Source organism: Xiphophorus hellerii, chromosome 23 (genome assembly GCF_003331165.1).
Source record: "Xiphophorus hellerii strain 12219 chromosome 23, Xiphophorus_hellerii-4.1, whole genome shotgun sequence".
In the NCBI taxonomy this organism is placed as follows: Eukaryota; Metazoa; Chordata; class Actinopteri; order Cyprinodontiformes; family Poeciliidae; genus Xiphophorus; species Xiphophorus hellerii.
The window spans coordinates 23164741-23235574 of NC_045694.1; the positions used below are offsets into that span (position 1 = coordinate 23164741).

The following is a 70834-nucleotide window of genomic DNA, read 5'->3' on the forward strand; positions in this document are numbered from 1 at the left end:
TGTGATGACGTAGGATTGACGGGCAAGCCTCCAGGATCACTCAGGCCAAGTTTGATGCAGCTCGGTCAAAATATGTGGAATGTAGAGGCAAACGTATACGAACGGCGTTGCCGCCATTGAAAACTCTTGGCACTTTAAAGCAAGCGAGACCAACTTCCTATCTGTCATCCAACACAGAATCACCTTGATTAGGTCAAGAGAGCCATAGATGAAAGTTTCCAAGGAAAAAAATAGCACTTCCTGTTCTGAGGGGGCGGGGCTTAGATGACGTCATAATCTGATGACATAGAATTTTCAGGTATCACACCAGCATCACTCAAGCCAAGTTTGGTGCAGCTCGGTCGAAACATGTGGAATCTAGAAGCAAACGTATGGCATCGGCGTTACAGGTCACTTCGCCATGCCGCCGCACCCAGCTGCTTCATCGCAGCCGGTCAGGGCTTGAATCCACAACACACCAACATGTCTTCTGTCTCTGGACACAGTTTCATGTTGATGAGGTCAAAGGGCTAAGATAGCGACCGTTCACAGTAAAACATGACACTTCCTGTTCTCAGGGGGCGTGGCCTAAGTGATGTCATCATTTGACCATAGGGTATTGTAGGGCACCCGATGACGATCAATCACTGAAAGTTTGGTCCCTCTATGTGTTTTTGTATAGGAAATATAAGAGTTTCGTGTTTCATGGCGTGTAGGTGAACTTTGACCCCTGGTAACCCCCCTTCAGCAATCTCAGACAGTCACCAATTTGATAACTTTAAATCAGACATGCCTTATGATCAGACTGACCGAGTTTGAAGCCGATCAATCGAAATCCCTAGGAGGAGTTCGATCAAATGCAAAGGCTGTAAACGTCAAACTCGAGGTCCAAAATGGACCTTCAATACAAAATGGCCGACTTCCTGTTGGGTTTCGACCATGGCTCTAATAGACTTTTTTGTACGTCCTGACAAGATACACATGTGTACCAAGTTTCGTAATTCTAGGTTAAAGCATGGCTTAGGGCTGTTCATTTAAAATACTCTAGGGGTCGCTATAGAGAAATTAGGCCACGCCCACCAAATTTTGTTATGAATTCCGGTCGGTGGGTGGATAAGGATCCATCCTAGTAAGTTTGGAGCAGCTGGGCCCGAAATTGTGGAATTCAGAGCCAAACGTATGGCAACGGCGTTACAGGTCACTTCGCCACGCCGCCACGCCCACCTGCTATGTCAAAGCCGGTCGGGGTTGGAATCCACAACACACCAACATGTCTTCTGTCTCTGGACACAGTTTCATGTTGATTAGGTCAAAGGGCTAAGATAGCGACCGTTCACAGTAAAACATGACACTTCCTGTTCTCAGGGGGCGTGGCCTAAGTGATGTCATCATTTGACCATAGGGTATTGTAGGGCACCCGATGCCGATCAATCACTGAAAGTTTGGTCCCTCTTTGTGTTTTTATATAGGAAATATAAGAGTTTCGTGTTTCATGGCGAGTAGGTGAACTTTGACCCCTGCTAACCCCCCTTCAACATGCTCCAAAACTCACCAATTTGATAACTTTAAATCAAACATGCCTTATGATCAGACTGACCGAGTTTGAAGTCGATCAATCGAAATCCCTAGGAGGAGTTCGATCAAATACGAAGGCTGTAAACGTCAAAATCGAGGTAAAAAATGGACGTTCAATACAAAATGGCCGACTTTCTGTGATAGTTGGCTTATAACATTAAATGTAAGTTCTGAGTCTTTTGGTGAGCTCTACAAGTGTACCAAATTTCATGTCTCTACGATGAAGTACGTTCATACCATTGTGTCAACAGAAAATTGCTAGTTGCCGCCGTTCAGCAATTTTTTTTGCGATTCTTGCGACAACCTTAAAATTCAAAATTTTTAAATTTTCTAGTTGCGACCGCCAAGTTTGGTGAGTTTTTGAATATGATAAAGCCCCCAAAAAGGCACACGAAGAGGGGGGCAGAATAATAATAAAACAGTACAGATACAATAGGCCTTCGCAGCGCTTTGCTGCTCGGGCCTAATAAACAGTACAGATACAATAGGCCTTCGCAGCGCTTTGCTGCTCGGGCCTAATTAAAGCTGCAAGCAGCCTCGGGCGGCCCTCGCAGCAAGCGCCGCTCCGGCCTATTGGCCACCGCGGGGGTTCCGGCCACCGCAGAAGCTCTCGCGCGTTTTCCAGAGCCGCAGCCCGCTCCCCACCGCAGAAGCTCTGCCGCAGTTTCCAGCACTGCCGCCCGCTAGCCGCTGCAGAAGCTGTCGCGCATTTTCCCCAAATTACATCTCAAACCCGTTGGGCTCTTTAGAGCAGAACAAAGGTCATACATATCCAGTTTGGCGCCAATCGGATGATCCATGTGTGAATAAGAGCCAAACGTATGTATATGGCGAGGGACTGATATTCGCCATTTGGCCACGCCCACACGGTTCAGCCAGCAGTGAGCATTGACAGAGTTTATCATCCGAATCATCTTGATTAGGTCAAGAGAGCCATAAACAGAGCTTTCCAAGGAAAAAAACGGCACTTCCGGTTCCGAGGGGGCGGGGCTTAGATGACGTCACAATGTGATGACGTAGGATCGACGGGCAAGCCTCCAGGATCACTCAGGCCAAGTTTGATGCAGCTCGGTCAAAATATGTGGAATGTAGAGGCAAACGTATACGAACGGCGTTGCCGCCATTGAAAACTCTTGGCACTTTAAAGCAAGCGAGACCAACTTCCTATCTGTCATCCAACACAGAATCACCTTGATTAGGTCAAGAGAGCCATAGATGAAAGTTTCCAAGGAAAAAAATAGCATTTCCTGTTCTGAGGGGGCGGGGCTTAGATGACGTCATAATCTGATGACATAGAATTTTCAGGTATCACACCAGCACCACTCAAGCCAAGTTTGGTGCAGCTCGGTCGAAACATGTGGAATCTAGAAGCAAACGTATGGCATCGGCGTTACAGGTCACTTCGCCACGCCGCCGCACCCAGCTGCTTCATCGCAGCCGGTCAGGGCTTGAATCCACAACACACCAACATGTCTTCTGTCTCTGGACACAGTTTCATGTTGATGAGGTCAAAGGGCTAAGATAGCGACCGTTCACAGTAAAACATGACATTTCCTGTTCTCAGGGGGCGTGGCCTAAGTGATGTCATCATTTCACCACAGGGTATTTTAGGACACCTATTGATGATCAATAACTGAAAGTTTGGTGTCTCTGTGAGTTTCTGTGCAGGATATATAAGAGTTTCGTGTTTCATGGCGAGTAGGTGAACTTTGACCCCTGGTAACCCCCCTTCAGCAATCTCAGACAGTCACCAATTTGATAACTTTAAATCAGACATGCCTTATGATCAGACTGACCGAGTTTGAAGCCGATCAATCGAAATCCCTAGGAGGAGTTCGATCAAATGCAAAGGCTGTAAACGTCAAAGTCGAGGTCCAAAATGGACCTTCAATACAAAATGGCCGACTTCCTGTTGGGTTTCGACCATGGCTCTAAGAGACTTTTTTGTACGTCCTGACAAGATACACATGTGTACCAAGTTTCGTAATTCTAGGATAAAGCATGGCATGGGGCTGTTCATTTAAAATACTCTAGGGGTCGCTATAGAGAAATTAGGCCACGCCCACCAAATTTTGTTATGAATTCCTGTCGGTGGGTGGATAAGGATCCATCCTAGTGAGTTAGGAGGAGCTGGGCCCGAAATTGTGGAATTCAGAGCCAAACGAATTTCGACGGCGTTCGCAACGCCGCCACGCCCACCTGCTTCATCGCAGCCGGTCGGGGTTGGATTACTCAACACACCAACATGTCTTCTGTCTCTGGACACAGTTTCATGTTGATGAGGTCAAAGGGCTAAGATAGCGACCGTTCACAGTAAAACATGACACTTCCTGTTCTCAGGGGGCGTGGCCTAAGTGATGTCATCATTTGACCATAGGGTATTGTAGGGCACCCGATGACGATCAATCACTGAAAGTTTGGTCCCTCTATGTGTTTTTATATAGGAAATATAAGAGTTTCGTGTTTCATGGCGAGTAGGTGAACTTTGACCCCTGCTAACCCCCCTTCAACATGCTCCAAAACTCACCAATTTGATAACTTTAAATCAAACATGCCTTATGATCAGACTGACCGAGTTTGAAGTCGATCAATCGAAATCCCTAGGAGGAGTTCGATCAAATACGAAGGCTGTAAACGTCAAAATCGAGGAAAAAAATGGACGTTCAAGACAAAATGGCTGACTTCCTGTGATAGTTGGCTAATAACATTAAATGTAAGTTCTGAGTCTTTTGGTGAGCTCTACAAGTGTGCCAAATTTCATGTCTCTACGATGAAGTACGTTCATACCATTGTGTTAACAGAAAATTGCTAGTTGCCGCCGTTGAGCAATTTTTTTTGCGATTTTTGCGACAACCTTAAAATTCAAAATTTTTAATTTTTCTAGTTGCGACCGCCAAGTTTGGTGAGTTTTTGAATATGATAAAGCCCCCAAAAAGGCACACGAAGAGGTGGGAAGAATAATAATAATAATAAACAGTACAGATACAATAGGCCTTCGCAGCGCTTTGCTGCTCGGGCCTAATAATAAACAGCACAGATACAATAGGCCTTCGCAGCGCTTTGCTGCTCGGGCCTAATTATTCACCTTCTGTGTTATGTGGGTCCTGGTCGTAGAGTTCCTCTATTCTGTGGTGAAAATACAAGTTTTCAGGAACCAGGAGACCATAGACAATTGCAGCCTCTTATTAAGTGCTAATTAAAGTTGTTAATGGAGTTCTCAGAGGTCTAACCAGCATTTCTAAAGTTCTTTAATTAGAAACCTGAGAACAATTCAAGGGTCTAAGCAGCAATTATAATCTCCTTGACTTTTTATGCTGTTTTTGTTTTAGAAAACATGGGATCCGAATGCAAGACCTTTAGATGAATATTTACTGCACTACTCACTGCTCAGTGTTAACATATGCAAATATTGTAAAGTTTAGATACTGAAAAAAATATATCTGCAATTTATATGGAATTTTGTGTATATTGAATGTTCAGTGGAACAAAATTGCACTTCTGTTTTCTAGGAAGAAATTGATAAAGAAGTTTGTTCCTTCAACTATCCGGAGATCAAACAGGACTTGGTGAGCAGGACCTTTCAGGTCTGCAATGCGTCTTATCCACCCAGTGTTTGCCCTTCATGGTAACTTGCAATGGCTGTTAAAACATACTTAGACCTTCTCTTAGCAGCTGTCTTTGACCATTTTGTCGAAGCACAGTTAAAGTACTGCAGTTCTTATTTCAAACATCAGATGGCGCAGTAGATAAACTCTGCCTGCGTCCAATAACAGGTTGTAGAAGAAGCGTGAACACAGACAGTGTATTCCCAACACACCTCCAGTAACTACAGTGTTGGAGCTATTTATTCTTTATTTCTTTATGCATTTGAATTTTGTTAGTTTATTTTTACATTTCTAGTTTTTGTATTATTTGCAGGTTAATAATTGTCAATTCTATTTATCTTTTGTTTTTATTATTTGTTCTTATTTATTTGTTTTCTAAAGACAGGAAGTGAGGTGGATCAATCCACTTTCTATAAGTGTAGGGGCCTGGTAAAGGACCAGCAGGCATTTGGGTTTGGGGCCTATGGTTTTTACCAGTGCAACAGAGCAACAGAGGTAGACAGAAGCAACAAAGGAAAGTTTGAACGTTATAAGTGTTTTGCTGAAAAGGAAAATAAAAGCAACCAAGATAATCAACAAGTTTTGGACATTAAACTTCTTGTGCCTGCGTGAAGAATCTGGACCCCAGTACCTCATAGTGGCGGATGGAACTTTTTATTGGATGTTTGGTTTGACAAACAATAATAATTGGGCAGAGAACAGAGAAATATAGTTGTTATATGCAAGTCAGCTTCAAGCTGTGTTCTGCCAATGGTGGGCTTCCCCACTCCACTCAACCACTTCATCGTACTGGGCGCCATGTCTGCCACGCAGTGTTCTCTCCTCAGCCAGCAATTCTCCAAGTTTTATTAAACATCTCTAGCTACAAAACCTCCGCATTATAGCACATAAAACCAAAACATCGGGGAATCTGAATGGACCTGAATGAGACGTGCAGCAAAATGCAACCAGTCAATTCAACATGTCACATATACATAATACCCATAACGTGTTACTAAGAACACAAAATGAATTGAAAAAGTTCACTTCATCTTATTATGGCTGGTTTGAACTAAAGATTTCCTTTTGATCACAGTTTATAAAATATTCCTGAAAAAAATAATTACTGAACATATGTCATCCCGTTTTTATGTAACAGACATTTGGAGATTGTCTGTTACAATTATGGGATTTTAATTACGCTTTGGGGATCACTTCTGTTGGATGTCAGCGTCCTGTTTAAACAACACATTGTTCTTTTGAGTCCTTACTGGATTAGTGTCCTGAGAAACTGTATTCTATTTTAACAAGTACATTCATTTATTCAACATTTAGGAACTACATGTTTTACCTGGTGTTTTCCCCTGGTAACACTTCAATGAGCTTTGTCGGTGAATTTAAATGAACCCTTTTCTTCTTTATGTCCTGCTCCAGATTTACTTTCTTCTTTGCATTTCATTATAAGTCTTCTACCTCAGGTTCAAATGTGTTCATCTTCAATGCTTAGGTTTGCTTCTCATTCGTTGTTCTGTTTTCTTCCTCCACCACCGACAAACAACCACAGTCAAGAAAAACCTTCTTTTAATTATTTCTGAATAAGGCAGCTATAGATCCTTCCATTTTTATATATATATATGAGTTTCAGGGACTCATCTTTGGGACTCAGCAGGTCATCGGAGATGTGTTTTGTTGATCTTCCCAGGACTAAATTTACAGCAGTTGGGAATTCAAAAAATTGTTATTAAAATAATTATTATTACATTTATTTATTTTTTGTTTACAATTAGCATTTTATTGTTCCTGTGTTTATTTGTTTATTTTCCATTTTAAATTATTTCATGCAATAATGTCTTTTTACAGTTGCCTTGACTGACTAATTGTATTACAGGGTTCTGTGCTGCAGTAAAATGCATAAAAACAAACTACTGTTCTTTAGTGTTTAATATAAAGACCTGTGAAAAAACTGACCACTAGAGGGTATCTCTCCATACTAGATGCCTGTTTTCACACCTGTTCTTATTGCTTCACCCTCATGTGGGTTGTCTGTTTAAAAACAGGGTCACTGTATTAGGAAGGTGTAATATTTCCTTCTTATAAATGAGCCATGCGTTCTGAGAAACAACAGTTCCAAATACTCATTGGGAATTTTTTTTTAACCCTGCTGGCACCACCTCAACAGCTCTGTCTAGTTCTGTCTGAGACAATGGTTTCAGATGTTTAGCTTTTTTTTTTTTTTCCCTTGCATTTTTGACAGCACCCAAACAGTACAAAGTGCTTTCCTGTCATTCAAATAGTTAAGAGCTGTCAATGTCACACAGGAGACTCCTTGAAACTCATGGTTTTGTTTGGTTCGTTTTTGCTTCAGTTCTGAACTTTGAGAGAAAGTCGTTCCCTCACAAATACTTCATGAAAAACCGTCTCTTTTTAAAATATTCATCACCTTCACCTGCCAGTTCTCATGTGGTCCCCTAAAATACTGTCAAGCAGCAAAAAATAAAGTGTGTCGATCCCCTGCTTATTCACAGACAGACTCGTATTTAGCATGTAACTTTAGAGAGGAAAGGGTTAGAAAGCTGTGAAGCTATTTTAAATGTCATGTTTCCAACTGCGTCAGAAATAAGCTCCTCCAGGAAAGCCCCTAACAACAGAGTCTAACACACACCTTGTTGCTTTTTCTCTGAAGTAATTGAGCAGTAAATCATATTACAATTATTATGAGGGTTTGAAAAATGTTAACATCTGCTGGGCACACAAGAGCAATTTGGAGATGTTTCCTGCGTTTCACACTGTAAGAGGTGACGTGTCATCCATCACTGGCAATGACAATGACAAAATGCTTTCACATTTAAAGCGATGGTAATTCACAAATATTGTGACTGAGCTTTACTCTAATAAGCTTTGTGGTATAAGAGTCCAAGTGCTGAAACAGTGACTCACTGTGTGTGTACATGTATTTGTATATTTGTTGGTTAAATCAGGCTAATTTATTATTACTGTGAATTTTTTGATTCCTCATGATCTGTGCTTAAGTCCTAGACTGCACCATTAAATGTTCATTATATATGTGTCAGAACAGCAGTGACAAAAAGAATGTAAAGGATGTAGTCTCCAAAAGAAATGATTTGAATAAAAAAAAATAGAATTAATCAGTGTTTACATTTAACAAATCTGTGAAATGTGCATCACCAAATTACTATGATGTAGATACTACTGACAAAAAACTAAAAATATATGCCGTATATTCCAAATCCTATGCGGTCTAGCTTTGAGCGTTACCATGAACATACCAGTCTGAAACACGGGGGTGGCAGCATTATGCTCTTAGGTGCCTTTCTTCAGTGGAAAAATATAAGCTAGTCAAATTTGATTGTAAGACTGCTTGTTGAGAGGCTGAAAAAGACATGAGGAAGGAACAGCTACATCGCTGAGAGAACAGTATGACCTCACTTACAGCTATGTTACAGAGCGAGGCAACTGCAACTTATCAGATCGGACTTTCCAAAACGAACGTTTCCTGCGAAGCATACTCACTTCCAGACATGCGAGATGTCATTCACATACACTTGATTCATCCCCGGGTTCTCTCCCTCCCTCGCTGAAAAGCCCTCGCCATAACTCCATGTTTACTGCATGTTGACATGGAAAATATTTTAGGGTGAAATAGCAATGATTCAAATATACACAGTGTCTCACAGTGCGCTGTGTTTGTCTTCAAACTTCTCTTTTTCCCAAATCGTGTATATAAACCATGTTTAGTAAGGGAAGATCTCATACTGCCTTATTCTTTGGACTCCAACACACTGGGACAAGACTGCACAGGTCCACAGAGAAGGAGCTGCCGCATTTTTATGGACTACTATCAAACTGGGAATTTATCATTGGTTTAATGCTGTCGGACGCTGTGCTTCTAAGTATTCTAGATCTTGTGCAAATTTGTATTTCAAGCAGTATCACAATGACCAGAAGTGTAGAAATATTAGTAAGTAAATGTTAGTAAATATTAGTAATATTAGTAAGAAATATTCGTTCGATATGGTGTTCAGTGCTTGCTAGTCTCTTACTTGAACGTTTCTCACATAGAGACAGCACAGAGTCTGGCAGTTTCCTCTGACCTCTGCAGGAGGAGGCAAACTGAAAGGTTGTTGAGTGACTCCCAAACTGGTAGAAAACCTCTTTTGCTCCTTTCATCACCTGCGTTCGTGTGTCAGGAGTGTGTGTGGGTGTTTACACATAACACCGAGCTGGTGATGCCTTGCTGTGCCGAGGAGGGGGCCAGGCATGATTACACGTCTTCCGAGGCTTGACGTTCTCCCCTACCGTTTACTAAACAGCCTTGATAGGGCTCCAGTGTTTTAGTAGAAACACAGGGCATACGTGCAAGCGTGTCCTCGTGTGTTTTGGGTTAAGTCGGTACCAAGAATATTGACCTTCCGACCAGGAAACAGTTACTGAAGGTGACACTGTGGACGTCTTCTAACTGAGGGCAGAAAGAACTTGCACGTGGAGAAGTACAATCCTTTTGTGCAAATTCAGAATCAGGACAGGTCTTCCTCAAATCTGATATGAGTAAGACCTGTTGTAGTTGTAGGTAATCCACCCATCTATTCTTTGCTTGAGTTTGTATTATAAACACCACACTGTTGCATGCACTTCACACAGAGAATGGTACAGAAATGCGTGTGCGTTCCGTTACTTCGACAGGTGTGGGGAAGACTGCCACGAGCCAAGCAGCAGGTGGAGAGGAGGAGGATTTTAATAGATTTAATCGTATCACTGTGTTTAGCAATCATTCTCCTGCCTTAGGCAAGGAGCTAAAGTAACACGGGAGTGATGGACGATGAGCTAGGGTATCCCTCAAACACTGAGAGGTCGGTTCATCCCTCCTGTGGATTAACCTCAACCACAACTGACACATTTTATGATTTGTGCCGTAAGCACTATAATTTTCTGCCACTTAAGTAAAACCTATGTAAACTCTGACAGGTGATGGCAGTTGTAAAGAAGTGAAAGTGCTGCTCGGCTGAGGGAAAAGGCCCAAAAAGGAGGGGGGGAAAAAATTCCAGGAGGTAAAAACATAAACGTGTCAAACGTTACTTTTCAGTCCAAAAAAATGGGAGAGGTGGGATCGTTCAGTGCAAACTGAACAACAGGTAAAACAATAAGGGAAGTCCCAAGGTACGGAGGTAAACCGACATGTGGGTTTGAGTAAAAATCTAAGTGACTTTGGCTTCGGGGAGTCAAGTCTCTTCTGTTTTATTGTTTACCTACAAACCCTCATCTACGACATCAGCCCGTCTCTAAGCTTGTCATCCTCTTCCAAGGTGTGATTAGCAGTTGGAAAATTTGCATCAGTTTTAAACTGCCTGAATAAGACGGCTCCGAGGGATTTCTGCTCTTAATCAAGTCACTGAGACTAAAGCTCTTAAAATGTTTGCACAAGGAGAGAGATCCCGCTGGATAAGTGGATGGCTGGGGATGGAGGGGAGCCCAGCTGTTCTTCATGCACCTATTGGTATTTGTCAGCACAAAGTCTGAACGTGATATGGGGAGAAACAACAAAACATAACAGAAGGTGGTGTATGTTCATTCTAAGAAACTGACTGACATACAATACATATGAGAGAGAGCAAGAAAGAGGGAGAGAGAGGGATTTTTTTTTCTGAGCAGAAATTTTCTTTTCCATAGTGATTATTTTGCCCCTATCACTAATCACAGAAAAAAATCTTCATTGGAATTACACAATGAAAACGTTTTGATTGCTGACAAGCTTTTCTGTGTTCCCGCTGGTAATTTGTGTTTGTTTTTTTGTTTTTTAGCAATGAACTCCCATGTTTTTGAGATTGGAAGGTCTGTTCACTTCCCTCAACAGATTCTCTATGAGACTGGTAAAATAATAATAAAAAAATAATTTTAATCTAATTCTGCTAGGGGTCAGATCTGCGTTATATCAGCTTTTGACTAAACCCCCTTGCAGATCTGTTTGTATTTGTAATTTGAGAAAAAACCCACCTCTTCCAAAAAAAAAAAAGAAAAGAAAAGAAAATCACCCCTAGAGATATCAGGACATTTCTGCTGGGCTCTATTAGTAAACTTTCATTGGGTCACCCTTAGGTCTTTTAGCAGGATCTAAAATATATGACTCATATTTTCAAAATTTTTAGTGTTGGAATATTTCCTTATAAACTCCTCCAATAAAAGATGATATGTTTATTTTAAGATTTTTTTCTCTTTCTTTCTTTTTTCTTTATTACATTTGGTCTAGGGGATGTTGTATTTCAACATTCAGATATTTCTTATATCCCTCCTTTCTATCATTTGGGCATGAACAACTCAACTAGGCTGGCTTCCTTATAAGTTTAGACTTGAGAGAAAAATGGTCTTTAAACAAAGACCCCTACCCATCCATCTGTCTATTAGCTTTTATACCTGTTGATCCCTGAGGCGTAGCTGAGGGGTTATACCACCTACCTTCAGTTATTGCTCAGTAAAAACAACTGTAAAAACCCAGGACAAGTCTTATCACAACCCCCACTGGCCCTGCAGACTACATTTAGTTATAAACACTGGAACAAAAACAAAAGACTTTCTCTTCTCTCTAAACGGAATGTAAATCTGGTTGCAAAGGGAAAAAAACATACAGAATCATATGCCAAATATTTCCATTTTGCAAAAACTTGGATAAAGCCAAAAATGCTCTTAGGCTGCTGGTACAAGTTTTTTTATTTTAAGTCCCACACTTTTATATTAGTGGTACATCAAGTAAAAAGGCTTGACTCATTAGAATGAGCTACACGAATTCATGTTTTTAAATTTCATATGGATTGTGTTATCTGTTTGACGGCAACTGTGCTGGAACATCTCTTTCTGTTTTTGCTGGAAATGTGGGTGTTGTCGAGAAATTGATTGATTTTAAATGGTTTTCTTTTTTTTTCCATGGCACAGTTTGACTCAGTACATTTCACACAGTTAAATCTGATGTGGGCAAAAACCCAACACCAGGAGAAAGCAGGAATCTGTGATCCATGCAAGCGAAACCTTGTCTCCGTTTTTGTTATTGTTTTGAAATCGGTTATGCAAATTTTAACAGGCTGACCTCCTTTCCCTGAGACATTTTGTCATTGGTTCCAAGATGGTAAATTCCACTTGCTTCACCTGAAAGACAAATTTTTCTTTCTCCTTCTTTCTTTTCTTCTTTTTTTCCTTCTATCTTTCTTTCTTTCTTCTGCTCTGCCTTTCCTTCATTGTCTCTTCCTTTCTTGTGTTTAATGTAAATGTCGGTCTTGCTGCCTTTGTTTCAGGGTAAATAAAGGCCTAAGGGAGACATCAGTAAAAGGACTTTTGTTCTTATTTATGTACCACACATAGAGACGAGTCTCTGACCAAAATAAAACCAGATAAGATTATCTGATTTTGTTTTTTCCTCATCTTCAGCTCAGTGTAATTACTATTACAGCTGGCTGTGACAGACAGTGCTATTCATGACATAATTTTAAGCATCATAATGTGACCCTAGATATTTTATCTGGATGAATTATGTTTTCTGTTTCTGAAGTCTACAAAGGAGCCATAGGATGTCACTCAGATAGGAGGTTTAGTCAAGGTTTTCATAATTCATAAATAGGCCTAATTAATAATGAAGGCACTCTGCCTTTCTTCTTACAATTCTTTACAATTTGATCAATTTAAATTTAAAAAAAGAAATGTTTTTCTCATAAAACTCACATGTTGGGGTCCTGTTCATTAAAAAATATACAGATAAATGCAGTCATGGTAAGAAAGAACACTGTCTTTCAAGCCTTGGGTTTGACATATTAGCATATAAAACAGAAAATCGTAAAACTGTGAAAGACAACAGTCCGCCCTTGCTGCTTCCATTAGAATTATGAGAGAAAGCAGCAGCCAGCCGCTGTTAACCATGTTATAGTAGAAAACAAATTACAGTGTATGACTGTTTTCAATAAATTATTTGCCAATTATTTTTATGCACTCAAAGATTCAGACAACATAGAATAGAATAGAATAGAAAGTTGAGGCCATTTTTCCATACCTGCGTAGATCTGGCCTATGAAAGCTCAGCATTGCTGTGACATTAATGACTCAATGCAATTGACTGTCAACTGTTGCTGTATTCTTCACTAGAAACGTTTGCTGCAAGGTCAGGGAAATCTTGCACTTGGCTGAGTTTAGACTTTTTACCACTTTGAATAATAAACTGAACTTGACTACATTGTTCAAAAGACAGGATGAAATGCAATGGATGTAATTGACTATATACAGTAGGTGCCTATAATTGACAGCATATTTTTTCTCTTTTTTTTTTGCAAAGTGCCTGAAAACAACATAAATAAACAAAATTGAAGTATATCAAGATAATAAAGAGGATATTGCATAATACAGGCAAATGCAAAGTTGGTGTCTGAACTTTGCTGTCTAAATCCGTGTTAAAACACCCGGTACATAAGTTGTCTGTCCTTGTCACTAAAATGTACACACAGAGAACAGGAGGGCAAATGGTCATAATGATCTTATTCAGAATGTTCTATGTATTGTGTATATACAGTAATACAATTATCTGTTATATATGTTATATATGTATAAAACTTGTATAAGATCATTTTATGAACACATTTGCTATTTTTCTTTTATTTTTGTATTTTGTTTAATCTCCTTAATTTCAAACATCGCCTTTATTGCTTATCTCCATTTTAAAGTTTTCATTCAGTCAGCAGTATCTCTGTATGGGACACCCACAGATTTCACTGTGTCGTGCTGAGGAGGGAAAAAAGCATGGGAATGTAGCTTTTCACCGTTTAGGAGAATCAGTTAACTATCCATCAACAAAGATCAGGTTACACTGACAAGTTGGTTCCACACTACTGGTCATTGCTTTCACTGACGGGGCAGTTTTTTTTTGTCGTTCTGTCAGTGTTTATGGTCTCACTTTCTCTTTTTATAGCCGTTTTCTAGGTGAGGATCTGATGTTAGGGGATAGATTAATAGATATATTTATTTCTCCATAATTGCTTAATCCCCCTAGGGTTATTTTTAAAAAATATGAAAAGAAAGATGTATGTCAAAAAGATTTTATTAATGGTAAAAACACAATACACAGCATGAAGCCACACCCTATGAACTCCTTCTGTTTAACAAAACTTTTACAAACAAACCAACAATTAGGTAACAAACTAGAACAAGTGAACATACTTACAAAGTACAACTACCACCATTATATTACACTCCCAGACTGTAAATGAACCCAATTGTTGCAGTACTAAAAACAATGACAGTCTCATTATTACTTGTTTATTATTTTGCGCGGGAACAACACAATCTTGACATCGCTGTAATTCAACTACCCCTCTGAATAAGCTGTCTGTCAGCGTTGAATGGCATGGTGTCAGCAGATTAGAGCTTTGTCAGCTAAAGTTGACACAGCTCTTGCAGAGATATATCTGAAATAAAAGCTGACAGGATCTGATAGCAAGGCAAGCCCCTTTTTTTTATGGTTGGACAATGAAAGGCCAGTATGCCTGAATCAGCTATTTTTGTGGGAATAGAGCGCCGTTTAGTATGCTCATGTGTTATAGCACTCTCACCTGTCTAAGTCAGCAAAAAAACATTATGTTTTGCCAAAACGAATACCAGACATTTGAAAGATCCTTCAACAGTCTTTCCTAAGACATCATTCCCTCCCCTTACGTCTCCTTAGACCTCTGTGCCGTCTCGATGATATATGATTCCAGTGGAGCTCAGAGTAGGATAGAAGTGCCCACTGGACCCAGTGTACTGGCTCAGAATGGGGCTAGAGTAACCTAAAGAAGAGTGGGACGGTGAGGATGTGAGCACAGAGGGAGCTTGTACCTGTGGTACCCACTCTGAGACACCTGAGTTGGGGGAATAGTTGCTAAAGTTTCCTGGCTGGGTATGTCTATGCGGTCCATCTAGGGGAAGGTTAATCTGCAGCGGCCTGGTCAACCCATCTCCCCCAACCTCGTTTGTTGCTCCAGTAGAAACTGTAGACATTTCAGACAAGAAGCTGCTCAGGCATGGCGTGGGACCCGACAGTGAAGGGGAGGGGATTCTCTCCTGTGTCGGGGACATGGTAAGGGCAGGGTGTTTGGGGCTTCCCCTTTCACTGTCTCCTGACTCTGGAGGCCCTGAAGCGCCGTCACCACTGTTGAGGGAGTCAGACTTTCTCTTCCTTTTACGGCGAAAGTTTCCATTGTCAAACATCTTCTCACAGTTCGGGTCAAGTGTCCAGTAGTTGCCTTTACCTATTGGACAAGATGCAGTTTAGATTTGCATGACTCAAAATGCAAGACTCAGTCAAACACTTGCGGTTTAACGAACTCTATTCGAGTACAACAATAAAGACACAATTTGATCTGAGTGTGTTACCTGGATCGTCCTCGTCTCTTGGCACTTTTTTGAAGCAGTCGTTGAGTGACAGGTTGTGTCTGATGGAATTCTGCCAGCCAGCTTTACTCTTGTTATAAAAAGGAAAGTTATCAGCAACGTACTGGTAAATCTGACTCAGTGTCAGTCTCTTGTCTGGTGCTCCATGGATAGCCATTGCAATCAGTGCAGAGTAGGAATAAGGTGGTCTGACCAGCTTCATCAGATCTTCTTGTGAGGGAAGTGAGAACCAGCTTAGTTCCCCCCCTGGACCACCGGGTCCAGCTGGTCCCAGGTAGGGTCTCTGCATGCCATAGTGCTGAGGTACAAACGGTGGGCCTGGATTTCCTGGTGGGCCATTGCTGGACAGGTACGAAGAGGAGTTGATCCCGGGGCTGTTGAACCAAAGGTACGGGTTTGGAGATGAGGTGGTGTAGTCACTCAGTTCATAGGAAGAAGGAGCTGTCCGCTGAGGACTCGGTAGGGATGGAGGAGGGTAGTAGCATTCACCGTACATGCTGAGCTCTGGAGGTTCCTGGCCTAAACTTGGAAACTGTGGACCACAACGAGGAGGTGACTGGTTCTGGGTCTCAAATGAAGACATCATCAAGTTTCTTTCCACCTCTTACCCTCTTCTGATCTGTTTGTTGTTGTCCTTCCTCTTCGCCTAAAATTACTGACAGTTGTGCCAGTTCCTGAAAGACTTTCTTTTTCAGTTCTCACTGAAGTATTGACTAGTCATCAAAATAGGCTTTTCTTAGTTTTAAAGTTGAGGACTGTTCTTCTCCGATCCTTCCTTGTCTGCTTGTCCTTGCTCTATGTCAAGGTGTCACCTGTCACAAGGTCTATATCTTCTCATTTGGCCCGCCCCAGTGTGTCTTGATTGGTGCTTTTTCTAAGGTGAGAAGCCTATGGGTTTCACTCTTCTTTTTTTCTGTTGTCAGCTAATTCAATCCCCTGAGGGGGTTTTGTTCACTCTCACTTAAATAATTTTCCACTCAATTTGATGGTCTGGCATAAACTCATGTCAGATTATTTTTCTTTTGTGCGCACAGTAGGCTATAATACACTAAGAAATTTACAAGTTGAAAACAACAGTTTATATTTTTTTAAAAGGAAAGTGTTCATTATAAAGCTTCTGTGTTTTTATTGTTTTTTTTCCATACAAATATATTCCCATGTTTTTTATGTATATAATGTTTTTTCAGCACTTTAATCTAAATTATCAGATTTATAAAACATGCACAGACTAATGGTTAACATAGACATATAATGCAAAATAAAATAAAAAGAAACAGGGAAGGCAGGTGATATCAGTTAAGCTGAAGTCTTTGGCTTTGTGCTAGTTGGAAGCTCCCTAAATCAAATTTTGTGGGGGACCCCAACTCAATTTTTCATCAAAATAAGAAAAGCATGAAAAAGTAAATTGTTTAACATGTTTGTAATGTGATTTTCCTTTTCCCAAGAGGTCAGAGGTAACAAACACTTGCTTTATACATGAATCAATTTGTAAATAAAAATTTTAGAATTTCTAAAGCGGGACTTTAATTGACGTTTCATCAACGCATATTTTAGCATTAAATAGCTTGACATTTAATTGCTTTTTAAGGCTGGCAATGTGTTGGGCCGAAAAAAAAAGAAGCTGGAAGTGCGCACGCTCATTATTAACTAGCCGAGAACGTTCTCTCTGAGCTCCGAACCGGTTTTCGACGGTGAGTTTTAAACTCTGGATAAACTAATAAACAGTATTAAATCTTAAGTAATGGAATAACCCCCCAAAAATAAGCTTCAGTCCGAAATTCTCGTGTTTTGTCATGACGTTAAACTTCCCCGTTTTACCTGCAGCTGCTGCCGTGCTAGCTTAAAAGTTGCTAACCCAACGGTCTTAACGGTTATCTCTAGGAGCGCGATATAAAAAAGCACGACTCATTAATTACACTAATGACTATAACTTTACTGCGACGTCTTTCTGTGGTTTATTTAAAAGTAACGATATAAGTTATGTTTGTAAATCAGTGCTGCCCGTACATAATACAGATGGAGGATTCGTCATGTCCCATGGTGCCTTCACGGAGCAGCACCGACATGTATGAACTGAATAAGGATTTGGAGAGAGTGATTGAGGATGTTGAGAACATATCAGGTGTGTAGCCGTTGTATTTAATCGCATTGCTCTGCCACTCATATTGTTACAGCTGGTTGCGCCATAATGGCGGGGGGGGGGGGGGGAAAGTTCCATTAATTTAACGGCGTGTGTTTATACATCTGTGTCCGCCCGCAGTGCAGCTGACCTGGATGGCTTATGACATGGTGACGCTGCGAACCGGTTTCGAGGGGGAAGCGTGTATGCGGGAGCTGGAGGAGGCGCACAGCAGATGCAGGGCGGCTGTCTTTGGGGAAGCTGAACCGCAGCCGCAGATGGAAGCTGGTGCTGGTGCTGAGAAAGCTGACTCATCACAAAGTCAAACTGTAGATTAAGTCGTATTAAATTATACCCTGGTTTATTGCTCCCATGTTAAAGTGCAGTTTTGTTTGCTTGCTTTATGTTAATAATGATATCTATGACTTAATTTACATGAGTTTATCAAGTTTTAAACTGTTCTATTCTGTTTGTATGAATACTTTAAATAAAGAAGCTAATATATATAACAAGGTGATCTGTCATTTTTTAATCACTGACTTGAATTTTTTTTTTTTTTTTACAAAATTAAATCAAAATGTATATTCTGATACTTATAATACATGTACAATTAAGTTTCAATTTGGTCAGAGTTTTTTTTTTTTTTTTTTACATTTGTACAACAATCGCAGCACAGTAACATTACTTTTAACATTGGCAGTGGTTGTTCTCTTATGCCAGACTGGTGTGTGCACTTAGTTTGCATCAAATGTTCTCTTGTAGCATTTTTCAGATGGAAAAAGCAGAGAAGGAAGAAGAACAAGCTACTACCCCTGTCAGCACTGCTCTGGAAAACATCCTGAGAGGTTTAGACTTGCTGTCCAACAACATGGATCAATTGGCATGTATGTTTTAACTTTTTATCCCCTCAGTTTACATTTTCCCCAAAAAGTCTAAAGACATCTGCTCTTCCACGTCTGAGAATGTGATACACTTGGAATAATACAGCGGTTTTTAGATTTTCTTGTAGATGTAGATGTCGGCAGTCCAAATTGGCATTAATTTGACAGCACTGTCTGTCAGAACATGAGTTGTTGATGTGTAGATAGGGGTAACTGAAGGATTTTCACGCAGATGGCTGTCTTGTCAGTCGCTCTGACGTTGTTGCTTAAATTCTGCCTCAGGTGATGGTTGTGGTTAAGTTGGCAGTCACAGCAGCATGCTCTTTTTTTATCACGCTCACTTATAGCCATCAGCTCCTTTAAGCGTCACAGACTCAAAGTGGAATTTTCTAACTATGCTTGGATGCTTGGACTTGTGATGGTGTGTTTGGTTTTGTCTCTTTATGACAAATAATTGTTTTTGGATTTTCTAATACTTGCTAATTAATTATTTTGTCATATACATTGCCCTGCAGAAGTTCTAATAACTCTTGTGCTGTTCTACATTTTGTCACCTTACACCACATTAAACCTATTGCATTTATTTTTTTATGATTAATAATAGTGCTGTGCATTTGTATTCAGCCTCCCTGGGTGAATACTTTGTAGAATTCCATCCTGCTGAAATCACGGCAGCAGGTTTTCAGTGAGTGTTATTACCAGCGTTGCACATACCGAGGCTGACATATCTAATTCTTCTTCTTTGTATTGGATGGAGAGCATCTGTTAGCAGCAAGTTTTAGGCTTTCCCACAGATTTTTAAAAAATCTAGTTTCAGGTCTGGATCTCAGCTAAGATGTACTAACAGATGGATGGAAATGCTTTGATCTGGACCCTCTGGCTTTATATTTTGAGCCAGCGTGGAAAGTAAACCAAATTGTTTTTCAGTCTCTAATATGGTTTCTTCCATAACTGCTTTTTATTAAGGTCCATCCATCTTTCCATCAAGTATGATCAGTTTCCCTATCCTTGCTGCCAGTACCATGTTTCCTAGTGGGAAAGGTGTGTTTATAACTATGTGCACTGTGCAGTTTTTTGCCACACAAGGTTTTGCATATAGGTCAGAAGTCCATCCAACCAGAACACCATCTTTCACATGTTTTTCTGTGTTCTCTGCTTGGCTTGTGTCCAACTCTAAGTCTTATGTCTTTCTTTCAGCAATGACTTTCTTATCCCCACTCTTAAATAAAACTTAAGACAAATAATTGCGACATCTGTTAGCAGATTTTTCCACTTGAGTTGTGTAACTCTGCAGATTAGCTATGCAAAATTTTATTTAACAGAATATAGATGTGCTACCTTGTGTTGATCTATCACATAAAGTTCCATAGTTACTGGTAAGGCTGCGACAAAAGGTCAATAAAAAATGCAGGGTGAGTAAATGGTTTAGCATGACACTATACTTTTAAAACTTTTTTTTTGTCAAGTCAAATCTTAAATTCCTTAGACCTTCTTAGACATGGTTATATGTGCATGTGTTGCTTTTTCTGCGCAAGCTCATTTGTTTGTACTCATCTGTATACAAAAGCATCATCCACTGTAAGTCACACTGACAAGGAAGTAACAACAAGTGATCAGAAAGATGTCAGCGAGCAAATGAAGTCCAGCAAATCTGAGTCATGCAGACATGACAGACTGATGCAGTTTGTAATTGAAGGAGGGAATAAAAAGATACACTGTGTATACAATTACATTTTTCCCTACGCGGATTGTTTTAGCTGCAATAGCAGTTGCCATTGACCCGAGGCTACAGTGACAAATGATACTGGGTTTCTCTCTGCAGTGCGAACCCATCTGAAGCAATGCGATCTGCTCATCTCTGTTAGCCACCCTGACAAAGAGGCATTTCTCCAAAGAAAATCCCAGAGGCGGTGAAGCAGCAGCAGACCGGACTTTGAGCCTAACCTGAGGCGTGAGGAGCAGAGGTAATCTGGGTGGAAAAAAGTGCATAATTGGAAAAAAAAAACAAACTTCAACACATAAGCCAAATGAAGGGTACTCACTTCTGTTTCTTAAGAGAAACAGAAATGAGTATGTAATATGAGAATTACATAATAGTGACCTTTTGAGATTTTGAATATTGTGACATTTGTTTCAGAGGTTATTAAAACATCTAAGAAAAGCAACACACATGCATGCAAAAATTTGCATGCATGGAAGACAGAAACATATGCGAGCACTCACATTAAGCCTGCTGCTGGCGTGGTCAGAGTCCCGCAGGGTACAGCAGACAGCACTGCGGCTGCTCCTGAGAGCACTGGTCTGTGGCATCTCTGAGCAGTAGCGGGGTGTTCATGTGATGGATAATCATCTCCTTCACCCTGAGGAAACTCTAAAGCACAACAGCACACACTGAAAATGACGGGGACCTAATGACGCAGCGGGGCACAAGTCGGCATCACACATTCCCTGAGCTGTGCCACAATATGTGAACTTTTCAGTGAAATGAAAGAAAGCACTTCTTTTTTTTATTTTTTATTTTTATTTAGGTTCACAGTGCATCTTAGCTCACCTTAGAGTTGTTTGTGCCATTTCCGAGAAAATGGAAGTCATTTTGTCTCTGGATCTTAATGTTGAAAATCTTTCCTTGATTTAGCAGCATCAGAGTGTAGGGATGTGCTGAGCCTTGTGAGCTGTCCCTCACTAAGAATGCTCCATCCTTCAATTAGATGAAACCACACAGTCATGAAATTGCTTGTTTTTTATGTCTCACTGAAATGTGTGCATCTCTCTGTGTGTCTGAATATTTTATCAACAGAGAAAATGATGCAGCATCAAACCTTGTTCACCTCCCTGAGAGAAACTTCAGCCTGTTCTCGAGTTATCTTTCCCTTGTACCAGCTGGGATCCAAACCCTGGATACACAGTGAGAGAAAAGCCACAGTAAAACACAAACGTTTTTTTAGATTTCTGCTTGATATTTTTGCAGTATTAGAGACAGAATATGTAGCATGTATAATGACAGCAACCTGACTTGTTAATGCAAAGGTGTTTTTAAGTTCTGTATCAGACTCGGAAAAGGTTTTTGGTGTTGTATTGTACAACATCTGCTGTGCCATCTGCTGTTTTGACACTGAAAATGCACTTGTTGTGTAACTAACTTTAATATAAATCACTGCTGTTTTACCTGTACATGTTGGTTATTGACATGTCCTGTTCTTATTGATTGGTTTGACAGAACGTCTGATATTGGTACAGGAACATGTGGAGTTATATTATTTGTCCTGTAAAAGAAGAAGTAAAAACAAATGAACAGAAAAAAAGATGAGGACAGATAATTAACTTTAACAAAGAAACCCCAATAATTCTTTTTAGGTTATTTTACCTGTTAGACACATGGAGCTTCGGGACTGTTGGTAGTGGTCGCCTCCTGGAAAGTGAGCCAGCATCCAAAGCAACACTGCCCTCTGCTGGATAATTATAGGTAATGTGAAATATAATGAAATGCTTTAGCAACATGGAAACTTTTTTTTATGAACTGTACATACCTAAGCGTGAAACGGCTCTCTGGGGAACCGGAGGTTTTTCCGGCTTCTTATTTGCGGCCCGTTGAAAATTAGATGAGTGAGCTGAAATGAGGAATGACAAACATTAATTGGCTTTGAAGTAAACGCAATCAAAGTTTCTGTGCTCTCATCACATTTCTCCTCATAGAAGCTTTTCATTACCTGTGGGAAGGCAGGGAACTTTAGACACCCTCTGGGGTTCAGGCAGTGAAAAGACTGGATGAAGCCTGTGAGCTTCTCTTTCTTTGGCATTATGCAGATTATCTGCTGTGAGTGGCTTAATAAGAGGAACGACGTAGTTTCCATCTCCTGCGTCCTCGTTAAACTCCTCATAGTCACTTTCACTGTCCTAGTCAGAGGAAAGAGATCTATATGCATTTAAAGTTTGATCATGCTAATTATATTTCACCTCTTTGTGTCACATGGAAAATTTGGTAACACTTTATTTGACGGGGTGTGCAGAAGAGTGACATGACACTGTCATAAATGTGATATAACACCTGTCATGAACATGAAGGAGTCTTTATGAATGTTGTCATGAAGTGTCATTCGGTAAATAATGACATTTTTAATGCAAAGTTGCATTGAAAGTCCATTAAAAGTGCCAATGTTGCATTAAAGTGTCATTATTTACAAAATAATGCAAAGTTGGGACTTTTAATGGACTTTCAATGCATCTTTTAAAGCAACTTACAATAAATGTGTCATTATTTACCGAATGACACTTTATGACAACAGTGATAGACATTCATAAAGACTCCATCGTGTTCATGACAGGTGTTATGTCATGTTCATGTTATGTCATGTTATGCACGCCCCGTCAAATAAAGTGTTGCCGAAATTGTATTAAATGCTTAAATGTAATATTTGTTTTTTTGTAACTAAAACAAACAAACAGCACACACTGAAAATGACGGGGACCTAATGACGCAGCGGGGCACAAGTCGGCATCACACATTCCCTGAGCTGTGCCACAATATGTGAACTTTTCAGTGAAATGAAAGAAAGCACTTCTAGCAAAACTACATACTGTTTCACTTACGAGCTCATCACAGACTTTTTCACCACGCACTGTAAAAATGAAAATTTATTTGATTGCTATCAAATTCCAGAAAATACAGTTGATTGATTTTATTTGCAAAGTTTAAGGAATGGGTTTTTACCTTCTGTCAAATGATTGCTTTTCTTAGATCTGCACATTAAATAAAGGTGAGCTCTTTTTGTTGTTGTTAGATTCGATTTCAGATTACATAAATAACATCTCTTTACTTACTTGGAACCAAAATACTTCCTCCTTTCTTGCCTATTGAGATCTCTTTGAACTTTTGCCAGTATTCTGCAAACCATGAGAGCCAAACAAACAGTATAATATCAACAGTTTAAACTTGTTACACTACAGCCTGTTCTGATTCTAGTTAAATAACATTTATGCCAAACTCACGGAACGTAGGTGATTGGGAACACATGAAGATCATGCTGGATCATATGCTAAAGGAGTTGCATATTTTTGAAATTAGAAAGTCTGTTACTCATTAAGATAATCACTCAGAATGTTGAAGACCATGAGAGCTGAAAACTAACTCACCAGAAATTGTGCTCCAGTAATGCCCCTCTTCAACACTACATTGTCACAGCCGAATAACTTGAGCTGAGAAAACAAAAGCGTATGTTTGATGAAGCACTAAGTAAAGGTTTTAACATATGTTTCTATGCTAATTTTGGACTGAAAATAAAACTACCTTTCTCATATGGGGCATTCTTCAATAAACTGCAATTCAATGCAATGACGAAACGACTACTGCTCTTTGCATTCTAAGGTTTGCCATCATTTCCAGAAAATGAATTGTCTTTAATATCTTAGAATTGCATAAATGCAACGTTAAAAACAACATACGACACAATACGATCTGTCATTGCACCCTATAAAAGAATCGAAACCATTACAGCATTCAGTCAAATTGAACATCATGAAGTATGAGCACTTTTATTAAAGCAGTGGTGTAGCATTTGCCAAGCCAGTCATGCTCAAGCATGTCTTAATACCATGGAGAGAAGACTCACTGAACACACAACTGTTTCTGCCCATGTTACTGCTAAAGTTATTTCTAAAATAACATCAAATGTATTGTTTTAAAGTAAAAGGAAAAAATGAGACATTCAACTGCAAAATATGTTGCTTGGTAAAACACAGAAAATTAGCCAATCGCATAGGAGCAACTCGTTACTTTTATCTCGATTTTGGTAAAGACAATTTGCTGAAGTTAAAACCAAGCATCAAAATAGGGACTAAAAGTAACTTTAAGTGACCTTGAACATACGTAGATGAGAGAAAGGTAACATTTTGTCAAATAACTCACTGCACATCAATCCTTGAAGGACATTCGCTATCGCAGCAGAAGAGCACTACAGATACCACACCAAAGAAAAACAAACTGAGGGTACAGTTTGCGTAAACTCACTAAGATTGGATTAAAACAGTTTGGAAAAACACCTCTGGGTTGATGTGTCAATATTTTAGATGTCACAAGCAGCAGAAACATCCTGCCTTGTATCAATAGTTTAGGATTGTGGTGGTAGTATAATAGAGATGAAAATTGTTTCTTGACAAACTTTGGGTGCAGTTGTAACCACTGAGCATTGTTTGTCACACCCCACCTGAATATTGTTGGTGACCAGCATCCCTTTATGGCCATCTTGTTCCCACCTTTGGGATTTGCAGGTTTGTGTCTTGGATGTATAGCCAACTAATCAGCTAATGATGATTTGACTTCAAAACAAACCAAAAACTGTGAAGGAATGTTTCTGACTTCTTCGTCAATCTGTGCCATCAACAATAAGGATGGTATTACAGGTAAAGGGGATTAAACTTGATGCTAGAAAAATGTCCCCAATAAAGTGGCCTATGTAGTTGCCTGTCGTCTCTGGTGGAAAAATGCTAACTACTATTTGCTGAAGTCACACCATCCCATGTTTAAGTTACAGAACCTCAAAGGTCGCAGGTAAGTTGTAGTGAATCAAAATAAGCATTTATCATTGGGGTGGAACAATCTAAATGAGGTAAAGGTGCAAGACGTAAGAATGATTACTATTTACAAGAAAATTCAGATTATTTCTGTTAAAGATAGTTTCACAAGCCTTTAAAATTTGCTGTATCTTTTATAAACACCCATTTTGGCTTTGTGTAACTTCTAAATAAACACCCACCTCATATGTAGCTTGTTTGAAACATTCCAGAGATCAGTTAACTCATTTATTGTGATGTATAAACAAATTCAACACTTTGTGACACACTAGTTGATATGCTAAATTCACCTAGCTTCAGTAGGTACTTCAAGTAAAAGACTGTAAAAATATTGTAAAACATTAGAGCATAACTGCTGAATGAAGAGCAAAGGTTTACTTTCTTACGCATGAATCAACTCACCTGCCTCATGTAGTCTGCTAACTTTTTTGGCTCCCACGTCATCACGTCGTCTTTAATGGGACCTTCGGTTAAACTCATCTTTGTTTCTTATTAGCAGATTAGCAACAAATGAAGGTTGCTGGGTTGTCTCCACATTACAAAAGACCTAACCATAAAGACTAATACTTCAGAAGTACCTTCTCTGCCAAAGAGACTTTTGACATCCTGTTCTTACCTCTGGTCTAATTAAAGAATGTTTCAGTGGTCATAAAGGCCTATCTTTAGGACAGTTAGTTATTGCAAAGTGTGATGCCTCTAAACACAAAGCCTGCTGATTTCCTCTTGCATTCTAGTAAACCCTATAATAAGTTTGCTAGTTCTGCAAGCACTTTAACAACAGGCATTTAATCTACAAATTTTTTAAACAAGTATAGAACTGGTCAGGTTTAAATAAACTGTGAATCGTCAAGCTCTTTGATTATGCTTTTCCTACACAGAGCAAAGTGTGTTTCCTACACACTTGTTCTGTGTAGGAAACAGAGCAAGCGTTTCCCTTCTTTGAAAGACAGAAACTCTTTTCTACACTTTGTGTAGGAAGGAGTGCGTTTCCTACACACTTTGCTCAGACATTTAAAAATAGCATCCTGTCATTTTATATTACCAGAACAAAGTATAATTTTAAGTTTAATTTAAGGGTAATGACCTTTACTGCAAATCTATTTTGCTAAAGTAGAATATCTCAACATGGATGATTTTCAGATATAGGCATTTTATATTAAAATATACACCTTTTAATACTTTTTATGGAGTCAGTCATAAAAAGTATTTATGACTTTTTATAATACAGTAATTAAAAAGCAAACAAGGCACCACTTAAAGTAGCATACATTCTTTCTGTTCTAGGGTTCTATGTGTCAAAACATGCTAATGAAATCCTTACCATGTCTTATTGTTTTGTCGATGCAACCCTATAACTTCTTACAACATATATTCTTTAAAAAACACTGCCAAGTTACCAACAAATGACATCCTGTCGCTGAGCAGTTCTATGAATCACCTTTATCTTACTTTGTCACTTTTATTGTGAAACCCATAAACATTCAGTGCAACCAGTTACCATCCGAAGTAACTAAATTTGTAAACAGAGTGCACTTCTGTATAATTTAATCTCAGTGTAAATCCAGCTGTTCAAGTAAATGCCTCAGAAGTGCCATAGAGAACATTCGTGAACAAACAGCATCACAAACACCAAGAAACACACCAGAAAGGTCAGGAAATGCAGAGACGTTAAAACCAGGCATAAGGTTTTATAACATCAGAATATGTGAACATCTCACAGAGCACTGCTTTGTCCATAACCTGGACTATGAAAGAGTATGGCACATTGCAAGGGCTCTTCATGTTTGAACTTTTTTGCCTATATACAAGTGCTCTGTAGGAAAACTAACACAATGCAACATGGTGGTAGCAGCGTCATGCTGTCTTAAACAGGCCAAGGTAGCTACTTAGTTGATGGGAGGAAGAATAAAGTTAAATACGGAGACGTCTTTAGGGAACACATAGGGTTTTTTCCCGGTAATACAGCAACTTTAAATATAGAACCAGAACCACAATGGAATAGAAAGATGATTTAAGGCAGATTTATGCGTTAGGATTACCTAGACAAGATCTAGAACTAAATTCAGTTGGATATTTGTGGCAGTGTTTGAACACTGATGTTTACAGATTGACTACATCCAATCTAACTGAGTTTGAACTATTTTGCAAAGATGAACGGACAAAAGTTCAGTCTCTAGATGCGAAAAGCTGGAATGCATAACCTACAAATGTTACAATCTGAAGCAGAACTGAACATGCTTGCTCACAGGAGTGGACAAGCATGTTCAGTTCTGCTTCAGAACTGTTAAAAGCATGTTTGTGTTAGGAGCATGTTCAAAGCCCAGTTCAGCGTGCTTTTAATTAGTTTTTCACAAATACGTGTTTATAAGGAAGGATTAACTGCAAGTTGTCTGGAATACCCATGTGCAAACTGACATGGGAAATAAAATAAATGTCTTTTCCTAAGATCATTGTTCAGATTCTTTCATGGCATTGCGTCAAATTGATGTAACTCACTTTTCATACATTAAATTTCCTTTTAAACTTTCAGTAGGCATGCCTGTGTTAAATAAGGGCCTTAGAATGACATACAGTATGTTGTCAGTTTGAGGATTTATATTTATTCTTTGACCTGGTAAAGATCTAAATACATTTTTGCCTTACACAGAGACCTTCAAGTTTAAATAGTCAATTAGGTTTTTTCTTTCTAAATTGTAACACATTGTGTTCAACGTTGTCTCGCAGCAGCAACTCCGCCCTGCGTCAGCCCCCCTGGTATCTCACACCCAGGTGACAGGGGAGGGCAGCTGGAAGAAGGGGTGATCAATCACTCTTAGATTGTCACAGACCCCCAGGCTTGCCTGGATGAATACATGAGTAGCCCAGGGGGGTCCCAGTGGGAGATCCCCTGCAACCTCCCTCCCTGTTTTCCTCTTCTGTCCAGATTAGGAAACATACACCCCCACAAAAGCTGGGTACTGTGGATGAGGCAGGGAATACAGCAAAAGCAAACAAGGCACCACTTAAAAGTGTTTGTGAAATTAATTTAGAAAGTCCAAATTGCTTGAGAAGTGGCTTTGCAATGGGGAGTCATTGGTCAACTCTCCAGAAATTAAACTTTTTGTGAAAATAAAAAGATTCATTAGAATCTTCTTTTTTTATTTTTATCAGAGCCATAAAATACTTGGTGGAGTGCTGGGTTTAGGTGCACTGGTTTGTATCGTCATTATTACTCAACAGGGCAGCATGGAATATATAAGGCACATTCAAGAGTTTGACGTTGATTAAGATACAGATTGTGACGGCGCTGTTTGAACACATTATGCCAAATAAAAAAAGATATATTTTGATTAAATTAAAACAGTTTCTTTGCTTTCTTATTTTGTATTACTTTAACCTAATATCTGTACCCACAGTCTATTTAGATTTTAGCCTGTAAAGAGTATAGAAGCCCTTTAACCAGCCTAATTTCTGGTAAAGTTCCACAACCCTCTAATGCCCTCTAGGCACAGACCCCTGAAGACTGCAATATCCTTGCCATCTCTCCTTTGAATAAGAACCTGGCAGATTTATGACACACCCAGCTGTGAGGAAGATTTTTAGAGTTCCAGGGGGTCAAGAAGAGGAAACAAATGAGAGGCTCATTCAGGCCAGTGGGCAGAGAAAACAACCCCCTTAGACCTAATTATCTTCAAATTAAAACATTAGAAATATTTGAAATTCTTTTTTTTAATTAGAAAGCAAGTGTTGCAAATATCTACAATGCAATAAATTAACACCAACTAATACAGCCTGTGTAAAAACATTTTTGTTTAACCCACAATCCCTCAAAGAAGCCAGTTCTGAGAGGCAGAAGTGGTAGAATTCCTTCTACTTCTTGCTGGAAAGCATTCCCTAATTCGTCTTTGAATGTAGTCAATACACATTGACATCAAAGTGGTAGTGGATCAGCGCTGGATCAACACCTTGGCTAGGTGTTGATCTGCTGCGTGTTGACTGTGTAATCCTCTCTTTACGTGGATTCAGTCCATTCTTATTGTAATGCGTTAGTTCGATGCAGTAGCGAAGGAATGTATAATTAAGTAATGTATTTATTTATGAAATCAACTGGACTTTTTAAGAGATTTTTATTAAAGAAAGAAAAAAAATGTTTGCGCAAAGGAAACACGGACATTGATTAATAGAAAGTGCAGCTATACAGACAAAAATACAAATATTTACAAACTCATATTTTTCATTTGGGTCCACGGTATCTCCGCCAGACAGCATACCCGTCCCCGGCTTCCCTCTTTGCACACACATGCTTGACTATGACCTGAGAGCAGTCCTCGCAATTCACCCTGCAGCACCAGTGGAACTTGCAGTTGCAGCTGCTCACCACCTCCGCGCGCCTCTCTTCCACTCTCAGGCCGCACTCGTGGCACAGCCGGCGGCAGCTCCGGCGCTCCCACTGGGTCAGCCCGGCTCCGTGTTGCAGACACTCCCTGCCCTCCGTGCCGTGGAGCCCCACGCTGGCGTTCCTCCTACAGTAGTCGGGCGAGTCCTCCAGGTAGATGAGCTCTGTCTGGGCAACACCGCCAAACGCGTCCACGATGGCACCCCGGCTGTCGGCGCTGTTTCCGGCCCTCACGCGCCTCTTGTCGGTGTCCAGCTTTTGCGCCTGGGTGTATTTGATCTTCAAGTAATTGCCGATTTCTCTAAAATCTGACAACTGCGTCCAGCACGTTTGCAGGCTGCAGCTCTCTGACATGCCGTGGCACCTGCAGATGCGTTTCGTCGTTGCCTTCACGGCCTGTGGGAAAATAGAGTTGATCGGCGCATCTACCTTAAATTGGAAATATCCGCTTAAACAGGACGTACTTGCCGTCCTGCCGCGTTGTTGTGCAAATTTACTGCGGCTCTTGAGTCCTGGCCTGTCTCCTGTGCATCCACGTACTGTTTGGAAATCTTTTCACCAAAATCCAAGTTGTCACTGCAGCCACCCCATAACCAACCGCGGCCACCTGCTTGCAGAGAAATCAAGTGAAACGCACTGATTTTACCGCTATTTTAGATCACATTTCGTGGACCTCACCAGTTTTCCCATTATTGGAGACATCGCAGCCACAGTTTTCAAGGTCTCCCAGGCTGCAGTTCCTGCTCAGAGTGTACATGACTCCAGCAGCACTGATGGCATGGACGAAAGATGTTTCTCTGGTGGCTAAATAAATAGACATGGTTACAATGCCAGCAACTCTTCCTTAAATGAATGCCGAAATTAGCCAGAAATTGTACGGTGAGAACAGGCACTGTACAGTTGCACTTTTGCATCCTTTATCGTCAAGAATTTTGAAAAGCATCTGGGAAATAACTACACCCTATACCTCTTCTCAGACCTTTGGGATGGGTTTCGCTGTCAGGGCAGTTCCATCTGTCCCACGCAAACTGGTGTTTGCACTCCTCAATTCCATTGTGCGTGCCCACCTGCACGCTTTTTGCATAGGTGAGGTAGGCCTGTCAAAAAGACCATTTTGTTCATGAGGTGTTCCTGAAATAACAATTAAAGCTGTACATTTTTGTTTACCTTTGGTCCTGTCATTAGGAAGTTACTGGCCACCCTGAGAGAGAAAATAAAGAAATTACTTTGCCCCCCCTTTTTCCGTTATCCCTGTTCTAAATAAGAATCACACATTATGATTGATGTCTTACCAGGCGTGACCCATGTCCATTTTTAGATGGAGAAACAGAATCCAAAAAATTAAATGGGCCATTTTCATTTGCAGCACAATCCTATAGGAGAGCTTTGAAATTTGGATCCGCGTGCCGCAAATTTTCACTTTATTCCAACAAGGCACACATGGAAGACTTCTTCTTTGTTCCTCTGGTCCCGGGGAAGCTGATTGGGTGTCTTGGATCAGGAAACGCCTTTATGCGCACTTCAAAAGGGTGGCCCACTCTTGCCCGGGGCTGCAGGACACCAATATACAAACTGTGGAATCAAAATGTAACATCTGACAGAAGTGACTGAGTCTTGCAGGTTGCACAAAATATTTATTATACAAAAATGTATAATTTCTTACAAAAACTTCAAAACCAAACGTGGGTTCCCAAATTCTGCGTGAAGCTTTTGCAGAGTCTGGTTTTTAATAAAATGTTTTATATATAAATTCCAATCAAAAATGGAGAAAGTGCAATAACAGGCGTCTGCTTATGTCTCATTTCCGAATCCAAATAATATATCCACTATGCAAAAAAGTCGCTGATAAATCCATAAGGCTTAAGTAATCACATGTTCATGGGTAAATGGCAGTCACTGTCGGCGCGTCACGGGTTTGCGCTTGGTTTTATTGTGGCGTTTCCCTGAGCCGTCTTTACCCGCGCAGTAATATTTAGTGACAACCTGCGTGCATTTTTCACACTTGACTGTGCAGCACCAGTGAAATTTGCAGTTGCAGCTGCTGACCACCTCGGTGCGTCTCTTCACCACTCTGAGGCCGCATTCGTAGCACAGCCGGCGGCAGCTCCTCCTCTCCCTCTGGGACACGTTCCTGACGCCCTTCAGGCACTCCCGCCCCTCTGTGCCTTGCAGTCCCAGACTCAGGTTCTTGATACAGTAATTTGGGGAATCCTCCAGATATACGAGCTCCGCTTTGGAGATGCTCCTAAAGGCGTGCGCTATGGCTCTCCTGCTGTCCGCACTATTGCCCGCTCTCATTGGCTTCTTGTCCATCTCCAGCTTCCTGGCGTGCTGGTGCTTCATCCTCAGGTAGCTCCCCACCTCCCTGAAGTCGGCCAGCTGCATCCAGCAGGTTTGGATGCTGCAACTTCCAGACACCCCATGACATTTGCAGGCTCTCCTCATGGTTGCTATGACCGCCTGTCAACAGAAACAGAGTATTGACGTGGATTACGCACAATCTTAAATCTTTGTATATGCATAAACGCCAAACTTCAAACTATCTCAGCAAATCTTACCAGTCTTCCCGCCTCGTTGTTGTGGAGGTTGACTGCTGCGCGTGCATCATGCCCATCTTCCAGGGCATCCACAAACTGTCGGGAGATCTTTTCTCCGAACTCTATGTTGTCACTACAACCTCCCCAAATCCATCCTCTGCCTCCTAAAGCCACAAACATAAACAAACAGATTATCATACCATGTCAAGTACATGTTTTTTTTTTTTATTACTTTTGTTTAATGATAAACAGATACTACTAATATATTCGGACCTGTCTGGCCAATCCTTGAGTCATCGCAGCCGCAGCTCTCAAAGTCCCCCAAACTACAGTTCTTGGTGAGCGTGTACATCACTCCAGCTGCGCTGATGGCGTGCACAAACGAGGTCTCTCTTGTGGCTGCAATATGTGATAGACACAGATCAGTTAAGAGACTTTACTTGGATACGTAATTTGGTTATATAAATGCGTAAAAGCTCATTTCGCACAAGGTGGCGTGAGCGCACACCCATGAAATTCAAATATAGACGATTTCATTCCGATATATACATTTTAATTAGTTCTAAGTGCGGGTGGATATTATGAGACGTACCAATTCGGAGGCTGTTAAGTGTGGATAGCTTAAGTGTGCTTTCTGGACAGTTCCACTTCTCCCAAGCGAATTGGTGTTTGCACTCTCGTATTCCTCTCTGTGCGCCCATCTGTACACTGCTGGCGTAGGTAAGAAACGCCTTGAGAGAGAGAGATGTTTTGTTTTTTTTTCCGTTTATAATCACTACCAACAAAAAATGTTAAACATTCCTAAAATTACAGTATTTTGTACAAGCGACAGCCGTGTAATTACCTTTGGACCAGTCATAAGAAAATTATTCACTGTCCTGTGGGGAGAAAACAAATATATATATACGTTAATGCATGAGATTCGAAAAGCCAATAGAACATAATGTAAAATGAACCAAAAGTAACGGACTTACCAAGTGGAAGCAAGCTGAAAGAGACAGAGCGTGGACAAGGCCATGGCTGAGAGGATATCCAGTTGCGCCATGGCAGATCTTTTGCTTGTGTTCCAAATGTATGTACCGGGAGGAAATAAGACGGCTAATGGTGCTGCTTCCCTGCTCTGACTATACTTATATGCTCCTACGCGGCTGATTGAAAGATTTGTCCTGCAGGTAACGTCTCGCTGTGAAAATGCGTCAATGACGAGCTGAATTGCCGCGTCCCATTGACAAACAGGAGCCGTCGGCGCATGAGTTGCACTTCAAAGAAGTTGCGCAGACTGTTAAACAGCCCCTCATTCACCTGTCGCTCCCAGGCTCCGATCCCTATATGCTTTTCCCACGAATACAAGCTTATGAATGTAATTAAGTCCGAGCACAAGTTCTCATGAATCGCTAAATACAACTATAAATGCAAGCATGGCAATGTTATTTCAGGGCCGCAGAATTCTGAAACTGGAGCGCAGCATAACATTAAATAAAAACATACCATGTTGAGCACCCTCCCCCCCATTCACCCCCAAAAAAAGAAGAAAAAAAAAAGAAACTGCCTACAATAATTATATCTGTTCATGTTACTGAGGGACAGTGCTGTGTTCATGAAATGTTTGGGAAATGGGACCGGTGTCCCATGGGCGGACACCCTGGTATTGCAAAGCCGTAAAGCTTTTCAGACTGGACGCCATGTAGTCATGTAAATACCGCCTGACACGTTGGCGAAATTGACATGGTCGTGATAATGGGATAATAGATGATTCTCTAGGAAACAACTCGGTGTGAAAAAAGTCTGGAATTTACAGGAGCATAAACATTTGTTTTTAACGTTAAAATGCTCCAGTGTGGTTATTTTATTGGACTTGATCTAATTCGACATTTTCTTTTCTTTACAAAAAAAAATGCAACAATAACAAATTAGCATTTTCAATATGAATGGATGGATAATCCATTTAGTCCTACGTCTAATTGTCTTAATTACGCACGATCATTCTCCTCTTCAGCACTCATCCCGACAGTTTCTGCCATTCCACAAACTTTTACGTTTGCGAGCGACGTCTAAGCCAGTGATTAACGTTACACGTCTCCCATTAAATCTCTTCTAAAACACTCAAAATCCCTTAAAACAACAATCCACTCATCGCGCTGGACAATAGGGGAGGCGATCGGGACGGCCGAGGGCGAAGATAATCCTTTCTAATTAGATATCACCCACATTCATTTTCGTGGATGACTGAAACCAGGAGCCCTCCGTGATTTGCGCTTAACGAAGAGCGTTTAAGAATTTAAATGAGTCAATAATAACACACAATAGTTGTTTTTTTTAGTGCTGAGTGGCTCAGAAACATCGAAACTATCAACAAGAAATGAAGTGGCCGTCAAATATTGTTGCCGGTTTTTAGCCTTTTATCGGGTTGTTCTCGAGGAGATCAGCCACAACATTGTTAACATCAACATGCATAACTAAATTAATACAGCATAGAGCTATTATGGGTTTTAAAGGTTTGGCATTGTTTCTTGAATACACGTTGAAGATGTGGTATTTTAACACATCTCGCACACATTAGACCATTCGGGCAGCGTTGATTTATGCTTTGGAGAGTGAGGTGAGAGAACTGGAGCAATAAAGGCCCAGGAGGTGACAGTTCTGACAGGCCGAGTTTAGGTGACAGGAGTGGAGACGCCATCCCGGAGGTGTGGGGGTGGTGGGTGATCATGGCAGGTGATCTTTAACTAAATGACCCAATGTAATGGCTAGATTTACTATAACTGAATTCTGTAGTAGGCTGTTTGCGGCTCATCATAAGATAATGTTTGGATTATAGATTTACTGGTGATTTTATCAATCTTGATCTACTTCAATCAGTGTAATCCCGATGCTTCTTATCTTCTAGCTATCAAAGCTTTTCAGTTCGCTGTTCTCATCCTCAATTGCTTTCCATGGGATTATTATTATTATTGTCCACCAGTGGTAATATTTTATTGTCATATAAAAGAACATCAATAATTTTTCATCTAATGACTTAATTTTCCCTCACATCCATTTTTGAATAACATCCATACAAGTACTTTTTCTGATGTTAATATGTCAGAAGACACGTCATGAGAATGTTTGTAACTTTGTAAGGCAATATGGAAAATAATCAGAAAACTCGGAAAAATATTTTACAGTTTGTCTTGCATCTTGGTGACATTTGTTGTAATGTAGTATTATATAAATAGAACAGAATTGAATTTAACTTGTTTTCATGTCAGTGTACATTATTCATAAAGACTTGAAAAGTTGAACTTTTTGAGCAGTTCCACAGTTCCACTTTTAAATCTGTAAACACACCGCTCTGCAATGACTCAGGAGCATTTTTAAAAACCATTGTTACTGGAAACAATTTGTCATTGCACCTTTATTTTTTAGAAATTATTCACACCTTCTCTTTGTAGGTTGTAGTCTGCTTAGGCTCAACTGAGAAAAATATATAAAAGCAATCTGTTTAGTGAAAGCACATATATGATCAATATTTTTTGAGAACCAGATGCATTGTGTAAAGGAGCAGAAAGAAAGCTTGATGTCTTGCCAGCATGTATAGATACTTTGTAGTAGTATTGGATGAACTTTCACCCTGCAAACGTAACAGGTAGATCTACAATAGATAGGGGCTTGTGAAAGCTCTTGCTTAATTCAGTAAGACAACACCAAAAGAGATTCAACTCGATATTTTACGAGATCGTGACTCACGAGATTTTGAATGACACACTAATGCCAGTTCATTTCAGAGATCTTCAGCCAGCTTCGACTTTGTCAATTCTGCTCACCATAACTTTCATAATATAAACCAGAGTGTTAAAAAATGTCAATGTGAATTGAAATTTGACCAATCTAGCTATATATTAGTTTAAAACTATCGCATTTCTTCAGTATTTCAATAGTTTTTTAGGTCGTAATTAATATTACCCACTTGATTTATATATCTTTATGTGAAATATGAAGCATTAATATTTCACATTAATGCTTCATGTGAAATATTTGCATTAAAAAATAGCATTTAAAAAAAATGCCAATTAAATAGTTGCATTAAAAAAATAAAAATCTAATGAAATCATTTTTTTTTTTTAATTAAACTCTTATTTTTTATGGCAGAGGGACCTTTAGGGTAAACTCATGTTGAGTGTTTTGTCCAAGCTTACTGTGTAATATTCACAAAGTGACCCCATCAGATTTCTCACACACAACTACTTTTTAAAGTATTACAAAAACACATTTTGCAGAACTTTTTAAATTAGCCAAAGCAACCTCTTATCTCAGTGTTGTCCTGTATCTTCAGTGATTAAATGCTTGTTGTGTCCATGTAATGCTCAGAATTTTGTCTGAATGTCTGTCAAAATGTGTCAAAGCATCACTTAAATAAATGATTATATTTTTCACAAATTTACCAATTAAGAACAGTTTTCCTTTAAGTAATCCAACATTAATTCACTGCCAGTAGTACTGTGCAATAAACATCCAATGTACTAAGCTTTAAGCAAGAACCTCCAACTGGAAGGAACTTCTCTAGGCAAAAGAACTGCTTTTGTGTTGTGATTAAAGCTTGTGATGAGATAACATTAGGCAGTTGCAGAAACTAAAGTTTAAGTTGTTCTGTCGATTGAGTAAATCCTATCCTGGACCCACAAAATAAGGATAGGTGAAAAACTGATATGTCCAAAAGGTTAGAAACTTTGAAGTATGTGGAGTTCACACCCAAACTCCCCCAAACCCTTAGCGGCAAAAGAATTATACACTATAATTCTCTTAACTCCTGAAAGAGCAGTGAACTTGTGATAAATGTTTGACTTTTACTTAAATAGTGCATCAGACTTTTGTTTCTTATTTAGAAAATATTCTCCTTTTCCAATGTAGCAGCAGTATACAATTAGCATTAGCATCTTTGGTTTTCTTTTTATGTTTTGTGTTTCTGTTACTGAAAGAAATCATTAGAGAATAGGGCTTATTGTCATTACTAACATGATTCTTGATACATTTTAATTTGGTTGATGGAATAAGTCTTAATTCTGAAATATAAACAAAAATATTGTTTGCTTTTTTAAATGTACAATAAAGATTTTCCACCAGGGAGGAACACATTTATCTCGCAGGACTGATATTTGATAGATTGTAAAATCAATTGTGATTTATGTAAATGGATATTCTGTAAAGTATAATACACAATCACCACAATCGTACAGTATAAATATAGACCAACAACCTGCACACTGAGACAAATTAGAGATGAAAAAGCACAAAACACACTGTGTCCATGTCTTCATGTTTATTACATAAAGAAAAGTAAAAAGTTTAAGAAAAAAGCCCACATGAGTTGACTTCAGTTGCCCCTGTGTCCACAGACAAACCCCACCCCCAATGCAACTTTCCAGCCTGAATGCCTGCCTCTCTCCCTGTGCTACATCACTTCACCCCCACCCTAGTTTGGCAATACTGGAGACATGGTAGCTACAAGCTAACAGCACAAGACAGGCACCCAGGCTGACATTTTTTTTGTGTGTGTGTGATTTGTAAGAGAGCTCCCATGTTAGGATGCCAAAATATCCTGTTAGCACCCCAGGGAGCTCAGAGAGCACCCTTTTCTGAAGACAATGTAGGTGATTCAAATACTGGGATAATCAAAAGAAAGTGCTTTTTTTTCTGTGGCATCTCAGCTCCTTTTCTTCATGTGCTCACGTCAAGGTGTGGCATCGCCTTTCCTCTCCTGCTCAATGGCTGCAAAAGAAGAGAAAACAGAAACATGCTGCTGGTTTAGGCTTGCATTGCAGTGAACCTGTGAGTGGGTGCAGCTGATACTGCAGCCGTTTGCTTCGCTGCTCTCTTTGCTGAGTACGTGTGAAGGTGATAATGGGAGATTCTGGCAGGGGGGGCGAAAAAAAAAATTGCCGCAGAGGATGAAGGACTCGTGCACTCACTCTCTTTGGTGGGAAGAGGGTTCTTCTCTTTTGTCTCCGTCTTCTTCAGCTTTGTCTTGTCGAAGCGAGCGATCTCGGTCATGTCTGGCTTGTCCGACATTTTGGCTGTGAAAGACGAGACGTGAAACTCAGTGCGCCGTTTTGACCTTTCATGTCAGGCATCGTATTGACTGTGCATCGTAGCTCGATGTATACCATTTAAGACAAATGAAAATCCATAATGAGGCCTATCAGCTGTTTCGGTCAGTGCATGCACATAAAGGGAGTGGCTACAACATGTGCTGCTCAGACAAGTGGTTGCCTCCCACACATGCTCAGTCTACATACATGTCTGCTTCTCTCAGATGCCTTTGTGGCTAACATGTGCCTCTTTTACCCAGCTGTCTCATCTCTCTTTTGTGTCTGCTTTTCTTCCCTCTCCAAGGCTTCCCTCTTTGTTCTCATTTCATCCTCCCTCAATTTGTTTGTCTCTTTTTTCTTCTGATTCTGCTCTTGTAGCCTCATGGATGCAGCTCATAATCAGCCCACAGACTCCACTGCAGTAGAAATCTTCAGCCTCAGGTTGAACTGATCTGGTCTTTTCACTGTCCTGATCCCAATATGTCTGACTGAACTGTCAAATATATATATTTTTAAGCCTATATGTTTGGGGATCTTCAAAAGTAGAATAAGCTTCTGTAAGGTGATTCTTACCATTGTGGATTTCAATAGGGCCTAAAAGGTTCAGCTTGATGCGGTGTTAGGCTTCCTGAGCAAAATGCAACATTTTTAAAAACACAATTTTTATGATCAAAGCAACTTTCAATCTCTCACTTGAACACTTAAGAATCTGTATTAACTTGCGTCACATATCAGTCAAATTTGACCCTATTTTACGACTGTTATATACCTCAACATACCAGCAATATTGCTTTGTTTGTCACCACCACAATTCTCATCAACCTCATCTTTCACATTATTTCCCCGCTGCCGTTAGCAACCATCTTCTACCCATCCAGCCACACCCCAGTCCTTTGTCTGACTCCTGGCAGACCAGAGCCACCGTCAGTCCCAGAAACAAAGCCAAACGGAGGAGAGAAGAAGCAGAGATGAGTCTTTCTTACCGATGATCCACACAGCAGGTGGGCTAAAATCCTAGGCTGAAGGCTGCGGGGAGGGTCAGAGATGCAGGAGTGAGAGCGGTACGGAAGCTGAGACAAGCTGCCGGTGTGTGCGCGCCTCGCTGCATCCAGGGTCTGGGTATAAGAAGGAGGGAAGGGGGAGGAGAGAGTGACTGAACTTGGTCAGCCTTCTTCTGTCATTAATATTAATGCTCTTAAGGGGAAAGACATGGGAAAGACATGGGAAAGAAACCACTGACAGAAGACAGCTACTAAATGGAGATTTTCTGAGATCAGCTATTATTCCGCATATACAGTAATCCATAATCCATATCATAGGTTTGATACAGTTCCCGCTGAATATTAAATGTTCTGAAGGGGTTTTATTTGCCTCTTTTTGTGAATCATTGTGTTGCAACTATAATTTTATAGACATATTATGTTAGTAAATGCTCAATATAATGACTATTTTAACTCTTGATTTATATTTTAGTTATTTCATGATTACAAATTAACATTTACTACAAACTGTGTATGACAAAGACAATAGGAGGCCCTAAACAGAATTACATATGGTTCCAATAAATATCACTCACCAGACCTCAGATAATATGATATTTTAACTAATGATCAAGTTAAAATAAATATTTTGATTTGATCTCAAACGATTGCTATTCTCAGAGAACTTGAAATAATTGTCAAATTTTCTATTGTAGGAATGATCATAGAGCCACAGCTCTTCCTCTGACTCATTGATCAGCTCCTGCCTCATGTGTCAGCTTCTCTCCCTCAACAACATGATGCTACCAAGAGGAGACTAGAGCACAGGGGTTTAGTAAGAAAGAACCCATTGATAAGCTTCACCACATCAGAACAGATCAGCCCTGAGATCTGGTTGCCATACATGTTTTTGTTGACATCATTTGCTTCGGTACATCAATCTATCTGTGTGTAATAGCACAGGGAAACTTCAGCGAGGCGCTCTTTCTGGCTCTGTTGGGTCAGTTCTGGAGCTAAATATTTGTGGGTTCAGGTCGTTCCAAGATTTTCACCTCTTCTTTTTCTCCTTCCTCTCAAAATTAAAACTTCAGAGAAACTGAGATACTCTTCATAAATGTAATTTTTGTTTTTTCTTACATTTAATTCCATAATCTTAAACAAAATACCCCCTTTTAGTCTATTCGATTGTCTTGTCTTTTGCTTTAGTTGAAAGAAATCATTAGTAGTTTATCTTAGTGGAATTAATAGTAACATTTAATTTTGACTATGCTGACTACCTGCACCTGTTTTTTATTATAGTGATCAGTCTAAGTATATACTGTTGTGTTGATTCTGAGAAATAAGAGTTTTTTTATAAATATACCAAACTCTCCTTGCATACGTTTTTTAAAAAAAAAGTTGTAATAAAAGTCACTCGGTGGGATGGGAAAGTAATTAATCTTTCAGTTTGTTATAGTTATGAGACTGACTAATTTGATATGTATATTACTTGAGTTAATTTAGTCACTCTACATGATTTTTATACTTATAGTACTTGAAATAATTCATCTTTTTTTGTTTTAGAGAGATTTGGCTGCAAAGAATAAGCTATTTCTTTAGCTTGGACAGCTAATCCCTTAAGCTGACTTTGGTTGTATTAAAAACGAAAGGACAAGACATTAAAATACCTAAATCAATATATAATAGCAGTCTCTCGGAATCAATTAATCCAAATGTCTGAGGATTGTGTTTATACATTTTTATCTTGTAGGTGTGTGTTTTGTAAAATTCAAATAGTTTAAAAAAAACCATACACTTATAAATGAATTCATCAGATTAATATTTGTCAGTTCATCTGCCTCATTTCATTAGTTTTGTGGGGGTTTTTGAAGCGTTTCTTGATCACATCATACACTAATAAAACCCTGATGTTCGGATCCCACTGTGCTCTGCTTACATCACTGAACCTGCTGCTCTTTAGCCTTTAATCTTCCCCGAGGTCTGGTTACAGCATGCTGACCACAGATGCTGAGAAAATGTGGCTTAGAAAAGACTGCTCATCTCACAACAGTATGAGTCAACATGACCTCAGGCACTCAGAAACGATCAGTTAATATGAAACTCCCTCCTTTCACCTCCTGCTCCACCCACACGTCCCCAGCATCAACACTGACTACTAAAGAGTTTTATCCATTTAAAGTATTATCAGAAACAGCTTTTCAGTGTTACATAGGAAGGTTTTTTTTTTTATATAACTGCATATACTGTACTTATTAAAACAATATAAAAGGTAGTTAAGGTGTCGTTTTGTATATTTTTAAAACAGAACAAAAGCTTCTTTGAAATTATACTATATGTTGGTTAGATATGTCTTTTTTGTTACAAGCAACAAAAGACACGAAGACACAAATCACACAGAGAGTTTTGCTCTCTGTGTGATTTCATATCACCCAATGACTTTGCTTTTTTTCTTTTTTGGCGGGGGAGGGGGGTTACGTCAACATGATGCAGTTTTTAGATGTGCCACAGCTTCAAAACACTGAAATGAAATGGCTTAATTACCTCCTCCTTGTGTAAATCAGTTCTCCAGAGCCTTAATGACCTAATTATTCTATTCAGGTGTGGTGCAGCAGAGGCACATCTAAAAGTTGCAGGACACCGGCCCTACAGGACTGGAGTTTGACACCTGTGGTAAGTGCACAGGGTCCCCAAAGTCGGTCCTGGAGGGCCGGCATCCTGCATGTTTTAGTTCTCTCCCTGGTTTAACGCACCTGGATCCAATCATGGTTCATTAGGAGGCCTAAGAAGAACATTGGCATGCTGAGAAGCAGCGTTACTACCACCAGAGAGAGAACTAAAACGTGCAGGATGCCGGCCCTCGAGGACCGACTTTGAGGACCCCTCTTTAAGGAATACTGCAGCACCACCTACTGGCAAAACAGCGTAACAGCTTCATAAAGGAGTCTGAATTTGAAGCTCACTAATTTTTAAGCAAACTGGGGAGCAGTAATGATGATGGTAAGAATAGACTTCAGCCTTGTTACATTTTAGGGAAATGTTACTTGCAGCACTTAGATTATTATTTCTAATGTGATTGGCCTTTGGTGTCCCTTGCTTTTCAGTGCTTTTCATGTTACAAACAGCTCATGCTTCCAGTGAGCTGTTTGTTGCTTTGAGATACGGTGGAGAGGAAAACATCCTTGACCTTCTCTGACTTGGCTAGACCCTCCTAGTAACCTTTGTGTTTGAAATGTTATCACATTTGAAGCTCAGAGATGAGATGCTCCATGACAAAGGTCAGACTCAGAGCCAAATGACCTGTCAGAAAAATCTGACAGAGCGCTGCGTGTTGGCTGGTGGACGATAGGCGAGTGAACCTTTTCATGTGTCAAACTGAACTATGTGCTGTTTGACTTTGTCTAGATGAGTGACATTGGCTAAGATCAACATATTGAAGTTCAGTGAGAATGCAGCAGCTGGGGGAAAGCAGCTCTGCATATTTAAAAAGAAGAGTCAAAGTCATGTTCTGCTGTGAACTCATCACAGGAGGGCAGCACAAGACTATTTAAGCTCCGAGCTACTGAGGGTCCACCAGAGTAAACACCTATGTAATTCTAACTAGATAAATCCTATTGTAACTGACTTGAAAAAGCGTACCGACACTTTATCAACGGCACTTCAAACTTGTCTCTAGTTCGAAGAGACAAGTTTGAACTTGTCTCTTTGAACTAAGGATACTTTGAATCCTGTGAAAATAGTCATTTTAGCACAAATCTAAGAGACACAAGGAGACAAGACATTAAGAGTCTTCAAGAATGTCAGATCAGCAATAAATTCTTACGCGCTAAAGCAACGTTCAGTGATTCTCTGGTGAGTCACAAGCCTAAATCTGACACAGCATGAATGATATGTAATGCGGATATCGTCACTGTTTTCTTTTGTGTCCTGTTGTGGCTTTCAAAGGACACTCTCTGAACCTTTTAACACAGTCACAATTTTCAACCACAAACTTCAGTGGATTTTGTAAGGATTCTGCGTGGTCGACTAACACAAAGTAGAGCATCATTCTGAAGTGGAAGGTAGAAAATACATTTTCTAGCTTTTACAAATGGAAGTCTGAAAAGTATTGTGTGTATTTGTGTTCAGTCAGCCCGAGCCAAAAGTTTGTATAAAAACTCTTGCTGAAGTTAAAGCTGTGTGTTTTTGGGGTTATGTCTTTCAGCATTGAGCTTCTCTACGCTAAGCTGAACTTTTTTCCGAAACGCAGTTAAATTGGGGGCAGACTATCTCTGAACATTGTTTTTCTAAGTCTTGTCACACATTCTTATGTGAATTTAGGTTTGCTCTGAACTTTGACTGGGTCAGTGCAGTATGACATATTCACTGTTGTATGCGTCGTACTGTTGCAAGGTAATTGCTTCAAGGGTGGTTGTCCCATATTTTATCAAAAGCCTCCTTTCTTTTCTGATCAGATACTGTTGACTTATTCTTGCAAATGTTCTGAAAAGAATGAAGCCCAGCTGTTTAAAAAACACCAAATGTGTTGAGATTATATTTAATTTAAAATTTTGAAAGCAATTTCTTGTTTTCAATGTGTAAGTAAATAGATGCTGTGATTATCACCTTTATTGGTACTCCTGTGAAAAAATGTCTAAAATTCCTTAAATTATTATTATTATTATTACAACAAAATAGATCAATAGACATTTTACTTAACTTGTGTTAAATTTCGTTCAATTTTTAAAGAGCTAATTCCCAACAAATATTGTCTTGAAGCACTTTACTGTACATTCCAATTAATCCTAGTTATCAATTTGAAGAATCTTGAATTAATATGAGATACAGCAGCATTTAATTTCCCTTTGGGGCCAATGACGCATTTTTAATTGAGTTGAATTAAGCAGTAGATGTTTGTTGTTTACTTCACAGCAATCCCACATACTGAGCATGTATGGAGTGACAGTGGAGAGGAAAACCTTCTCTCTAACAGGAAGAAACTTCCAGCAGGACAAGCGGCCATCTGCCAGGATACAGTGGATAGACAGAGCAGATACACACACTTTTTAATGAAAAGTAAAAAAAATGTATAACAGGAGAGGGAAAACATTTAGTTGGTGTCGTTTTCATAGCCGATACCAAAATCCCTCCTCCAGGAAGTTTATCATAGACAAGCAGAATGCCAGACCACATGTGGCTTCTCTGGAAAACAAAACACAAAAACTAAAAATAAAAACTAAGAGGAAACAAAAAGTTGGCAGTTGAAATAACAGAAAAAAATGAAAGTTAGAGAACAGTAGGAGAAGAAAGTATCAGATTGAGGATAAGTTGTGTTGTTCCCTGTCTATCTTGTTCCCTAGTAGTCTGAGCTTATAGCAGCATAACTACCTAGATACCTCAGAATAACTTAAGCTCTGAGAAGGAGGCAGAGCCAGGAAGAACCATCTTTCCAGACTGAAATCCTTTCCTCTTAATAAAAACAAAACAAAAACAAGCAAACAAAATAACAACTTAGTGCTCATTTTTTCTCTTATTTGGCTGTTGTTGGCTTTCACTAACCCTATGCTATCCAGCTGAATATGTATTCACTGGAAGTGAAGTGGAGTGAGTGTTTGAGCTTGAGTGTGAAGTCAAATCTTGCAATCTTTGTCTGAAATTGCAAAGAAAAAGAAGTAGAAAAAGACTTTTGCCCTTGAAGACACTTTTGGTGCACTTCTCATTTCTCCTCTGTGGTCGGGTAGGCAAAGAAAAGCTACTGGCACTCTTAAGAAAAAGAGGAGGCGTGTCACCATCTGAGCAGATGGGAAGTGATGTTAAGTGTTCAAAACAGAGTGGGCAATTTTCTGCCATTTTTAACCACTAATGGAAAAAGCTGGCATGGTGGTTAATGAGAAGCCCGAATGACGTGTAATTACCAACTACGTGCACATAAATAAGGCCTTGAAAAATGTGCTTTTTGTAACTTCATAGGAGCGCTGAGCTGTCTTACGCTTGATTAATCCAAGCAAAGATGGTAAGTTTTGACCAGAAAATCCACTGCTCCAAGGTTTTCCAAGGGAATTTGATGCATGAGCACAATGCAGGTGAAACCAGATAAGCAGCCTCTACTCAGGCCCATGATCTTCACAACTGATGATGCAGAGTCTGATTGGAGAACTCTGTTCCATCACCCAGCCAATGAGCTACGAGTATCTCCGTGTGGAGGAGTTATCTCACCTAGCCAGCTTGAGGACAGTGACAGAGATGGGGGGGAAAAAAAAAGAAAAGTGAGGACAGAAGATAAAGAGATGAGGGAGGAGGAGAAGAGAAATAGAGATGGGATCTTCTGCATGTTAGAGCATTGATACAGACAACATGTTTTGGATACATCCTATCAAGTAATGTGAGAAGTGTCAATTTGTTGATTTTTTTTTTTTTCAAAGGCCATATTTGTTTTCCTGGTTGTATTTGAGCTTGTATTACATTAGTACTCCTGAAAAATTAAGTGATAGCAGTTTAGGGGTTGTTTGCGAATGCAACAAAGAAAACATCATCTCTGTCAATATACCCCCACGCCCCACTCCTCAGCTTATTTATGCACTAAACATGACTTGAGTAGATTAAACGAATGACTCGTTCTTCTCTAGAGCCCTCTAATTAGGGGGCGATAGCATTTGTTTCAAGGGACTCTAGGGAGGCAGATGAATACATTTTCTGATGGAAAATATGACCTTTTATAAACCTTAAAGAAAATTGTTTAAATCTCAGTTGTATTTATTTGACCCTCCTGACTCTGTATATGTATCCTGCACTTCTCATATAAGACAGTATGCAAGCTTGGATATTTACGTCCTACTTCTGATGTCAGACAGGGCTGAAAGTTCTTCATGCATCCTCCAATGTAGGAAAGTCACATGAATGGATGTGACTTTCCATTCACGTGACTGGATGAATGTCATCCAGTCACGTGAATGGATTTCAATTTTCAAAGATTTTCAATTTTTGAAAATTGATGTGTTTACTTGCTTACATTCAAGGAATTATTTACTAGATAAAATGTGTAGCGATTTTGTGCTATGTTCATTTCAGAGGAAAGCCCAATTGTGAATATTTGGAGTTAAAATTTGTTTCTGTAACTTCCATATTTATTTGTTGTTAGTGTGTTAATAAAGTTTGAGTACATGGAAAGTGGAGTGGTCAAAGACCTTTCTTTTGAGAGTAAGTATTGGCCAATGTGCAACAGGTGGTTGTACAAAATATTGAATTATTTGTGGTCCTGCGGAATGAGGATTTTTCCCAAACTGAAATTTTTTTTTACTAAAAATAAAGTTACAATTTTCTGTTAGATGAATTTATGCTAAGACTTAAAAAGGACAAAACCATGTCAAGATAAGTGAAGTGTTTTGAGTAAGATTATCAGGCAAGTCAAATTATACAATTCCCACAAAATGGATCAATACACTTGAAAGTGGTGAAGGATTTTACATTCAGTCTTCAGTTTGTTTTCCTATATGGGCTTCATACTCCACATGTTTCTGACAATGAATGCTTCAATTTGGATCACATGTACTTTTATATTTACATTTTCCCAGATACCATCTTAAAGCTATATGATTTATTGAGTCTGTATTTAGTTTACATGTAATGTACTTTTTCACCATTTTTGTCATATATCCAAAACAGAACACACATCCAAGGTAGAGTGCTCAGAGAGGAAGTATTTCTGGCATTTACTGCATTCACAAATAACAAACTGTTAGCATGCAAATGAACAGAAGAGGGAGCTGAAATGACATCATATGTACCTCCAGCTTGAAACTCATTGCATATTATTTATGTACACATTAGTGGAAATGATCAGAATTCATGCCAGTCTTTAAACAGAAAAAATAAAAATGGAGGATGTGAGTCAAATGGGAGAACAATGATAGTGAATCAAGTACTCTGTGCCAGTATCCATGGTTGTTCAGTCGTGTGTATTTAGAATCAGAGGTGTAAATAAATCCATAATAAAAGAGAGGAATACATATTAAAATATGCATATTTAGTTGGTTTTTTGAGGATGAGTTTTATAGACATCAACATTTGTACTTTGTTGCTTTAATTTATTTTAAATTCATGTTAGAGCAATAATCAACAAAGCTTTTTGTATTATCACATCAATACTTTTAATGTCACACTACTTTAATATGGATTTTTAAAAATGTAAACTATTGAGCATAGTACTTATCTAGTTGTGGCAAAAGGTAGCTCTGAATTTTATTTCATGGTATCAGAGTAAAGGGGGCCAAATACAGATGCTCACAACACATTTCAGACTTTTATTTGTAAAGCAAATTGACAAAAGTTGTTTTATAAGGCACTGCATTATAGATCAAATTCTGAAGACGGAAAATGTGAAAATCGTCTATGCTGGCTGCCAGTATTGATGCAAGTAAACTCGTGGTTCTCGTGTATTGAATCTTTGCATTATTCAGCTCGGGTTGTGCTACGCTCTTTGAAGCAGAACATTAGATGGTGTCTCTGAGGGTCAACTTTCTGACAACAAAACTAATTCTGGGCTTGGAAAAGAATTCTCCAAAAGACACGATGCGTGCAAACAGCATCGATCGCTTTTCCTGTTCGGTCAGATTCCTTCTGAGATCTGCGGCTGACTTACAAAGTAATTTACTGCCTGGTCAAGAGTTTGAAATTTGTGCCGGAGGCTTAAGAAAGCCAGTTCCAAAGAAATAACTTGAAAAGGCTAATGTTTTATAGAAATGAGTTGTCAAATTCTGTTGGTTAAGTCCCACTTCTATTATAACCATGAAAGTGTGAAAAGAATTCAGGGTAAATCTTTTTACCAAATAGGAGCGGTTATGCGTGCACCGTTGCCATGTTAGAGAGCCGTCTTCTCCCAGGAGCCAGATGATGATGATGATGATGTCCTTTGTGACCCTTTACAGTAAGAGAGCTTTTAGTGCTCACTGTGTTGTTCAGATGGCTGCTGTGTGGGATGAGTGAGTCAGAGTGGCTTTCAGGGAATTATTTGTTAAACGCTGTCCAGGTTATTTATAGGTTGTTTCTATAAATATATAGAAAATATATGTTGATAATCAAGAAACTGAAATGCCATCTTTTTTTTTTTTTTACACAACTCACAGAAGTTCAGTGATCTACAGAAAACGTAGGAATTTATTATTTTTTTTCCCTAATTGAACCTTAGTTTAATTAGGTTTAGACAACAAATAATGAATCCTTCTTTCTGAGCTCATGGCAATGTGTGAAGGTGTTCTAGTTTTTTGTAACCATCTAAAATCTTGGTTTTGAATTCCTGAAATATGTCAAAAAGCTATTCTTGAGTTTTTGAGAAGAATGAAAAATTTCACCCAAAAGACACAAAGTAGTTGTTGGCATTAAGCTCCATCTGGCAAACAAGCTATGTTGTCAAGTACATTTGTTTAAAATCCCTTCATTCGCTCCTAAAATTTGACAAATAAACTTTCAAGGGCAAGAATCCTCTGTCTCTTGCACTGTTTTGACAGTCACTCCATTATATTTGCTTACATAAATATGTTGGTACATGTAAACGATCAAACAGAATTATAATCTGGTCCATCAAAACATAAAGTCACCACAGAAAACGCAAATATCTGTCTAAAATTTTACAAAATTTTGAGGCCAGTTGTTGCTAAGTTGGTGTATTTTATACATGACTGCAAATCTCCGCCTGAGAACTGGACACGTCACTACAGTGTCAACATTCTCATCATTTCAACCTGTCAAAACTCTTTAATAATCTTAATTTTTATTAAAAAAAATTGCTGCTGAGACACGTCTTTATATCTTCCTATTATGCTGCCCAATGTACAATTGGAGTTGTGTTCTGATCACTGTGCTGCCCCCTTTTGGCCACCTTACACAAGTGCGTGGCTAGGCAAGTGGGACAAAATGTCAAAATGAACTTATAAAATAAATGTTCCTCTGATTTCATTACACCTTTGTTTTCCCTTAAGTTTTATCTAAAATTATCTTCTTGCCTATACTTAAACATTTGTTTTATTGCCGTGCTAAACAAACAATTTTATCAGTAGTTTGGAATAAGTATAGATTTCACTTTTTAAAATTATTTTTAATCTTTCTTTTAATAGACTTATAAAGAGATTAGAGTCTGCACTTTGTAGAAGTGACTTATCCATCTCATGTGCAGTGACATCTTTACTAACAGCTTTAAACCTCACATTTCTTCGTATCTTTTTAGATTTCATTTCTCCGCGTTTATCTTTTCTTTGTTTAGTTATCCTCCATTATTATTATTTTCCTACTTACTTTATCTTAAACATTGTGTAGCTCTTGCTTTATATGAAATGTGCATCATAAATAAAGACTGATTGATTGATGGTTTAATTACAATGACATAATAATTCCATATTCAATAATTTAGGTGTTCAGGAAATTATGAGATAGGTTTTTTAATATTTTACAAATAGTCGTGATCATTTACAGATGGAGCAAAGTTATTTTTTCTCCTTCTTAGTGTTGTTATGCCTTGTGCGCAATGTCTCAAAGCGAACAAACTTGCTCTTTTCATTTTCAGCAAACAATAATTTGTTTCACTAGGCAGGAGAGAGTGGGGAGGGATTGTGCTGAATGTAAACAGTCACAGTCAGGCGTCTGCAATTTTAATAAAAGAAGCAAAATAACTGCAAACCCGAACCTAGAAGTGATTCAAGCAGTACTTATCTGGATGTTAAAAAAAGAAGCTTAAAATGGGTAAATTGCATTTACTGAATTTAAATGGGCAAAAAGATCAAGCATTCTCAGAGGAGCATTAAAACTTACTTCTGATCAGTCTCTAAGGGTTTTTAAAAGACATGATGAAAATGCATTTCATTCACATTTTTATGTATATTTTCCGTATGGCTCTATGGGATGCATATTCTGTGAAGTGAAGATTTTGTAAGACTGACTTACATGAGTAAATACATTTCTGAGTAATCCGAGTATATTTACAGATTAGACAAACAAGCAAAAAAAAAGATATAAATGATCTACAACAATCAGCCCAAGCATTTCGCTGAAGACCTAGCTCTGTTGGATATACTCTTAATGAATCGCCTCGCCTCCTTCAGCTGTGTCAGCTCGTGTTTCAGGGCCTTTGAAACAAGAGATCAAAAAAAGAGGTTGGCCTGCCAACATGCTGAAGTGACAAGGTCAGCATTTAGAGATGCTGGTTTAGTAAAGCCAGCCAAGACATCGGCGGAGGAGAGAATAAATCTGTCATTAGGATCAAAGTCAGAAAACACTCTCAACGTGCACACACTTTTAACCAATTGGCAAACACACAAACACACACGCCGGGTGCTTCAGTTTTTTATTTTGATAGTTTATGAAGAAAGGAACTATGGACCAATGAGGCGGTGGCTCACCATCTTGTTATGCTGAACACAATAAAGGCCATTTGGGTGGATGATGGCACGCGCCTCTAAGAAGAAAAACAAAACTTCCTCCTTCCTTTCCAAAAATGACTAATGTAGCTTCTCATATGCCGTCTGTAGGCAAAACCGATACATGATAACAAACTGAAAGCAACATGGAAGCGGAGGAGGTTGGGAGTGAGTGATGGGAAACAGGGCCTCGTCTTTGTGCAACCTTCTGCCGCGTTGGCAACAAAACCGCCAGTTTTTCTCGGCTAATTGTCGAGCGGGTGCGTGGAGATGCCCTTGGAGGAATCCCTCGCTTATTCACCTGGAAGGCTTTGTCGCTCTCCTTTTGAAACAGAGAGATTAATAAATGTTCCTCTGAATGCATTAGGATTAAAGAGAAAAAAAAAAAACACCCAAACTCCTGACACAACGTTGGATGACTGCGTACGTCTGGGGCGGGCGGGCGCAGCGTCATCGTCGGCACAAAATGCGGAACGTTATCTCCACACAGCCACCTGTTTATGTGAAGGGAGTCAACAAACATCATATGAATTCTAGTAAGGCTCACTCTCAGAGTACACACACTCCATCATCGTGGGACTATAGCAGTGTTCCCTGTAATCTAAATCCCTTATTTGAAAGCTTTGCAAGCGTGCATGTGTGTATGTGTGTGAGGCGAGAGGACAGTGCTTATAGGAGAGAGATTAAAACTGACAGTGTTCAGTCGTCTCTTGGGGGAAAGGAGCAGAGGGAGGTTAAGACAGTAGGTGTCAGCGAAGGATTTATGGCATTAATTAACAAAAATAAAGCCCAACAAACCTGTGATGGATAAACACACGTCTTTAAAATGTGCATCTTCTGAAGAACATTTTAGGTAAAATGTTCAATTTCAAAAGTTAACCTTTGTTACCTTCAACCTTTACAAAGGCATTTAATACGCTATAACCACTTTTTTTTGTATATCTTAATGAGAGTTTATGTGATAAAACAAAAACCATACTTTATTTAAAAAAAAAATCAAAAAACTTTAGTGCGCATTTGTGATCAACCAGCTTTAATCCGAAAATCCAGTGTAACAAGCCGACTTCAGAGGTCACCCACTTAGTACTATTAAGGAAGAGTAATTTAACATTAACTTTGGACAAAAAGTTTGGCTCCTTCTTCCTTAAAGTTCCGGGATCTTTAACAGGCGGGCTACGGCTGGAGAAAGTGAAACCACGACACTGCGCGCTGACGTCACAGATCACAGAGTTTAATCCCACACAAAGCAAAGCATGAATCAATTAACAAAGCTGCAGAGGTACAGAGATATGTATTCATTACCTGTAACAGGAAAAATAGAAAAAGAAACACAAAGAAAACAAGGGGGGCAAAGACGCGTCTTTGGAGAAAGCTTTATGCCAAAAAAGCAAAACAGTGGTAGCATTCTGAATTTTTAACGCTTGCACGAAATTTTATACTGAGTGGGTGTTTCTTCAATTTAATATATTCAATTAAGGCGTTCCGTTCTTCGACCAATTAGAAACTCCCGTATGGACTAAGGGAAACTTGAGAAGTCTCCTAATTTACAGCCAAAGGCGTCTGGTTTCTGTCGAGAGACAAGGGCGGACCACTTAATCTTGGCCGTGCCAGGTACGGATGTCCCCGGCGCCGAAAGTCCTACGATAAGATTTCGCAGACACCCTCGGAATCTGACGTCTCTTCCATTATCTCTCCTAATGTTCTCAAAGAGACTTGCATCTGGTAATTTTCAAGAAATGTTATCTATGCAAACCCCAATTTTTGCTTTTGCACAGTCAGCCCCCAAAAGATTGAGTTCTGCCAAAATAATACATAAAATCCACAGGACAAAATAAAGTATAATTCCTGAGCCATTTTCTAATAGTAAAGAAAACATTTTCATTTAAACAATTTCCATTTGCTTCTAATATCGTCACAGATAATACAGTTTTCAAATACATTCATCGTTTAGTAGTTTTAAAATGAGATAATACAATCTTCAGTAAAAACATGGTATTAATACTTAGAAATTAAATGTTAAGAGATTTCAATCTTCTATTTTGCATTAGTTTCACACCATCACAGATGCTGGCCTCAAGCAGGTCTCCCCCCAACTGCCTGCAGGAATGCTAATTTATGGCTCTGTGTTTCTGGCCGGGCCGCAAGAGGCCCCATTTAGTGATCTGCATTCTGACCCCTGTCTGTCCGGTTCAAAACAAGAGTATCAAACATACCCTTTTTACACATGCGTAAGATTAACTGTATTAAGTACTAAAATAATCATTTTTCCTTAACAGTACATAGAGTGAATCTTATCGTTATACAGCTGTTCTTCATGGAACAGTGGCAAACAGAAAGCCACCGATTTGTTAGTTTGTTGGGGACACAACAACAAGGTTCACTGGCTAGTTGTGCCTGAACGTAGTCGTTGTGACCTGCAGGGATTATGTGTGAAAGAAAACTAACATTTCACATCATCCAGAACTTATCGTCTCCGTCATGCCATGATTCTCTTAAGCATGGATATGTGTTGTGGAAAAAACTATTTTACCAAGCACTGTCAGGTGAAATCACTCAATCACGTTTATTCATATATTGTGCACAATACAGAGAGCTTGTTGGATGGTTTCTGGGTGAAAAGCTCTGCCTGGCAGAGGCAACACATGAGTTTTATACCAAGGATAAGGAATTTAAAGCGAGGGTCAAGAGAGTCTGGTTCTGATGCAGCTGTAGAAAACAACTTCCAACCTTGTACATGTAACCCAAATAGCATCAGCAGATGTTAACGTGTAGTAATTTTCCACCACAATGTGGAAGATGTTCCAAGTGAATGTGAACCATGCAGCCTGAGTGAAATGGTTTAATTAATGTCACCTAGACGAAAAATCTAATTGAGAATCCGTGGCAATGCTTGAAAATGGCTGAATTAAACACACCCTGACCATCCTGAAGCTGACATTGCAATGAAAAGTGGTTCAGCAATTCTGTACAGAAATTTCTCTCAGAGGAGCTGACTAAATATGTGCACCACAAGTTTCAGATTTTCTTTTTTTTTTTTTTGTTAAATACGAGTGGAAACCGTGTATCCTTTTTATTTTGACAACTTTGTTTTGCTCCGCCACATAAAATCCCAACAAAATACAGAATTTCGTGGTGAAATTACAAAACGTCTGAAATGTTTTACGGTAGGAATACTTCAGCAAATCACCAGAGGTATGTGGATGTTCGCCTCACGTCCTACTCTCATTTTAGGTGAGGAAATTAGACTTTTCACGCAGGAAACATGTTGAGAATTAAAGCTGTTAATCTTAAGGATTAATACAATTGAGTTTGCTGGATTTTGGTAATGCCTCGTTTCCTAAGCCTTGCCCATTAGGCAACTACAGCTGTCACACTTGGATGGCTTCACAGGAAATTGCCTGGTTTTACAAAGTCGACGGTGTGCCAGGGCATTCAAACTGAAACACAAAAAAGCACTTGCACACACACGCACACGCGCACACACATACAACACAAAAAGTGTTTTCTTCCTCCCTCTTCTTCCTTTCCTTTCCTTTGGCTTTAGGAGCCCAATTACAAGCTTCGGCATGTGTTTGTCCGTGTGCATGAATGCGTCGGTGCGTGTCTGTAGGCAGGTGCTTCAGCAGACCCTGGCTGTCAGATTTCATGCACCACGGGCAGTGCCATAAACACACACATGCTCTGTCTTGGAGATGATTGGCCCCCGGTTCCTTCAGGAGACTTTTTTCAGATGCAGCAATCTTTACAAGCCAATTGTGTGTGAGCCGCTGGCCAACAGTTACCATCCCTCCTCACCTGATCACCTTGAACCAGGTGGTAATAAAGGATGGAACGGCTCGTCAGTAACATAAACTAGAACCAGATATTCTTGCTGTAGGCTCTGCAAGCTTGTCGATTTGACTGTTATTCTTAGTTCATGTTACAGAATAGGAAGCAACAAATTATTTATTTTTTCTGAACTTTGTCATAGTTCAGTTATTTGAGCTTGTTTCTCTTGCTTCTTCATTTTAAACCGAGTTTGCTGGTTGGAAGTGGACTGGTCAACAATTAACCCATTAATCGAGGGGACGGTGTCGACAGAATCTGCATTAATTCAATGGATCACAGAAGATATAGCTGTATTTTAGACAGTGATTTGCGATATTCATGCCACTTTTTGCATTTTTGTCACAGTGCAACCTCAAACTTAAGTGTAATAAAATGGGATTTTATGGCAGACAGAAAGAAGTGCATAATGTTAAACAATAAATTGAATTGTTTAATTTAAATCAGTGTACATATTCTGATAAACATCAGCATTTTTTTTCTGCTTTAATTTAAGGCAGTTGATGAAGATTGGATAAGAAATAAGGTCGCTACGAACAACTTTGTGACTGATTCCTGCTCCGGAACCGTATGGTTTTGTGGATATAAATGAAGGGATAGTAATGGCGCCTGAAGGTGCGGGACATTAGCCATAGCAAATAATAGGCTAATAGGCTAATAATAGTCCTATCTGGACCTGTAAAATATATTGATGGTGCTCACCACGCTTGCAGGGATTCTCCTTGGGTGTTCCAACCCTGAAGCACCTAGGGAATCGGTGCTTGTGCTCCACAACACGGGTAAACCGTAAAAGGTCATCAATATTGGCTGAGTACTATCAATGTAGGTTCCAAGATATCTAACTTTGCTAAATATTGTGACAGACTGCAACAAGCTGTTATTAAATTTACGATGTCACACATAATTATTTATTTATTTTTATTTTTTTTTCTGTGACTTCAAGACAAGCGGATCTTCCTTGTTTCATTGCTCTGGCTTGTTTTTTTTCCCGCCACAATATTTATTTTTCCTTTCTCTGCAGAGAAAAAAGGATTTTATCTCTGTTTCCAAAAAGAAAAGAAAAACAAAGAGGCTTTGCTGGTGCACAGTTTTTGCAATGATTTATCTCTACAGGTTGTAGAAATCTGTATGTTTTGCTGTCCAAACACTTTTTTTTTTTTATCATTCTCACATTTCATAGTTCCATCAGCTGAAACTATGCATATGCATTCATTCTTGAACTTTTTCTTTTTCTTCTGTTTTTTTTTTTTCTCAAACTTAGAAATTTGTTGTGGAGATTTTATGCAATAGATCACCAAAGACTAGAGCGTAATTGTTCATTGGAAGAAGAATGATTCATTGTTTCAAACGACTGGGGAGGAAGTCTCTGGCCTCAGAGCCTCAGGTGAGCACTGGGTTGCTGGAGGGGCTGACAGAAGCAAGCTTTAGGATGCAACATGATGAAGGAAACTTGCATTATTTAGAGTAGAATAGAATTGAAATATCCAGTTGGGAAATTCCAGTGCAACAGCATGTAGATTCACAAAAAAATCTAAAAAGTACAAATATATATTCAAACAGAATTAAGAATAGTGGCACACTAAGAGCAGAATTACAACATAAACCACTGCGCAGTTTTTAACTATACGAATTTTGTCGCATATGTGGAAGATCACGTTTAAATCGCACGTCTTTGACAGATTCTTCCACCTGATTATTTACAGCTTCTCTAGAGTTATCGTAAATATCTAGACTCTTCTCGGATTAATGCCCCTCTTGGTGTTGCAAATTTTGAAAAGGTTTGATGGTTTTTCCTTTTAAGAAACATAACATGACCTGTGCCTCAACTGGAAGAAAAGTAAGAAAAAGTAAAAAGAGACTTTGTTCAGTCCTGCACCAATGAAGCTGGACTCCTCTGTGCTTCTAAGGCGTCTATTGAAGTTCAGCTCACACAGATGGAATATTTTATCCATTCATGCGCGTACTAAGATAAATAGCAGAGTAGGTATGACATGACATCCTGAAATGCTCCTTCTCCTCCTGAATGGCATATGCTTTCACATTTGCCCTTTGCCCATTCCACCACACTCCAATCAATACACCCCGATGAAAAGAACGAAGAAAAAGGCCAGCGCAAGGCGTTACCTCTCCCTTCTGTTTCCGACACAATTTTCTGCCACCATGAACGAATTACAGCTCCTTTCATTACATCCATAGCGATATGCCTGCTGACCCCGACTCCCTTCTCACCTAAAAGCCACAGGCGCCCTCACGGAGGCAACAAAGTAATTAGTATGCTGAATCATGAGTGGTGTTGCCGTAACTAGTCGAACAGCTATTCCCAACATCTTCCTTTGCGCTGAAGATACCTTTGTTGTGTGTGTGTGTGGGGTGTGTGTGTGTGTGTGTGTGTTAGCTAGAATGTGGGTTATAATGAGCCTGAAGTAACACAGCGGTACATACTGTTCTTGTCATAGTGAAAGGTAACGTTGATGACAGATGCTCTCAATATGTGCTGTAGCACTGACTCATTCCCGTCTGTCTATCTGCCTCTCCGTCTTTCTGTGTGTCTCTCTTATTTGTGCGTGGGGTTGTGTAGTTACATAAGAATCCTCACAGATTCCTGGGATGTGTGCGCCGTTCGTTTGTGCAAACAAAGAAGCGAGGGAGTGTTACCATGACGATGGCATTAGAATCCAACCTTGCATCAAGCCATGTGTGCATGCATATCTGCGTCTTCTTGAAGTGTTGGCGGGGGTGTGGGGTGTGTGTGAATTTTTGCATTTGCTTCCATTAAACACAAACTGGGGGAGAGGGAGTTGGGGGGAGACGTGCCTCTCGCTGCCGTGCGTACATAGAAGAGGATTCTGTAAGGAAACGGTGTGCAGAAAGAGGGGAATCTACTGGAAAGAAAGGCGCAAGATGGAAAAGGACAGGATGGAGGGTGTAAATGAGGATGCAAGGAAGTTAATTAGAAGGGAGGAGGATGCTGATTGTGGGCCCAGATGTTCCAAAAATGATCTTTTGATAAATTCTCCTCCCACTCTCTGCAACTCTTCTCCCCCATCTTTTCATGCCTGTGCATGTCATTTTGCCAAAGCTTGAGAAGCCTGTGCACCTTTGCCAAAACCATGAGTAAGCTGTGTGTGGGCCTGTGTAGTGTAGGGGGTGGGCGTGTGTGTGTGTGTTGGTGTGTGGGGGTGTGTGTGTGTGTGTGTATGTAGGTCCTTGTGGCCTGCCTGAATGTGAACGCATATACTTGACATGACCTACTCTGGTTGGATTAGTGGTGTTTTCTCAAGAAAATGCTAGAGGGTGCAAATCTGAGCCTCACGATAGCATGGGTCACCACTCCCTCCTCATAGGTTTCCCATCTGCTCTCGTCTCAAAGACCTCACTGGCTCTCTCCCAAGAACTCAAATCTGAAAACACGATATGATGCTTATTTATTAAGTTCTCTTTCATGTCATCATAATTATGCTGGTCTTTGTACACATAAGGCAAATGGTAAATATACATTGCCATGAAAAACTGCTTGCCCCCTCTCAGATTTGTTCTGTTTTTTTAGTGTTTTTGTCAGACAAATTCTAATAAAGACAACCAGAATATATAAAATTCAGTCTCCAAATGTGGTTTGAGTTGTTAATGACAAAGTTATTCAAATCAAACTAGCTCTATGTGAAAACCGGTTTCCCCCCAAATAGCTGTTTGCTCAAAAAAAAAGGAAAAAACATCAAGCATTTCCAGATGCGTCTTAGCTCTGCCACTCTGCACAGTTTTCACACATAAATGGCAATAATACTGATGTTCCATCAACAGGTTGATTTTTACTATGTTCAGCTGTGTAAGTAGTTTGCTGCTCAGTATCTTATTAACTTTACTGAACACCACGGGAAATGTTGCATCATAGCCATTAGATTCTTGTTGATGTTAGCGGGAAAGTGTGGGGTCTCCTAAAATCACCAGGGTGAATATGTCAGAGGTGCAGCTTTGTAGCATCCAATTGCGCTGATGCTACTCATCTTTTGATGTGCCCCGTTTGAGTTCATTTAAACGTCCACTCAATTACACCCATAGTTACTGATTAACCAGCGATCTAAGTAGATCAAGTGGAGTCATGACTTGAAGAGTTTTGTCACACTCTTGCAAGTGAAGCGTTTCCCTTGTTTGGAGTGTTGAGTGACTCCTATGGAGTTTTGTTTCGATCTCATCAACCCACCGCTGTTTGCTTCGGCTGTCTACGGGTGCGTGTTTATTTTCTGCCTCAGTTCCTATTGGATCAGGCGTGCTGTTGCTATAGTGAAACATGGGTGCCATTTAGGAAAAACGCACTTTTACCGGAACTTGCAGGGGTGGGCCCCAGAATGATTGAGCAGCAGGCCAAGAACTGGACAGATGTATTTTTATGTCAGCAGTTTCCTGGACGTTACGTGGCTGATATAAGCCTAAGGTACAGATGTTAACTTGAGGGAAGTAAAATCAAATTAGGAAGAAACAATAAACAAGATACATACATAAAACAGAAGGAGATGTTACAAATTGAACATTTTGGTTCAATTTGCTTCTTTTAAAGCATTTTTTTTTATTCCACTGCATCAACGCCACATGCAATCATGTTATGATTTCATTGACATTTGAAAAATGTCAATGTGCTTATGTGGATATAAACAGAGTAAAGATATTACACAAGTGACAATATCGTCGTAGATCAAGCTTTGTAACATGAATACAGATATGATAAGAAAATGCAAAGTTCATTTTTGGGATTTTCTGTTGAAATACAGGGCAAAAGTACAAAATGTTGTATTTTTGGTCTTGTTTCTTGGGCAAATTTCACAGTTTTTTCTTATTTCAAGTGTACTAACTTAATGTTGATGACAAAGTACTTGTTCATTGGCAGATACTTTCTATACTATACCATTTTACCCATGTTATAAGTGAGCATAAAGTTGTTTGCTTTTTGGGGGTGCTGTGGTGGCGCAGTGGCAGGGCACAACCCACGTATTGAGTGGTGGTGGTCGTAGGTTCGATTCCCAGCCTGGCGACGTTTGCTGCATGTCTTCCCCCTCTCTGATTGCCATGTTTCCCTTTAGATGGAGGCCGACAAACCTTTTAAAAAACGTTGTTTGCTTTTTTTTGAAGTGTGAACAGTATCATATTTTTACTGTTTTTCTGGAACATGTTCATCTTAAGCTTTTTCTTACATGCATACTGTACTACTAAAATATTCTGGAGATGTTCTGAATAGAAGTTATGTGAGCATACAAATGTCCTCAGCATTTGCTATGAGCTTGTAGCAGCGTATCCTCTGGTGCACATTGTGGAGTCAGTGTGCTGGTAGCTGCTTCATTCAGAGATCTGCTTAAGTGAAAGTAGTTTTCTGCTTTGGTCTTGTCATTTTCGAGTATACAGTCAAACACATTTGTTATATATATTAACAAAAGTCAAGCCACCTTCCACAATTTCTGTACAATCCTTTCAATAATTTATTTTTTCTCCTTCAAGTAGAGGAAGGAGACAAGACGAACCAAAACCCAGTCGGATCCTTGAATTTTTAAGCTGTATTTGTGGGAAAACACGGATTCCAGATTATTACATGAATCATCTGCATTTTCTCATTAACATCTTTAATGTTAGATAATAAATATAGCTTTGGATTCATCTGTCAAAAGAACTCTTCTTCACACTTTTTGACTTTTAATTTATTTCCCCTTGCAAATAAATTAAAATGGTTTGCACGTGTGATAAATGGTTTGCATCACACGTATTCTTGTGACAGGATGTTGTGGTTTTATGTTATGTGTTATTTCTTCAGCAAAAATGTGCTTTTGGGGCATTCATCATTGCTGTGTAGCATAGAAATAAACAAATGTCTTTAATGTTCCCAAACTCCAGCTCATTCACTTTTTTCGTACATGAAAAGTTGCTTACTAAAACACTGAAATGTCCTATAGATGTCTGGATCTGCAGGATTCATGTTCTCTTGTTCATATTTCTGGGTGATTCAACCTCTTTATTCTCACTTTCTCCAAATCTCATTTTTCAACTTTTCAGCTTAAAATATAGGTCATTTTTCTGCAAGGAGTTTGGCAAAAACCCTGTTTGCTAGAAAACGTATTGTTATTCTAGTTTGTATCACTTCTTAGATCTTTCGGAAACATATTCACATACCAGAAACAATAGGCTACTCACTTGAGCATTTCAATGTTCAGATAAGAGAAGAAAAGGACAAATAGGTATAATATCAGGGTTATATTCAGCCTACGTTTAGTCTGGCCCTTGGTTTCCTATGCAGTTCTCATCTTTCTTCAGTAGTCAGTTAGGAATTTCTCTCATTGAGCTTGATTTCGCTGATTGAATATTAACTGGAGCAATCAGCAAACAGAAGGATAAGTTGTTGACGCTGTTTCAGAGTTGCAGTTTGCCTGTAGTTTTAACAGTGGCGGCAATGAATGAAGCTGTTCAGTCCATGTTGGCCACGCTTTCAAATATCGAATTAACATTAACAGCCGCCTCGTTCTGCACGAAGCAAAGCATAGAGTAAAGGGCTGGTTTTTATCAGGCTAGTCCGCATTCAGTTTGAATCAATTAAGTTAATGCAAATTAAGTTTCAGAACAAAAACACATAGTCCAATAAATCCAGATTATAAAGACGTACAGTGAGTTCATAATTTGCTCAACATTCCCAAATGCAATACCATTCTGAAATACTCATCTAAAAAGAGATGAATAAATTTTTCATACAGTTAACACCAACGGGGTTTATATGCAGAACTGATTATACTAATGTTAAAAGCATAAACAGCATTTGTTCGCACCTGGCAAGAAAATCAGATTAAACAAGTACCAGTTTTGTCAACACAGCATTTGTTTCACAAATGTAAAGCAGAAAAAAAACCCCATAAAATATATATGAATAACATCACTGAATGTGCTAATTATTAACTGCAGTAGCTCTTTGAAATCTAAAGGCACACATGTGTGCTGAAAGCATATCCTAAGATAATAAAAAAGTTAATCAAAACAAAAACAGCATAATAAATTTTCGCTAGCTTCTTATTGTCAATGCCTTCAATAAAGTATTGTATTTTTTTAAATTATCTGCAAATTCAAGTCCTCGTTTTTTCTATTTTTTGGTTGCTTCTCAGCCTGTCAACTGTGATTTTTCTCAGCTCTGACCACTGCATCTTCCCATTTCACCATTCATATCAATCTTGAGTCCTTGGTGAGATGCGCGAGAAGCTTGAAGACTCTTTGATGCTCTTATTAGTATTCATGCCGCTCTGTGTTTCAGGATGCTCAAAAAGCTAACATTTATAAGGAATCACACCGACTGAGAGGTATAAACAAAAACAAAAAAAGGGGGAGCGTGACACATCTGGGTTTTAGCTGCATTACGAGAAGCAAAGTTGACCCTTCTGAACACAGAGAGACAACAAAATCATAATGGAGATAAAACACAGAAAGTGAGTGTGGGCACATTTGCGTGTGTGGGTGTGTGTGGGTGTGGGTGCGTGTGTGTGTGTGTGTGGTCTGAGAGTGCTCAATGTGTCAGTCAAGCTTTAGGGGTTTATCTTTGGGAGCAAGGGCACCAGGCTTAGCTTCCTTTGCTGCAGGTATGGCAGGTTTCTGCGCACACCCGCGAAAGACGTGAGAGCAAGTATCCGCTAGTGGGGTGAGATATGTCATTATTTCCAGTGCATAAAACATTCACAGTCATAAGCTCTTCTTTTCATGCGAGTCTCTGTTTTGCCGTTTTTTGAACGCACGACAAACACACACGAAGGGGAGCGGCGGGAAGACTGAATGGGACCGGGATTCGTGCGCTCGCCTAGGCCTGTTATCTCTGCCCAGTAAATGCACCACACGACATCTCTCTGAGAGGCTTGAAATTTCACTGTGAAGGGAAAATATTTTGGGTGAGAGACACCACTGGCACCAGGCTCCTTTGCATTGGCTTACACTTCACAAGTACACAACGTGGAAAGGCAGAGCGAGGAAGGCACAAACCGACCCTCTCTCTCTCACACACGCACCCCCCTGTCCACATGTTTTTTTTTTTTGTTGTTGTTTTTTTTTGTGTAGCTGCCTGGATAAATCATTTTGACAGCTGAACACAGATTATGAGCCCCCCAGCACTCTGCTTTAACAGAAAAATGGCAGAAATTTTCATGGGAGTTAAGAGTAAGATGTGACACGGTGAAAAGCAACAGAGCTGGAGGCTAAAAGCTAGCCTGCTTTGTTTACTGAAACCACAAAATAGCCAAACCATCACAAATCTTCAACACTTAATGCATTTGTCAATAAATGATGAAATTGTTTACATTTTTAGTTACATCTCAGAAAACATACAAAGTAAAGGTTTTGACGATTATTATTTCAGATAGCAAAGAAATGCTTGCTACTTTGATAAGGCAGTAATTAAGCAGTTAACATTTTTGAAAATAAGGGCAGAATAAATGTAAAACAGAATTATTTCCAAAACTCTTATAGTGTGAAGGGATAATTGCAGGCTAAGAGCTAGATAAATATAACTTTACACTTTACACCCCTTCTATGAGATTATCAAGGTACGATAACTTTGAAATACTACAATTTCATAGTTTAACAAAAACTATATATAACAAAATACCAATAAAACCATACAGTTTGCTGTGCCAACTCTTTCATTCATGTAGCTCAGATTTTTATGATAATTTGAAGCAGGCCTCACAGACTGCCAAACTGAAACAAGCGTATACTCAGTCTGGTTGTATTTTGATTCTCTCAAGGATCCTATTTGCCGTGAACCACATAGGAAACAGACAATTTTTATTCTTCAGTCATCTCTATCCCGAACATTTCCGGAAAGCATTAGACAAAAGAAAAGCAATGATATAGCTGTCAGCTAAGGGCAAAGATGGAACTCTGAAAAACATTTCTCACTTCCTCAGTGCAATTTTTCTCCTGAAGCCATAACAATAGTAAAACTCAAGGAAAAGCGATAATACAGGACTATACATTACTGGATGCGCTGTGTTTGTTGCAACTAGAGGCTCAGGGGTTGTTTTTCTCTCCATAGTCAACACTTTTCACCCGACAATTTATTCTGTCCAAATGGGCGCATTGAAGGACATTATGAAGTGCAGCACTGTTTCCAGACTAGACTGTGCAGGTCTATGCAGCAGCGAGGGAGTTGACCTTTTAGCAGCAGGGTGAGAGACAAGGTGCTGCCAACATGTGTACGCTGACAATCTGACTGCAGGGAACCATCTGGAGCTCGATGGGAACCGGTTCTGTCTAAAGTGGGCTTTCACCCTTAACATGATGTATGAGGTGGTCACATCAGTCTGGAGACAGGCAGATTTGTTTTAGCATGTAGTGGGGACTGTGCTCAGATGAGGTTCAGAGGACGGCCGATGAAGCGGGAGACAGAGAATCAGAGAGGTTATAAACTTTTTTACTTTATTCTGTTCCAACTTCGACATTTACTGGCATAGAGCTTCATTTAGAACAACTAAACACTGCATACTTTTATCAGGAATAAAATGGGTTAAATACATAGATAACTAAAGAAACTATTGTTATTGTATTATATTACCGAGACTGATCAGATGTTTAAAACACAAATAACATACAGTAGGTAAGTATTTTCCAAACTTCATTGGTTACACAAGTCATGTTAAAGTTATTGCAAACAACAACTACTTCCATTTGGTTTCACACTGAAGTTCTTTACACACAAACAGGTGAATCTCAACACATTGCAATATGATAGAGAAGTTGATTTATTTTAGTAAATCAACTCAAAAGTGTGACTCGTTTATTATTTAGATTCATTCAAGGCAGAGGGACACATATGTGTTTATTTGATTTAATTTAGATGATTGTGGCTTACATCTAATGGAAATTTTGTTTCTCAGAAAACTGGAAAATTGTACAAGATGAATAAAACAGTGTTTTTTATTAAATTAATAATTAAAGTTGTTTTTAATAGAAACGGTGTACTATAAAGCATGCCCATGCATAGTGAAGTACATACACTCATACTTAGTCTGGGCTCCTTTTGCACTAATTTCTGCATCAGTGCAGAGTGGCATGTCATGGTGTGAAGGAGTCTTAAAATAGTTTCCTTACCTTCATTTGTATTTCTTGGTCTAAGTCTAAGGTGAGTTTGGTTGCCAATCGAGCTAAGTGGTCTTTAAAACTGGAATTGTACCTTTGGCAGTGTGAACAGGTAACACACCCAGATGAAAAAAAAGAAAAATCATCACCTTTCTGACACTTGTCTAGAGCAGAAAGCAGTAGTATTTCAAGTGGTTGTATTTATATTGGAGTCATCATTGACTATAGCAGTTTCACATTAGACCTCAAAGAATTGTTATTTTACATATTTCCTTTCCCCTCTTCTACAGTCTGGGACTCTGATCTCTCAATAAAATCCAAATTTTATTTCTAACTTCAATCAGGACACTTTGGAATGCTGAACAACAGTAAAGTTCCTTAAACCCAGTTTAACCCAAATAATGTGACAATATGAGTCTATATGCTGACACATCTGTGTGTGGTGGCTCTTGAATTGACTCATTTTCATTTGAATTTTCCCCAAACTCTTGAATGGGCTTAGCTTTACAATCTAAGATCTCTAATATCCCAGTGTATTTCTTCCTAACATTTTCCTTCCATTTAACTTTCTATAAATACGCTCTCATGCACTATGTGAACAGCCAGTTTATTTTCAGTAGCATTTTATGGTTTTCCCATTATGTGGATGTTGACAATGACTGTCTGCTGGACAGCTGTCAGTTCAACAGCTTCTGCAGTCCTGACATGATTGTGCAGGCCATAAGATAATTTTCTTCAAAATTGAATTTAGAGCCTCCATTCACTGTAAGTGATAATTATTAAAATCTGAAGAATTGATTTTCTGTGTAATAAATCTATTTAATATGTAGCGGTACTTTTTGACTCAAATTACTGAAATAAATGAACTTTTGGGATGATATTTTAATGTTTTGCGAAGCACTTGTTGGTGCTTGCTCTTGTTTATCTTCATTGAGATAATAGCTGTAACCTAACCATCTGAAATGAATGCCAAACTCCTAATTTTAAATCCAAGCCCGCACCCTCAACCACCTTTTTTTAACAGAGCTGGCATTTGCACTTCCATAAACCAGTAATTTAGAGATCCCAGCTAGAAATCTAGAAAACAACCACTACCTGATTGTTAAGCAGAGACAAACTTTCTCTTTTATATCAAGACCATTCAGATCTCACATCTGCTCCGGTGTCTTCCTCCTTCCCACTTCCCCAGCCTTCTGCAGCCAAGCCCCCTTCCCTCCTTTGCCCATTACATTTCATCATCTCAGTTATCCTTTCTGTCATAAGTGGCCATTGGCTTTTAACAAGACACGGGAGGCCAGCGAAGGAGGCATGGTTAAATGCTCTCTGCCCCACTACTTCCCTCACTCGAACGCAGTGATGATGGAGTCTCATGTCTGGAAGCTTTATTTCCCGCGTGGGCACTCTGGCATATTGCGGGTCATTTGTAGCGCTGAGCTGCTGAACGCATCTTAGCCCTACACAGAGCTGCAGTGCTCTACGTGTCGAAGCCTACAGTTAACGCGGCCCAGAATGCATCGGGGTTCCATCACAGCGACAAAAGCCATAAAGACGTGAGCTCTGTTGGCTACACGTCGCCAGAAGATGGAGTGTAATGCAATACTCTGAGCATCATTTCAGCCATACGATTTCTTTATGAATGACAACGTTACCAGTTGACAGCTTCGCTTGGCCAACCCCCACTTAATTACTGTTATTATGCCTTTCCAGCTTTCCTTTCTCACAACAGGCAGTTTTAAAATGATAACTGTGGCAGGTTTACTGCTGGTAATTCTTGGTCATCTTAAACACAACAGCTTGCCATCTGCTGAATAAAAATCCTGTCAACAAACTTTGGCGAAACTGCACTTCCCAAGCAGAATAATGGTTTAGAAACTAACACAATCCATGTCTTATCCCAATAGTTCTTGTGGACTGCTGAACGGCTGTTTTGGACTTTTGAGCTGAAATTGTTCATATAAGGACTTAAGCGTTATGTATTTTCCAAGCACATACTGCCATTTTGTAGCACAATCAAGTAACTATGCTTAAAAGAGTTGTTAAAGATATACTGAAGAGAAGTTTGACTTTGCTATTTAACAACTCGACACTGGCCTCTGTCTCTTTAAGAAGCTCCTGCTCTTTCTGACACTCCGCCTTCAGCGTGTTATCACAACATTTCTCTATTTAGCCTCTCAACAGTTTCTTGGGGTGTTGTACTAGGAAGTAGTGTGCATGCTAAACTCAGCAGACACACAGTTCTACCAGATGTTTGCTAAATGCTGCTGCTAGTCTGGAGGAGCTTTAAAATAAATAAAAAAAAAAAACGTTCAATACAGCATACTCATATGTTTTTTGATGCACATGAATTTACGTGTGTGGTTGGGGAAAATACTGGTTTAAATGCCTCCTTAATACTCTGGTACTAATTAGTTTATGACAACAACAAGGTCCATTCAAACAGTCTAATTAATTATGAGATGAAATCTATTTTGCGTAAGCTCTCTAGCAATAGATAAGTATAAAAGTATTTATGGGAAGTCAAGAAAAACAGCAAGATATGTTGTTTACACTCACAATCCTAACCTCATTCAAAATAGTAACTAGTGATGAAAAAATGAATTCACTAAGGACAGTTCATTGTCTCATTTGCTAATTCATTCATTCTGAAGCTCTTCTCTTTGGCAATTTAGGACATTTCTGAAGTTATACTAATAACTTACAGATTCATTCATTTCAGTATGAGAGTAGAAAAAAGATTACACTTCTGGAAATACTGTTTTACTTTATTTTCTTCTATGACTTTCTAGATATTTATCAAGCTTTTACTGGGTTTACATGGGAACGACATATTTCTCCGTAAGAAATACAAATGTATTCAAAGAAAGTAAAATCACACTAATTTTTTTTTCTATTTTAAAAATTAGAGGTTTTCATTAATGAAACAAACTGGATTTTACTATTGTCTGAAAATCTTTCAAAGAACTGTCCAAATGATGTCAGCAATAGGCTCTAAACAGAAGGAACTTGCTCTCTAAAGCTGAAAGAAATGCACTTGAACAGCTAAAGAATCTACTGTATATATTATTGTCCAAACTTAAAACACTTTTTCTCAATTGATTCTAAGAATTTTCCTTTCAGGTGATATGAAATTGTAGAGCAAGTGAAACATGATGTGAGAACCGACATAGAAATAATGGTTGGCAATTAGTCTTACATTTTAGCTGTAGCATTGAGAAATGCAGAAAAAAAAAGGCCTTGAATATACCTATTCAAACATAGACGTAAACACTTTACTGTCCTGACCAAGATTGATGAAACATCTAAATACCAATCTTCTGTTTCACAGACTGTGCTCTTGATATAACTGAAATTGATTTTTTTTTGTTATAATAGAATGTCTAAAACATTTAGTAAAACTAAATTCTTACTTAGTCACCCAGTAGTTACCAAAAAAATAAATTATTTTGTATTGTTTTTATTTACTGGTCTTTGCTAGTCCTTCTGCAAAATAGTCTGTCAAAATGCATACAATCCAGACATTCTTCTTTTCCAAATCTTTCCAAAAGCTGAGTTAGTTATTCACAAAATCTCAACTGATAGGTGCCTTTGCAGAGAAAAAGAGCATTTGATAGAGTTAAAATTATATCAGCTGGTGGGCACGCATGTTTGTTTAGGTTTAGATTAATAGCTGTTAATTATGTTTGTGTAATCCCTAGTCATAACGTTTTTGAGTCTTTTAATGACTATTTGCAACACAACCCTTCACTTTAAAACAGAGGAGTTAATGTATTAGAATAATTATGTTGCAGTACATATTTGTCCTTTCTTTGATGTCTCCTCCCTGGATGGCACAGCATTATCAGCTCTAACAAGTATTTATTTATTTATTTTTATCTGCCTCAATAGTTCACTGTCCTTTGAAACTCAAATTAGTTCTTTACTTTTTCAAATCAAATCAAGAAATAATTTCCTGTATGTCATCTTTTTCCTATTCAGCAAAGCAAATCCCGGTCAAAAGGGCAATCCTATAATGATCCTATTCTAGAATAAATGACATTAAACCATCTGCATTGACTGGAAGTCATCATATCTCCTCACTCTTGCAGGCTGCTCCATTGGTTATTTTCAAGACAATCATTGGCAAAATTCTTCTTCGCTTTTGCAAATTCTCAAAAGCTGCTGCAAGGATTGCTGCTATCAGTTATTAACTCATACTTTACGACAACATTAGGAAGGTCACAAGGGTCGTATGGACATCAGGGCTTATAAAAATCCATGAGAAGAACAAGTGTAATGATGTCTAATTTGAGTTAACTCAGTTTTAAACATTATCTGCCGTTGCTTTCTACCCAAGCAAACAATCTCTGTTCAAACCAGATCTATAAACGATTCCAAATAGCTGCTCAAATAGATACGGTCGACATGACAACAGTTATGAACAAAACAGGAGATCAGTCCGCAGCGTGTAAACAATTTACTCACAACATTTAAACATCTCAGAAGGTTAATGGAGCTAAATCTACAATTTGTGGTGTTGGGTAATGTAGCTCCTAGAAGCTTACAGTTTGACAAAAAGCAGATTTGGAGCTGAAACAAAAGGTGGCCCATCTGTTGATGTCAGAAAAGTGAAACAAGAAGAGTGAGGGGGGCATAAAAAATCTGCTTTCTGTCCATTTACAAAGTTCACTGCAGGCATAAAGTAGAAACTAGAGTCGTATAACGTCTCTATCTCTAAAGAACGGTCAGCTGGTTGTGCATAAGTAATTATTTCAAAGTTTCTTTTGCTGTAGAGGAAGTTAGTCAGATGTACTGATTTACAGAAAGAGAATAAAATATCACATAAGGGATATTTTACAATACCTTGAACATTTATTCATAGCTTTTTCATATTCTTTTATGTCACTGCCACAGATTCTAATACGTTTTATTGGTATTTTATATATAAGATTATTTTGGTACATCATTGTCAAGCTTAGTTATTCATAGTTTTTATGCATTTTATGTATGAATACAATTTGAAAGGTTTGATATTCATTTACGTTCATCATACTAGAATCAAAATTGTTTTGATTCTAGTGTGAATCAAAACAATTTGATACCTTTACCTGGACATACAAGACTGCCAATGTTTGGCTGTTCAGTCAGACTGGACAGAGAGCACCAATTTCCAAGTTGTGCCACACATTTATATTTGAATTTATATCTGGAATTAGACTGAACCACTCATGCTTTGATCTAAACCATTGGTTTGGCTACATGGTTTGGGTCAATGTCTTGTTAGAATAACTGTCTCAAGTCCTTTGCAGCCTATAAAAGGTTTTCTTTCAGGACTATGACCTGCTTTCTTGTCCCAGTTGATGCTGCCACTACCATGTTTCATGGTGCGGATGGGCATTCAGGATGATGTGCAGAGGTTTTTCTTTTTTCATCACAAATAGTGTTTTGTCAGAACATGACCCTACTCCACAGGGTTGCTTACACTGCAGGCAATTCCCAATACCCTTCATAGCGTAGCTTCCTTCGCGATGGAGCTGGTGCATTACATACATTACGGTCAAATGTTAGCAATTGGGCTCTACTGCTTCTCCAGTATGTCAATGTAAGTTGGACAATCACAGCTATTTGGGCCACACTCTTTAAATTTTTGAGAAAACAGACATAAGAAGGTAGTGTGTAGGCCTGTTCCAGAGGTCATCTATTTTCCTGTTTGTGACATTATTTAGTACCCTCTTATGAAATGTGCAATTAAATTATGTTGGTTGATTGCATAAAAGCTCAATAAAGTGCATACAAGGTTTTATTTGCAATAAGGTAAAACCTGAAAACACTCAAAGTGTATAAATGACTGTACAAAGTGCTTTAGCCGGGATATGATGTTTCTGTTTTTTAAAGAAAAAAATCAAGGTGATTGAAACCAGACCTACAAGAGTGTCAAGTGTCAAAAGCTCTACAGCAAAAAACACATTTATGCTGTAGAGCTTTTTTTATTATTATTATTATTATTATTATTATTATTCCTGAACAGTTTCAGCACAGATCTTCTGCTATTTTTGCCTCCTTTTTCTGTGGCTGTTAAGTCACTTGCAGCCGTCAGTATGCTGTCGATCTGCATAACTCTGCACGGAGTGTGTCTGGCAGTGATGCTGAGAATACTATGGTTCGTGTTCGAGCAGCACCCGATCCATGAGGCTGGTTGCTGTGATTTCAGGCGAGCTCGTTATACAGCCAGAAGCTGCTTCCACACTGAATCCACCAAAAAAAACGCCCTAATGAAGGGTAATAAGCCACAGAGTTTACCCAGTGCCCAACAGACATTGAGCATAGAGTGGCAGTGCCACAATTTCTGACAATCTCCCCTCTGGTGACACTTCCATAGGCTGACCAGAACTGTGGTAAATTGGCTGCTTCTTGATTTGAGTGATGTTTAGAGTTTGAGCCACTCTTATTTCACATGGCTTTCATTTAAAAAAAATAAAAAGATGGTTATT

The 70834-nt window shown here is 39.1% G+C and overlaps 5 protein-coding genes across 7 annotated transcripts; all 5 read right to left on the minus strand.

Annotated features, from left to right (window-relative positions):
• Positions 1 to 14205: 14205 nt before the first annotated feature.
• On the minus strand, positions 14206 to 17818 carry foxi3b (forkhead box I3b). Its single transcript, XM_032554193.1, has 2 exons — positions 15537 to 17818; positions 14206 to 15412 (listed from the first exon to the last, which is right to left on the minus strand). The coding sequence occupies exons 1-2, from the start codon at positions 16138 to 16140 to the stop codon at positions 14844 to 14846; spliced, it is 1173 nt and encodes a 390-aa protein (XP_032410084.1). The 5' UTR covers positions 16141 to 17818; the 3' UTR covers positions 14206 to 14843.
• Positions 17819 to 18213: 395 nt separating this feature from the next.
• Positions 18214 to 26060, minus strand: lcp2b (lymphocyte cytosolic protein 2b). 2 transcript variants are annotated; one of them, XM_032554195.1, is made up of 14 exons: positions 25524 to 26060; positions 23685 to 23747; positions 23541 to 23587; positions 23373 to 23435; positions 23263 to 23291; positions 23142 to 23170; positions 22262 to 22448; positions 22082 to 22162; positions 21919 to 22000; positions 21721 to 21817; positions 21374 to 21448; positions 21106 to 21252; positions 20778 to 20925; positions 18214 to 20523 (listed from the first exon to the last, which is right to left on the minus strand). In XM_032554195.1, exons 1-13 carry the CDS (start codon positions 25599 to 25601, stop codon positions 20800 to 20802), a joined length of 1104 nt encoding a protein of 367 aa, XP_032410086.1. In that variant the 5' UTR covers positions 25602 to 26060; the 3' UTR covers positions 18214 to 20523; positions 20778 to 20799. The 2 variants fall into 2 exon arrangements, with proteins under 2 accessions (XP_032410086.1, XP_032410085.1); XM_032554194.1 differs by having other exon boundaries at positions 21919 to 22003.
• Positions 26061 to 29208: 3148 nt separating this feature from the next.
• LOC116714832 (protein Wnt-8a-like) lies at positions 29209 to 30964 on the minus strand. Of its 2 annotated transcripts, XM_032555587.1 has the most exons (6): positions 30789 to 30964; positions 30664 to 30697; positions 30464 to 30593; positions 30175 to 30300; positions 29961 to 30103; positions 29209 to 29892 (listed from the first exon to the last, which is right to left on the minus strand). In XM_032555587.1, the coding sequence occupies exons 1-6, from the start codon at positions 30854 to 30856 to the stop codon at positions 29335 to 29337; spliced, it is 1059 nt and encodes a 352-aa protein (XP_032411478.1). In that variant the 5' UTR covers positions 30857 to 30964; the 3' UTR covers positions 29209 to 29334. The 2 variants fall into 2 exon arrangements, with proteins under 2 accessions (XP_032411478.1, XP_032411477.1); XM_032555586.1 differs by lacking the exon at positions 30789 to 30964 and having other exon boundaries at positions 30664 to 30763.
• A 164-nt stretch (positions 30965 to 31128) lies between these two features.
• On the minus strand, positions 31129 to 36036 carry LOC116714831 (protein Wnt-8a-like). The gene is made up of 6 exons (XM_032555585.1): positions 33008 to 36036; positions 32878 to 32911; positions 32626 to 32764; positions 32307 to 32432; positions 32055 to 32197; positions 31129 to 31956 (listed from the first exon to the last, which is right to left on the minus strand). Exons 1-6 carry the CDS (start codon positions 33076 to 33078, stop codon positions 31390 to 31392), a joined length of 1080 nt encoding a protein of 359 aa, XP_032411476.1. The 5' UTR covers positions 33079 to 36036; the 3' UTR covers positions 31129 to 31389.
• A 1278-nt stretch (positions 36037 to 37314) lies between these two features.
• Positions 37315 to 39237, minus strand: tmsb2 (thymosin beta 2). The gene is made up of 3 exons (XM_032555588.1): positions 39082 to 39237; positions 37979 to 38083; positions 37315 to 37778 (listed from the first exon to the last, which is right to left on the minus strand). The coding sequence occupies exons 2-3, from the start codon at positions 38076 to 38078 to the stop codon at positions 37741 to 37743; spliced, it is 138 nt and encodes a 45-aa protein (XP_032411479.1). The 5' UTR covers positions 38079 to 38083; positions 39082 to 39237; the 3' UTR covers positions 37315 to 37740.
• Positions 39238 to 70834: the final 31597 nt, after the last annotated feature.

Coding starts and splice junctions, on each gene's coding strand:
- lcp2b (XM_032554194.1), bottom strand. CDS start 25,601: ATGAGTTTAACCGAAGGTCCCATTAAAGACGACGTGATGACGTGGGAG. Junction 21,449..21,720: donor TCAATAACCAACATGTACAG/GTAAAACAGCAG, acceptor CTGTGTATCCAG/GGTTTGGATCCCAGCTGGTA. Junction 20,926..21,105: donor ATGGCACAAACAACTCTAAG/GTGAGCTAAGAT, acceptor GTTGTGCTTTAG/AGTTTCCTCAGGGTGAAGGA.
- tmsb2 (XM_032555588.1), bottom strand. CDS start 38,078: ATGTCGGACAAGCCAGACATGACCGAGATCGCTCGCTTCGACAAGACA. Junction 37,779..37,978: donor CCCTCTTCCCACCAAAGAGA/GTGAGTGCACGA, acceptor CTTCTTTTGCAG/CCATTGAGCAGGAGAGGAAA.
- LOC116714831 (XM_032555585.1), bottom strand. CDS start 33,078: ATGGCGCAACTGGATATCCTCTCAGCCATGGCCTTGTCCACGCTCTGT. Junction 32,912..33,007: donor TTTCAGCTTGCTTCCACTTG/GTAAGTCCGTTA, acceptor TTCTCCCCACAG/GACAGTGAATAATTTTCTTA. Junction 32,765..32,877: donor TTCTTATGACTGGTCCAAAG/GTAATTACACGG, acceptor CTCTCTCTCAAG/GCGTTTCTTACCTACGCCAG.
- LOC116714832 (XM_032555587.1), bottom strand. CDS start 30,856: ATGAAAATGGCCCATTTAATTTTTTGGATTCTGTTTCTCCATCTAAAA. Junction 30,698..30,788: donor ATGGACATGGGTCACGCCTG/GTAAGACATCAA, acceptor TTTCTCTCTCAG/GGTGGCCAGTAACTTCCTAA. Junction 29,893..29,960: donor ACAACGCGGCAGGACGGCAA/GTACGTCCTGTT, acceptor ATTTTCCCACAG/GCCGTGAAGGCAACGACGAA.
- foxi3b (XM_032554193.1), bottom strand. CDS start 16,140: ATGATGTCTTCATTTGAGACCCAGAACCAGTCACCTCCTCGTTGTGGT. Junction 15,413..15,536: donor AAGAGACGAGGACGATCCAG/GTAACACACTCA, acceptor CTTGTCCAATAG/GTAAAGGCAACTACTGGACA.